General features: G+C 48.8%; 2 protein-coding genes and 1 long non-coding RNA gene across 3 annotated transcripts in view; all 3 read right to left on the bottom strand.

The window, feature by feature from the left end:
• Nucleotides 1-2,187, bottom strand: part of LOC116943817 (uncharacterized) — a 2,843-nt gene extending 656 nt beyond the window's left edge. Inside the window, exons 1-3 of the long non-coding RNA XR_012942259.1 lie at nt 1,124-2,187; nt 588-678; nt 1-150 (exon numbers count right to left, since the gene is read on the bottom strand). The exon at nt 1-150 is cut by the window's left edge and continues 656 nt beyond it. This is a non-coding gene — a long non-coding RNA (uncharacterized LOC116943817). The remainder of the gene's footprint in view (nt 151-587; nt 679-1,123) is intronic.
• A 28,369-nt stretch (nt 2,188-30,556) lies between these two features.
• Nucleotides 30,557-48,776, bottom strand: LOC116943779 (uncharacterized). Its single transcript, XM_076068175.1, has 2 exons — nt 47,970-48,776; nt 30,557-35,698 (listed from the first exon to the last, which is right to left on the bottom strand). Exon 2 carries the CDS (start codon nt 35,554-35,556, stop codon nt 32,761-32,763), a length of 2,796 nt encoding a protein of 931 aa, XP_075924290.1. The 5' UTR covers nt 35,557-35,698; nt 47,970-48,776; the 3' UTR covers nt 30,557-32,760.
• Nucleotides 48,777-55,675: 6,899 nt separating this feature from the next.
• COXFA4 (cytochrome c oxidase associated subunit FA4) lies at nt 55,676-70,270 on the bottom strand. The gene is made up of 4 exons (XM_032957045.2): nt 70,064-70,270; nt 62,489-62,577; nt 57,754-57,814; nt 55,676-56,424 (listed from the first exon to the last, which is right to left on the bottom strand). The coding sequence occupies exons 1-4, from the start codon at nt 70,103-70,105 to the stop codon at nt 56,368-56,370; spliced, it is 249 nt and encodes an 82-aa protein (XP_032812936.1). The 5' UTR covers nt 70,106-70,270; the 3' UTR covers nt 55,676-56,367.
• Between the last annotated feature and the right edge of the window lie 851 nt (nt 70,271-71,121).

Here is a 71,121-nt window from a genome sequence, read left to right as displayed (position 1 = left end):
TGATGATGATCGCTCATCATCATTAGCACACGTGAGACTTGATCGTAGCAGCCAAATAATCAAATCGCGTGTTGATTCTCAATGTGGAGGAGAAAGCCATAGAAGAATCCAACGGCCATCGTTCGTGTCCGGGATCGAACCCACGGGCTCCTGCAAAGCAGACGAGGAAGAGGAGGCAACACGTTTCTTAAATATCCCCTTCATCTGTCCAGCCAGCAGTACAAACGGTGTACAGCCGCAGTTAGTCGATCGCCGGGTCGCGTGTGGTGGGGTAAAGTGTGGGTGGCTCACACCTCCTGCAAGACGACAGGCTAGCGTGGAAGAGTAGGCCAAGGTACCCCCTCTCGAGTTTGCTCCTCTAAGAGCTGCCACGAGTGGAGGCCCTCTTATTGCCGGCAGTGGCACGAGCAAGTGAATGCAGCACTGCACCTTTACCCTTATGGGGGGTTTTTTGGTACTTTGGGCGAATCATAAATACCATGCCAAGCATGGACTCTAACTGCAATCAGTTGTTATAAATTTACCACACCTCGTATTAGCGCGATTGGCTACGTTCGGTGCGAAAGAAGTTCAAAATACGTACGTACAATTTACCCTTTGCTGCTTCCTCTAGCGGAGACGTCTTCCGCCAGCAGTGGAGTGAGCCCAGCAATTGCAGGGCTGCTCCTTTACCTGTCGCTGTGGCCAGAGAGATGCGGGGATAGCCCAGGATGAAGGAGTTTAATCTCGGGACGTGTCAAGAGCAATGGTTATCCACCCTGCGTGTCGCGCGCGGATGCACCCCCTACCCACCCCGGTACCATCACTCTCACCGCAGTTGCGTAAACACCGCCGCTCGCCTTTTTTCGACACACATGTGATGTGGGCCGATTGATTTATATCGCAATCATCGCCAGCCGTGATTTATCCACTGCTAGATGAAGGTAGCAACCCCCCTCCCCCTCCCCTCTCCCTCCCCACCCCCTCCCCACTCTCCTCCCCACTCCCCAAATACAAAGAGCCCCCGTGAATCCTTAACAGACTGTTGGGGTCAAGTGCTGTTAACGAGCACCTATGAAGGCCGGCATGGCACACGGAGGGGCGTGTGTGGCCAACACCCCCAGTGGCGATGTTTACTACGCACCGCACCAGGTACTCATTTGAGGCCGAGTCGACCTAGGGGAGGTCCAGGACCGGTTCCGATAATCGTCACCTGTGTTGGCATCGAACTCTGGTTCCCGGGATCGCAGCGTATCGCGCCAAGCACGACACTACCGCTCCCCCCGCATGAACACGTCACACACAGCGACTTTATCACCTTAAATACCGCCCGTTGATATTGATTAAAGCAACGTTTTTTTTATATTTTCTCCATCTCAATATATTCCCTAATCACTATTTGCCAGTAATCTGTCTTTGCGTGAAATATATATAAACATGTCAACCACTACGTAAATTATTACACTCCTCGCGAGCGTCTCTGAATGCAAATCTAATCTTTACCGGAGTCTCTGTTTGCGTGGCCACGTGCTAATTAAAGGCCGATTCATCTCATCACCATAATTGACACGTGCGGTCCATGATACTGCCGCTCAAGGGATTGACGTCTGCTGGAGCGACGGCTGTGCAATAATAGAACGATGGTGAATTTAAACCAATTACGTGGCGATGCTGCTGCTGCTGCTGCTTCTGCGTTGGAAATGCTGCAACAACCACAATCAACAACAACAGCAAGACAACAAAACACACCCAAAGCGTTCGTCACGAACGATAGGGCCTGACAAAAAGTAAATATCGTAGTAGACGTTTCGGGTAACGACCCTTATTCGCAGCACATCGACAGGCCAGAGAGGTATCGCGAACCTGGAGGCATGCTTCACTTTTTCTACTCATGCCTTTGATGATAATTCATCCAACGACTGTCCGCTACTCATGCTGCTGCTCCTGACGATGGTGCCCGCCCCCCAAATCACGGGGCCCGGGGCGGTCACCCAGATTCGCCGTACCCCAGGGACGGGTCTCGTTGCGGCTGCTAAGTCGCGTAACTCGCGTGGGGGCACCCCCAACCCCCTCCCCCCAAATCACGGGGCCCGGGGCGGTCACCCAGATTCGCCGTACCCCAGGGACGGGTCTCGTTGCCGCTGCTAAGTCGCGTAACTCGCGTGGGGGCAGAGCTACGAGTTTTTGGGCCCCCTTGGCAACCACCGCGAGAGAGGCGAATAACGGAGCGCCCCTGCAGCGTTAAATGTCCGAGACCGTGAGCGGAAACGATGGCGGTTTGGCGAGAGGAGCCTGCGACAGGTGCGTTAATAGCATCGGTGCCGAGACAAATCACATATTGAGGCCCCCATCTGACTGAATGTCACCCCCCCCCCGTACCACCGAGCTGATAATGTAGTGATGATTCCCACTGCTGCTGCATTACATGATGATGTATATTTGACGACGATGCCGATGTTTGGTCATGATAACGCTCTTTAGACTCATGGAAGGAAGGCAGGAAAAAACACAGACGCTAGGACTCAGCGAGGCCTTCGCTGGGGTCAAAAATAAATAAAATAAATCTGAATACAGAACGATGAGAATGATTGCGTGAGGCTGCTAATTGTCGGCAAAACACGAATGAACTGGAAAGGTTGAAACCTCGTGCAATGCGAGGGTCTGGGCCCCTCTGAAGGGCCATAAGTGGCAGGCCGATTAGTATTTAATTGGTCTGCTATAATTATCAATTTGCATTTAATGTCCTTGGTTGTAATTGGGCGCAATCTATGAGGCCGTAATTGTGTCACGCGGTTGTGATCGATGTTAATTTTTTGTTCAATGTTGGTCCAATCCGTTGACGTTGCAATTGTTGTGGTATTGTTACTCTTGTTGTGTTTGTGTTTGTGTCGTTGTTTATTTACTGTCGGCTGTTGCTGCTGTTGTTGTCGGTACCGTTGTGGTGAATCGTTGAAGTTGTGATGTTTGTTGTTATTTAGTTTGTGTTACTGTTGCTATTGTTGTTGTGGTGGTGGTGATTTTGTTTATTATTGCTTGGCTTGTGTTGTTAATTGGTTTGTTAATTGGTTTGTGTTGTTGATTGGCTTGTGTTGTGGTTGTCACAGACGCCATGAAGGGAAAGGCCAATCGGAATTGGAAGGGAGGGAATGACTGTGGTCTTCTCGGCCGCAGTCATTCCCTCCCTTCTCTTCGCTTGCGAAACGTGGACCCCCCCCCCTAATGGAGCATCTTCGCCGGTTCGAAACATTTAGGCTGGCCTGCCTACGATCCATCCTGGGTTTAACCAGGCTGGATTGTGTGAGGAGCTCACAAATCCTTCAAAGATCTGGGCAAGGTCCCATCGGTGAGCTCCTCCGGCGGGCAAGGCTGCGATGGCTGGGTCATGTAGCCCGCATGCCCAGCCACCGCATGCCGAAACAGCTTTTGTTCGGCCGGATTGAGGGGGCTAAACGGGCGCGGCACGGGCTAGAGAAGAGATGGAGTGATGTGGTACAGGAGGACGTGGAGCTGAGTGGACTTGCCGATGACTGGTACCAGCGGTGTCAAGATCGGCCTCTGTGGAGGAGGCTTGTGAAGGACGCTACTGGGCAGTTGGAGGTAGTCGCCCTCCAACAACAACGGAGGGCTGAGGAACGACGCTCACAACAACGAGCGGAGCGCCGGGTTGGCTAAAGCACAGCAGGTTGGCACAGTAGGGGGCACAGGTGGTGCATCAGCCAGTCATCTCAGTCAGTCGACCCGTGGCACCTGGGTCTGCCCCGTGACCTGCCAGCGGGCGTTCGACACTTCACGTGGCCTCAGGGTGCACATAGCCAGGCACAAGCGTCGTTGTGACGTCACCGCCACTTAGTGGTGAATGGCGGTTGTTGTTGTTGTATCGGTGTGGGTATTTGTGTGTATGTGTCTGTATCGGTGTGGGTATGTGTGTGTATGTGTCTGTATCGGTGTGGGTATTTGTGTGTCTGTGTCCGTATTGGTGTGGGTATTTGTGTGTCTGTGTCTGTTTTGGTGTGGGTATTTGTGTGTCTGTGTCTGTTTTGGTGTGGGTATTTGTGTCTGTGTCTGTATCGGTGTGGGTATTTGTGTCTGTGTCTGTATTGGTGTGGGTATTTGTGTGTCTGTGTCTGTTTTGGTGTGGGTATTTGTGTCTGTGTCTGTATCGGTGTGGGTATTTGTGTGTCTGTGTCTGTATCGGTGTGGGTATTTGTGTGTCTGTGTCCGTATCGGTATGGGTATTAGTGTGTCTGTGTCTGTTTTGGTGTGGGTATTTGTGTCTGTGTCTGTATCGGTGTGGGTATTTGTGTCTGTGTCTGTATTGGTGTGGGTATTTGTGTCTGTGTCTGTATCGGTGTGGGTATTTGTGTGTCTGTATCTGTATTGGTGTGGGTATGTGTGTGTCTGTGTCTATATCAGTGTGGGTATTTGTGTGTCTGTGTCTGTATCAGTGTGGGTATCTGTGTCTGTGTCTGTATCGGTGTGGGTATCTGTGTGTCTGTATCGGTGTGGGTATTCGTGTGTCTGTGTGTGTATCGGTGTGGGTATTTGTGTGTCTGTGTCTGTATCAGTGTGGGTATTTGTGTGTCTGTGTCTGTGTCGGTGTGGGTATTTGTGTCTGTGTCTGTATCGGTGCGGGTATTTGTGTGTCTGTATCAGTGTGGGTATTTGTGTCTGTGTCTGTATCAGTGTGGGTATTTGTGTCTGTATCGGTGTGGGTATCTGTGTGTCTGTGTCTGTATCGGTGTGGGTTTCTGTGTGTCTGTGTCTGTATCGGTGTGGGTATTTATGTGTCTGTATCGTCGTGGGTATCTGTGTGTCTGTATCAGTGTGGATATTTGTGTGTCTGTATCGGTGTGGTATCTGTGTGTCTGTGTCTGTATCGGTGTGGGTATTTGTGTCTGTATCGGTGTGGGTATCTGTGTGTCTGTATCGGTGTGGGTATTTGTGTGTCTGTGTCTGTATCGGTGTGGGTATCTGTGTGTCTGTGTCTGTATCGGTGTGGGTATTTGTGTGTCTGTGTATGGGGATCGCTAGTGCAGTGGTTATTTGTGTCTGTGTATGGGGATCGCTAGTGCAGTGGTTATTTGTGTGTCTGTGTATGGGGACCGCTGGTGTAGTGGGTATTTGTGTGTCTATGTATGGGCGTCTTTAGTGTAGTGGTTATTTGTGTGTCTGTGTATGGGGATCGCTAGTGCAGTGGGTATTTGTGTGTCTGTGTATGGGCGTCTTTAGTGTAGTGGTTATTTGTGTGTCTGTATATGGGGATCGCTAATGCAGTGGGTATTTGTGTGTCTGTGTATGGGGACCGCTAGTGCAGTGGTTATTTGTGTCTGTGTATGGGGATCGCTAGTGCAGTGGGTATTTGTGTGTCTGTGTATGGGGATCGCTAGTGCAATGGGTATTTGTGTGTCTGTGTATGGGGACCGCTAGTGTAGTGGATATTTGTGTGTCTGTGTATGGGGATCGCTAGTGCAGTGGATATTTGTGTGTCTGTGTATGGGGATCGCTAGTGTAGTGGGTATTTGTGTGTCTGTGTATGGGGATCGCTAGTGCAGTGGTTATTTGTGTGTCTGTGTATGGGGACCGCTGGTGTAGTGGGTATTTGTGTGTCTATGTATGGGCGTCTTTAGTGTAGTGGTTATTTGTGTGTCTGTGTATGGGGATCGCTAGTGCAATGGGTATTTGTGTGTCTGTGTATGGGGACCGCTAGTGCAGTGGTTATTTGTGTGTCTGTGTATGGGGATCGCTAGTGCAGTGGGTATTTGTGTGTCTGTGTATGGGGATCGCTAGTGCAATGGGTATTTGTGTGTCTGTGTATGGGGACCGCTAGTGTAGTGGATATTTGTGTGTCTGTGTATGGGGATCGCTAGTGCAGTGGATATTTGTGTGTCTGTGTATGGGGATCGCGAGTGCAGTGGATATTTGTGTGTCTGTGTATGGGGATCGCTAGTGCATTGGGTATTTGTGTGTCTGTGTATGGGGATCGCTAGTGCAGTGGATATTTGTGTGCCTGTGTATGGGGATCGCTAGTGCAGTGGATATTTGTGTGTCTGTGTATGGGGATCGCTAGTGGAGTGTAGCTGTTAGCGCGCTGCGCTACGAACCCGATCATCTGAGTTCATTTCCTGCTCACGACCAACATCGGTGACTATCTGAACCCGTTCTGGGCCTCCCCTAGGTCCACTCAACCATAAATGAGTAATTGGTGCGGTGGTGTGTAAACGTCAGAGGGGAGACAATGGGGAGGCGAAGGCAGCCGGGTCTGGTATTTGAGACCCACTCCTTCCGAGGCGCTCGCTTACACAGCACGCAGAGGCCACTCTGGCCTTTGACATCCAGACATAGACAATTATGTGTGTGTGTGTGTCTGGATCTGCGTACCTGTGTGTGTGTGTGTCTTTGTATCTGCGTCTTTGTGTCTGTGTGGCCAGAAAGACCACTCCGGGCTGTCTATGTTCTCTGCAGAATGGCCATTGCCCGAAACGTCGACTGTTATTTTTCTTTTCACAGACCGCAGTGTTATTGACGAATGTGTCAAATGGGTTTAAATCCATCACCTGGATTTAAACCCAGGTTTCTCAGCGATGTGTGGACCTCCACAATCCACCCGCGGCCACCATCCTTCCCTCCCTTAAACGTAACCCTACATTGACCCCGACTCGCGTCCCCTTGTGACCTACAACCTTCGAGCCAACACTGACACCAGACTCTCCAGCTGCGTGTTCTCACACTCACTTTCAGAGGGGGAGGGGAGCCACTTTCGCCGGCGAGACATCGTCAGCGCGAGGCCCGCCGCCACGCGTCTCAACCCATTTCTGGGTTTGATAGCAGTGCGATGATGATGGTGGGGGGTGGGGGTGGTGGTTCTTCACCATTTGTATATTATCGTGTGCCGCACGTCAGGGGTCGCACTAAAGGCCATGAGGGGCCGCTAGAGGCCCCGCGGAGCCTTGTAATATAACGCGGAGCGCATCCAGTTATAACGCCGTTCCTGAGCGGTCGACTTTTTTGGGCTGCACGACTGAGCGGCTGAGCGGCACATTGATGCGGTACGTGTACCGATACAGTAACGCGGCGGCGGTGGCGGCGTACCCTCATCTCAGTTCTTCGTCCCGTCACCTGTCTGCGTGCAGCGCTGTACGTCGGACCTTGCCAAACTTAATCGTGAACATGATTTTATTTTGGGGAAATACGGTGAGGAGGAAATTCAATGTGGACGTGGTCACGGTGACAGCTGCCAAGTCGCATATTTGTTGATACTAAAGCACGTTTTGTTGTTGCATTGCCTTGCCAGTTTGGTACGCAAGCGTAACTAACAAAACCCGAACACATTCATCAATAGTCCTGCCCCCAAAGGAAACACTGTAAACTTTAAAAGCGACGTTTCGGGCAATGACCCCTCTGTGTTTGCATTTGTGTGTGTGTGTCGTGTGTCTGTTGCGGTGGACCAAAATCCAAAAAACGCTAAGCGGCCAGCAACAAACAGCACTGTGAAAGTTCTAAAAGATTGAATAGCATGCATCTTTTGAATTGTGCACGGATATGAGAAATTGGGGGGGGGGGTGGGGGGGGAGAGGTTAGGTGGGAATTCTCTTTGGTGTGTTTGGGGTGTATGTGTAGCGGCATCGCGATGGCTGCTGGCGGAGAAGGGGATCTGCAGCTTACAGCAGCCCTGACCGACAGCAGGCCACGTGACACACCAGAGGGGGACCTCGGGGAAAGGTCACCGAAGGGACACACCAGGAACCCGCGGGTAGATTCTAGAAAGGGGGCGTGGCCGGGGGCGGAGCCAGGCCACGCTGACAGTATAAGAGGGGCCCCTGTAGGGGACCTCGGGGCTGTCGTTTGGAGTGGGGAGATCCCCGTCGTGCTGCTGCTGGAGTCTTCGCCGTTCTTACCTCGCCGTCTCCGTCTTCACCATCTCGGCGTCGCCAGTGAGGCAGTCTACCAGCTGTAGTCGAATATAGACATATATGTTCAAGTGTTAACCCGTTGGTGCATGTTAATTAACAGAGTGCCTCCAACTCTTAGTGCCTCCGAAGTAAGTGGCTACATATGTATCAACATGGTGTGTTGTGTGCATGTGTAGAGTGTGTGTATGGTGTGTATGCACGTGTTGCTTGCGTGGTATGGTTACGGTGTATGTGTGGTGTGTCGCATATCTGTGTATACATGTGTGTATGGAGCAATGGCACGGTGGCTCACGGTTTGCGCTACGATCCCAGCGACCCGAGTTCGACTCCTGGCCATGTCCGCAACATCAGCCGCGAGCGATATCTGAACGTGTCCTGGACTCTCACCTAGCTTAGCTCCACTTCAAATTAGCCATTGATCTCGTGCGAGACAATCGGCATTGAAGAGACAAAGGCGGCTCTGTGGTGGATGTTGCCACCATGAATAGGCGCTCGCTCAGAGCACTTGCCACCGCCAATAAATTGCCGCGTTGTGATTCAACTCATTGTTTCTAGATTTCGAGTCGAGGTTTGTGGGTTTTTTCAATTCAGGAATCCATGGCTCGTTAACATCGTGGTGAATGGGGAGCGTGCCATTTGTGTTGTTCTGCAGAGAGGCGATGTGAATCCATTGCATGCAACATTAAAATCGAAAGAAGAAAAAACATCCCATGGATATTGCTGTACTACCCTCTGCTGCCCACACCGGAGACCCCCCCCCCCCCCCCAACAGGGGCAGTAGTAGCAGCAGCCCATGGTGATAATTTTGTTCGTGTGTCTGTGTAACGCACCGGGACACACAGGAAAAGAAGAGCAGCACGTTTGGGCGGGTTCCGTCTCCTGTTTCCTTTAGACAAAAAGAGAACTCGTGCGCCGCGCCCGTGGGGAGCCAGAAAAAACGAAACTGAGACAAGGTGTAGTAACTTAGTGTGAAGAAACAACAAGTTGTAACACGCCTTGTCATCTCCCTTCTGGCGAGATGGTATCTTCATCGTCTAATAAACAGGAGTTTGTGGGTTCGATCCCGACCCTGATGCCTGTTGTATGTGTAAAGACAATAGAGTCAACCTACGGCATGAGTGGACTAGTGGCCACGGGAGGCAATGACATGGGAAGTCGGCCTACAGTACGAATGCACTAGTGGCCACGAGAGGTAATGACAGGTGTGTGAGTGGGAAGGGACTGGTAGCTACGGGAATGTTCAAGAAGGGGGGCGTGGTCAGGTGACGGAAGAGGACGGTCGAGTCTGCCGGTGGAACGAGCGTCCAGAGTCAGCGAGAATATAAAGGAACTGCACGGCAGACTCGGGGCTGTTGTAGTGTGGTTCCTGCCTGTTCAAGTGTGACCACGTGGCTCCTTCATCTCAAGACAAGTACATCCAAGTCGTCACTACATATATGTCTCTCTCTCTCTCCGTGGTAGCGTGGATTTTTCTTCGCGTCCTCCGGTTTTTCCCCTCCACATCTAGAAATCAGTGTCACACGTTTAGAGTAATTTGGCTTCTGAAAACGAGCTATATGGCTCAGTGGGCCTTACCTGGTAAAATAAAAAAAAATATTGTTTCCTGAAGCTTTGCTTCATCCTCCAATATGAGTCTTGTCCATGTGCGCATCTCTCTAATGCTTTCTGGCAGTGTTTACTGCAGACAATTGGGTAGATTGTTTTGTTCTCGTGTATACTTTTATCAATACATATTTTTTTTATTGAATTTAAAGATATGAAATTATCAGTCTATGTAAATATTCGCCATTCTTTGCGCGCGGAGGTTCCGCGGGTTCCTGAGAGTGATGATAATACAGTAATCCCTCGTTATTTGCGAGGGATACGTTCGTGAGATGCTCATGAAAAACTAATATTCACGGATAATGAAATTGGCTTACGAACACCTTGAATGAATTACCTCAAATAAATACGTAAATAATATGTTTCCTCTCATCACTTTATCTCATCACTTAATCTCTCATCACTTTGTTTCTCTCTCGATGCAGCCGTGCAGAGTTCTCGGAGCAGTTCGCGGATAGCCAAAATCGCAGACCAGCATTTTCGCGAATAACAAGGGAATACTGTACCGACAATTTCTATTAGCGCCGTAACGTGGTGAGTCATACAACACGTGTTATTATGCTTCATGGCCACCCACACACGCGCACTTAACTTCCAGGCAAAGTCAGAGTGAGATTTCCTGCTCAAGCGAGCGAGCATTGATTGAGAGGCGACACTTATGTCCCAATTACCGTACAGCCAGTGGTGGAAATTCCACGCTACAATGGAGAGAGCGAGTCTATCCGTAGGACAAATCCTCAGTTAATGTGGTACTGCTGAAATGCCTCGACCACGGAGGGATGGATGATGGGCTGAGTCGACTTCCCAGCCAAATCCAGAGCTGAACTCGTTACAATGGTCGTGCGTCTGAACGAAGTGCTGTATGATGGAGAGTAGGGCATGTTATAATGCAATCAAAGTACACGCAAAGTGCATGTGGATGTCCTTTTGTATGACGTTGCGCTTCATGTCTGAGTGTTCAGAGATTTCTAATGGAAAACTCGTGCTCATTGAGCTCATGAATCATCCAATTTATGCGGCAGCATTTTAATTCAATGTCTTTTATTATTGCTGTTGTTGTCACGATCGGGCAGTGCAGAGAGAGCCCATTGAGGTTAATTTCCCTGGTTGCTTAGATAATCTGCACTATCGGAACCAGGTGGTTGAGCTGGAGACGAACGAACGAGCGAGCCTCAATCGGAAGTTCAAATCTGGTTGACTCAGCGGCCAGGGGGTAGGGCAACCTGCCCGATCCGCGTGCGTTGGGGCTCTTGAAATATTGACAGGGTTTTTTGCATGCACCGAATTGGAAGATTATTTTAAAAAAAAAATGGCTCTTCTCGTTATTTTGGTTGCCAACCCTTGGCTCAGCCCATCATCCCTGACATGGTCAATTAAATAAGTACCACTTTGTGAGGAAGCACACAGTGGTTTTCTCATGTGATAGACCCCCCACGCACTTCGGCAATAGGAATGTGGAATAACCCGCCGCTGGCTCTGCAGGGCTGTAACTCGCAGATGATCACCAATGCCTCGGTTGTCATTTGGTCAGGGAATCCACGCTGGCTGGACTTTTGCTTTGGCTTCCTCGTTCTCTTTCCATTTGTCGTTACAATGACTGTCAATAAAATAAAATAATGTTTACAGCCCCTCTGTCAATCCACTGCTACATGAGGGCCTCCTCCGCATGCTGGGTGGGCCATGCGGTTAGTGAAGGGAGGCTCAGAGAGGGAATGTGAAGGGGGAAGGCGCTGTGCGATCTGTGCAACGCAACCAAGAGAGCATGCTGGGGAGTCATTGTGATGATTGGAGGTTGATGATTTATGCTTGAGTGATTATTATAATTAGGATTGATGGACGATTGATTTTAATTAGGATTGGCCACAATTAAAATTTCTGGATGATTGAGGATTCTAATTACGATTGTTGGATGAATGGTGATTGTCATTACGATTGAATACAATTACAATGTCTGGATAATTATTATCATTGCGATTGATAGATTATTACAATGATTACAATGGATTATGATTACATTCGAGGCTGAGTCAACCCTGAGTAAGATCCAAGACCGATTCTGACGATCGTCAGTGGTGTTCAGCGTGAGCGCCAATCGGGTTCATCGCGCAGTGCGCTAACTGCTGCACCACCGCTCCCCACAAAGACAAAGATCCCCCGGTATAGCCTGAACAGACTGTGTGGACAAGTGCTGTTAGCGAGCTCATGTAAAGGCCGGTATGGCACACGAGGGGGTGGGTGGCCAACACCACGTCCGGCCACCTTTGTCTCCCCAGTGGCGATGCTTACACACCACACCACACAAGGTACTTTGTTGAGGCTGAGATGACCTAGGGGAGGCCCATGACCGGTTCAAATAATCGTCACTCGTGTTGGCCATGATCTGGGGTCGCCGGGTTCGTATCGTAGTGCGCTAACCGCTACACTGCCCCCCCCCCCCCCCCACACACTGATTCATAGCCATCTACTTTTGTTTAGCATTGGCTAATTGACTTTGTCAAACAATTTATTGGCGCCTGAAATTCCCTTTCTTGACTGCGCGGAGGGAGGGAAAGGAAGGCACAACCTCCTGGCATCGTAAATAACCCCTCGTCCCTATTCCGCGCTGCTGTAGCTGCTGCTGTAGCTGCTGCTGCTGCTGCAGCTACTGCTGCAGCTGCTGCTTCTGCAGCTGCTGCTGCTGCAGCTGCTGCTGCTGCAGCTGCTGCAGCTGCTGCTGCTGTGCAAGCACAAATCACAAGAACAGGCGAGATTGAACTCAACACATTCGTCAATAACACTGTGTGTGGCCTTTAAAATGGAAATATATAATAGGCGACGTTTCGGGCAATGGCCCTTCTTCGTGGGTGGGTGGGACCTGCAGCTAAGGACGCGGCCCTGAGGAATCATCGGCAGTCTCGGACGGAGCCCCGGGTACAACATCCGTGCTACGACGGTGATTGATGAATGTGAACTGCAGTGCCGTCTAATTGAAGCGGTCATGGGCCATCCCCTAGGTCGACTCGGCCTTTAAAAAGTACTGCGGGTGAGACAAAGGCGGTGGGGGGGGCGTGGTGTTGGCCGCACATCGCCGCAGGCCTCGAAAGGTGCTAACTCGCTAACAGCACTTGCCCCAACAGTCTGTTAGGGCTACACGGGAGATCTTTGTCTTTGGTGGAGGGCAATGTGGAGGTGGGCAGAGTGGGGAAATGTTGCAGTCATAGTTCGTTACGGCGAAGGCGTGTGACAAATTGGAGAATTTGAAGCACGTTGCATAATCAATTAGCAAAAACCCCTCTTCCACCTGGACCCAATTAACTACGAGCGGTGCGCACAGGTCTGACGTGCATTTACAGCCCACCTGTCAATCCACTGGCTCTGACGGCCTGGGAAAACAGGAGAGCACCAATGCCAAAGCCCCCAAAAACATCAAATGAGGACCATTTCCTCAAACGTCGTCTCATATATATTTTAATTGTTTCCTTGAAAGGCCACACGGCATTATTGACGACTGCGTTGAGTTTCTTTGCCACGTTATGATTGGACGATTATTCATGCGTGCATATTTTATTAAATTTCATTTTGCAATTTCTGTATTCCATTAACGTATAATTAGCACGAAAAAGTTGGCCTTTCAATTACCGTATATATTTTTTAAATAAAAGACTGTCCCATTTTTTGTTATTTATTCATTTGCTCTTTCGTAAGGCAGGGTGATTAGCGTGGGCCAGTGGAGAACAGTGAGCCCACGTGACAGTCAGTCCACGAGTCAGTCAGCCCACGAGTCAGTCAGTCCACGAGTCAGTCAGTCAGTCCACGAGTCAGTCAGTCCACGAGTCAGTCAGTCCACGAGTCAGTCAGCCCACGTATCAGTCAGTCCACGAGTCAGTCAGCCCACGTGTCAGTCAGTCCACGAGTCAGTCAGTCCACGAGTCAGTCAGTCAGTCCACGAGTCAGTCAGTCCACGAGTCAGTCAGTCAGTCCACGAGTCAGTCAGTCCACGAGTCAGTCAGCCCACGTGTCAGTCAGTCCACGAGTCAGTCAGTCCACGATGAGTCAGTCAGTCCACGATCAGTCAGTCAGTCCACGAGTCAGTGAGTCAATCCACGAGTCAGTCAGTCCACGAGTCAGTCAGTCCACGAGTCAGTCAGCCCACGAGTCAGTCAGTCCACGAGTCAGCCAGTCCACGTGTCAATCAGTCCACGAGTCAGTCAGTCCACGAGTCAGTCAGTCCACGTGACAGTCAGTCAGTCCACGTGTCAGTCAGTCCACGAGTCAGTCAGTCCACGAGTCAGTCAGTCAGTCTACGTGTCAGTCAATCCACGAGTCAGTCAGTCCACGAGTCAGTCAGTCCACGTGTCAGTCAGTCAGTCCACGAGTCAGTCAGTCCACAAGTCAGTCCACGAGTCACTCAGTCCACGTGTCAGTCAGTCTACGTGTAAGTCAGTCCACGTGACAGTCAGTCCACGTGTCAGTCAGTCAGTCCACGAGTCAGTCAGTCCACGTGTCAGTCAGTCAGTCCACGAGTCAGTCCACGAGTCAGTCCACGTGACAGTCAGTCCACGTGACAGTCAGTCCACGTGTCAGTCAGTCAGTCCACGAGTCAATCCACGAGTCAGTCAGTTCACGTGTCAGTCAGTCCACGTGTCAGTCAGTCAGTCCACGAGTCAGTCAGTCCACGTGTCAGTCAGTCAGTCCACGAGTCAGTCAGTTCACGTGTCAGTCAGTCCACGTGACAGTCAACGTGACAGTCAGTCCACGTGACAGTCAGTCAGTCCACTGCGTGTGTGTGCTCAGGGTGGGGGCTAGGGGGGAGTCGTGGCGCCTGCGCAGTTGCTCCGTGGGCGTGGCACCACACAAGCAGGCGATTACTCTAAAACGCGTGTCGATTCTAAAATCTGAAAGAACAAAAAAAAACGGAGAACCCTGGATAAAAATCCACTCGATAACGGGAAGAGAGATAAAGAGAGAGACATGCAAACTCCAAATATACAGGCATCGTGGGGGGTCAGGATCGAATCCACGACCTCCTGTGTACTAGGGGAGGGCGTTAACATCTCACAACGGAGAGAGAGACACGCAAACTCCAAATATACAGCAGCAGCAGGCGTCAGGGTCAGGATCGAACCCACGACCTCCTGTGTACTAGGAGAGGGAGTTAACATCTCACAACGGAGAGAGAGAGAGAGACATGCAAACTCCAAATCTACAGCAGCAGCAGCAGGCGTCAGGGTCAAGATCGAACCCACGACCTCCTGTGTACTAGGGGAGGGAGTTAACATCTCATAGCCACCGTAGCGCCCCTTGTTGGCAATCAACTGCTGGATGAAGCCCCCCCCCCCCATACCCCCACGCTGTGCTGGTCGTGCGGGTTTATTAGACCATACTTCACCACGCTGGTCAGTCAGTGCGGTATGTTGCATGCGAAGACGCATAGACGGTGGCAACATGGGAGTACCGTACAACAATGTTTTTCTTGTTGGGGCAAGTGCCGTTAGCGCGCAGCATCCACGATGTGCTGCGTGTAGGGGGTGGCCAGCAGCCACGGCCGGGTCGCCCCGCTGGCGACGTTTAGACGCCGCACTCGTTTGCAGGAGTCGATCTCGGATGGGCAGGTTTGCGCAGCGCTGACCGCCACACTGAGCCGCTCCCCCTCGCTCGCTCGCTCGACAATTAGCCACGACGCCGGTATCGCCCGCTAAGTGAAAAATCCGCGTACAGCCTCTGACCCGTAGCTGGTCGCTCCGGTGGGGGAGGGGTGCAAGTGGCGTCTCAAAGCCTTTCCGACCAATCCCCCAAATCTCGCCGCCCACCCTCCCCAACCTAGGGGGACACCGGTGGTAAATTGCTCCGTTAACAACATAATCACAGAGCCACTGCAGGTGAGCGGACGTGCACGCGACATACAAATCGCGCGGCATCGGACAGTTAACAAAAAAAGGGCAAAGGCGCAGCCCTGCAATTACTTGCTCTTGCCACTGCTGGCGGAAGGGCTTCCGCTGCTAAGAGGTGGAGGGAGGGAGGGAGGGAGCAGGAAGACGAGGGTGGTTGGCCTACTTTTCCAGGCTGCCCAGATGAAGGGGCGCCGCGGTGGCTAGGAGATGTTGACTCTCTCGCCTGGTATACAGGAGGGCGTGGGTGCGATCCCGACCCTGACGCCTGCTGCTGCTGCTGTATATTTGCAGCGTGCATCTCTCTTTCTCTCCGTGGTCGCGCGGACTTCCCTCCGGGTCCCCCAGTGTTTCCCTCCACATTTAGACTCAACATCACGCGGTTTAGACGTCAGCGTATTTGGCTGCTGCAAATGCCCACGTGATGTTGAGCCACTTCGTTGAGCTATCATTTGCGATAGGTCGCTTCTGAAAAAAAGGGCTCTGTCGATCAGTGGGGCCTTGCTTGGTAACGTCAAAACAAATCGTGAAAACAAATGGTATTGGAAGTGCCCACGCTTCACGTCAAAGCGCGCGACCCGTAGCCGATTTGGCTGCCCGTGCGTCCCGCCGCTCGTGTGGATATTATGCGCTCACCGCTGTTCCGACTGCCGCGCCTGGAGATTGAAACCGGTGACCTGTAGATGCGCCTGTCCATTGTGCGAGAGTAATTACACCACCGCACACAACAATGAATGCAATATCACTGACGCATTGAGGAGCTGCTGTTTCGGCCGCGTATGGGTTTATTGCATCTATTTTGCATCATCATCATTATTATTATTTTGATGCAATTTTAACAAGACAATATCCGCATCGGGGCAGCATGCGCATCGGGTTATTATGCTCGGAATTTAATTAATTCTGCCGCAATGGGGGAAAAGCAATTTGCCTCGAGTGTGGCGAATGTGTTTACGTTTGTGGATCGAGAGAATGGATGTACTTATTTATTTTTCATTTTAAATGGGCAGCTCACCAGACACAAAGACATCACACGAAACCGAAGCAAACTGAACTGGAATGGTTAATGACCAGACAGCCACTTCAGCCGACTGAGAGTAGGCGTCTCCACATTCTGCCCGGGGTGGCTTACTGCTAAATGTGTCTTCTTTGGTTCTTTCGGTAAAGCCACGTCGAATGAGAATAAAATAATAAAAGAAAATAAAGTAAGACAATAAAATTCTCACGACGTTTCGGCCACAACACAAGCAGCCGTCATCAGGTGAAAGAACTGACTTTACCGAAAGAACCAAAGAAGATGAATCCTTGCAGTCACGAAAGCTTTAAATCGAAATGCTAAATGTGTGTTTAGTTTGCTCTCCATCGACACGCGCCTCCGATTAGCACGTACGGTGCCAAAGAAGTTCGGCGTTGTACAGTCGCAACAATGTGAAATAGGTACGGAGGTAATGCGTTTATTGACTCTGTTGTGGTGATGGCAAGGAATTCCAAAATTGGGCAGTGCGAGGGAAGACGCAGAACGAGAGGTGTTATGACCAGCCGTGTGGTGAGTGAGTGAGTGGGTGAGTCGGTGAGTGAGTGTTGTTGTGACCTGCCGTGTGGTGGGTGGGTGAGTGAGTGGGTGAGTGGGTGGGTGAGTCGGTGAGTGAGTGTTGTTGTGACCTGCCGTGTGGTGAGTGAGTGGGTGAGTGGGTGGGTGAGTCGGTGAGTGAGTGTTGTTGTGACCTGCAGTGTGGTGGGTGGGTGAGTGAGTGGGTGAGTGGGTGGGTGAGTCGGTGAGTGAGTGTTGTTGTGACCTGCCGTGTAGTGAGTGAGTGGGTGAGTGGGTGGGTGAGTCGGTGAGTGAGTGTTGTTGTGACCTGCCGTGTGGTGAGTGAGTGGGTGAGTGGGTGGGTGAGTTGGTGAGTGAGTGTTGTTGTGACCTGCAGTGTGGTGAGTGGGTGGGTGAGTGAGTGGGTGAGTGATTGTTGTTGTGACCTGCAGTTTGGTGGGTGGGTGAGTGAGTGGGTGGGTGAGTGGGTGAGTGAGTGGGTGGGTGAGTTGGTGAGTGAGTGTTGTTGTGACCTGCCGTGTGGTGAGTGAGTGGGTGAATGAGTGGGTGAGTGAGTGGGTGAGTGAGTGTTGGTGTGACCTGCAGTGTGGTGAGTGAGTGGGTGAATGAGTGGGTGAGTGAGTGGGTGAGTGAGTGTTGGTGTGACCTGCAGTGTGGTGAGTGGGTGAGTGAGTGGGTGGGTGAGTCGGTGAGTGGGTGTTGTTGTGACCTGCCGTGTGGTGAGTGGGTGAGTGAGTGGGTGGGTGAGTCGGTGAGTGAGTGTTGTTGTGACCTGCAGTGTGGTGAGTGTTGGTGTGACCTGCAGTGTGGTGAGTGAGTGGGTTGGTGAATGAGTGGGTGAGTGAGTGTTTTTGTGACCTGCAGTGTGGTGAGTGGGTGAGTGAGTGGGTGAGTGAGTGTTTTTGTGACCTGCAGTGTGGTGAGTGGGTGAGTGAGTGGGTGAGTGAGTGGGTGAGTGAGTGTTTTTGTGACCTGCAGTGTGGTGAGTGAGTGAGTAAGTGGGTGAGTGAGTGGGTGAGTGAGTGTTTTTGTGACCTGCAGTGTGGTGAGTGGGTGAGTGAGTGGGTGAGTCGGTGAGTCGGTGAGTGGGTCAGTGAGTGTTTTTGTGACCTGTAGTGTGGTGAGTGGGTGAATGAGTGGGTGAGTCGGTGAGTGGGTGAGTGAGTGTTGTTGTGACCTGCAGTGTGTTGAATGAGTGGGTGAGTGAGTGGGTGAGTGAGTGTTGTTGTGACCTGCAGTGTGGTGAGTGAGTGGGTGAGTGAGTGGGTGAGTGAGTGTTGTTGTGACCTGCAGTGTGTTGAATGAGTGGGTGAGTGAGTGGGTGAGTGAGTGTTGTTGTGACCTGCAGTGTGTTGAATGAGTGGGTGAGTGAGTGGGTGAGTGAGTGGGTGAGTGAGTGTTGTTGTGACCTGCAGTGTGTTGAATGAGTGGGTGAGTGAGTGGGTGAGTGAGTGTTGTTGTGACCTGCAGTGTGTTGAATGAGTGGGTGAGTGAGTGGGTGAGTGAGTGGGTGAGTGAGTGTTGTTGTGACCTGCAGTGTGTTGAATGAGTGGGTGAGTGAGTGGGTGAGTGAGTGTTTTTGTGATATGTAGTGTGGTGGTGGTTGAACACAATTCAATCTGGTCCAAGTCCTGAACGTGGCAAGAGAATCACTGAAGGTCGCCAATACAATGACCGCGATATTCGCGATAGAAGAGCTATAAGGATGCGACTGAGCCCAGCCTCTCGGTGGCGAGATGTTAACTACCTCGCCTGATATACCGGAGGTCTCCCCGTGGTTACGTGGATTTTTCCCCAGGTGCTCTGGTTTTCCCCCTACACGTTTAAGAATCAACATCACGGGTTTAGAGTAAGCCACTTCGCTGAGCTACCGTTTGTGGCCAGGTCGCTTCTGAAATAGAGCTATATAGCTCAGTGGGCTTTAACTGGTGAAATAAAAAAAATACCTTTTAAAATAGTTTTAAGTCGCCTTTGATGCGGTATTTAATCTAATGACCCTCACAGGAAAGCAGAACTGAAACACCTCCGTAAAAAAATATATATATACACATACTGTAAGAGGCGACGCTTTGGTCAATGTGCTTGGCACGAATGACCCATAATGCCTTGCTGATCTCCTCAAAACTCGGGTAATCGTTACAGCGGCTTTTGGCTGCTGGCCATCGAACAGAGATGGTCGATGCATCGCGTGGCGCTTTCAGATGCGCTTCTGCGGCCGTCTGGAACGCTCTTCCTTCCGATATTAGGAAGTCACTGAGAGCTGTGCAACTTTTAATTTCTTTAGAACTGCTTTTTGTGCTCAGTTCGTTGTCCTTCCCCACGCACCTCCGATTAGCGCGGTTGGCTACGTACGGTGCGAAAGAAGTTCAACGTGCGCACATTGAGAGAGAGAGCGAGAGAGCTGGTGAAGCTGGAGAAAGCTTCGACTTCTCTCGAGCTCTGCGGTTTATCCCACGAAGCCAGCCCGGGCGATTTTCTGGGGGGAAGTGCAGACGAGGCTATGACTGTAGCCGTAAGTCAGCGCGCACAATGACACTATCTCTCTGTGACACATCCTGCGTGCTGGATTAGAGAGAGAGAGAGAAGGGGGGACGCGGTAGATCACTTTGCCCCGCCGTGTAAATGGAGCCCGGAGGGGTCTCTGATAGAATTAATGCGGTAAATCAGACGCCGCACAGACATGTCTCGGTGTTCTCACGCCGCTCAGCGAAGTTTACATATGGGGGGGGGGGGGGGGGGGGAGTGTAAATGGGGGGAGGGAGGGGGGTGAACACAAGCGCTCTTGAGAGGTAAAGGCGCAGCCTTCTAAGTGTTACGCTCACGCCGTCGTTCCGAGGATGAATGTCGTCGAGTGAATGGCTGTGGCGCGCACGTGCGTTTAGAATCCATAATGTTTGGTTGGATACACAAATCGTATGAAGATTGCACGCATCACGTGCCGTGTGTACGCATGCATGTTGAACTTCTTTCGCACCGTACGTAGCCATCCGTGCAAAATATAGGCTAACGGGGCCGAACTCAATTGTTTTGAGATGTAAAACAGCAGCAACAAAACAATAGAAACGCGATGATAGACGGATATAACGTGATAATGATTATCTGAATTTCGATTTAAAGCTTTCGTGACTGCAATGCTTCTGTGGATATGTAAACTTAGATTTTAACACAGCTATTTCTGTCACAAGCTAATCCCTCGACTATTTCAATGCTAAATTCTCCTGCTCTGATATGTAAACTCCTTTGTCAAGGCTCTTCACGCCTCTCACCGAGCTTAAAGAGACGCTGCGAATCTTAGCAGCGTTAATTGAAGCTCTGTCGTCCCGACAGTTCTGTTCTTTCACCTGAAGAAGGCTGCTTGTGTTGTGGCCGAAACGTCGTGAGAATTTTATTGTGTTATTTTATTTTATCATTTTATTATTTTATTCTCATTATACGTGACTTTACCGAAAGAACCAAAGAAAATGATTATCTGCATATATATAAAGGCAAAGTTGTGATTGTGTGTCTGTACAAAATGTTTAGCGTACTTCCCGACATGCAACAAGCTTGAAATTTGCCATGTGGGTACTTTCCAGACTGTACACAATGCAAACATTATATGTTTTTTGGGGGGGGAGGGGGGGGAGCTCAATAATGCATTTATTTTTGCACGGCAAGTGAGCTGTGACGTCAAATCTGTCACGTGACCTGCGCATGTTGGAAGCGTAACGCATTGTAGTGTAGTGGTTAGCGCTACGCTGCGCTACGAACCCGGCGACCCGAGTTCGATTCCCGCTCACGGCCACCACCGGTGACGATTATTTGAACCGGTCCTGGGCCTCCCCTAGGTCGACTCAGCCTCAAACGAGTAACTGCTGTGGTGTGTGAACATTGCCACTGGGGAGACAAAGGCGGCCGGGCGTGGTGCATCCAAGTCCCGGGCGAAGCCGGGTAGTAAAGCTCGTTATTTAATAATTAATGTTTGTGTCCGTCTCGGTGGCTACCCCTCGACCCATTCCAAGACGCTTGGCCGGTGTGGAAGAGTAGGCCTATGTATCCTCTAGAGGGGCTGACTCGAGTGGAGGCCCCTTCCTGCTAGCAGTGGCGAGAGCAAGAAATTGCTGGCCTCCTTTGCTGAATAATTGCCTCTTAATACTCTTTGGTTCTTTCGCTAAAGTCACTTAGAAATTAAATTAAATAGTAATAGAATACGACGTGTCGATTGCAACACAAGCAACCATCATCAGGTACAAATGAATGAGAAAACAAACATTAAACTTGGAAATATATTGCAATACAACACAGAGAGTCGGCCAACACAACAGTCAACACCCCACCTGGTTGATTACGTTCTTCCAAAGATTGCTAAATTTGGGAGAGAGAGAGAGAGACAAAACATAGACACGGAGACACACAGACAGACACACAAGGCCTCGAATCTAGTTTGTCTCTTAATAGTTCCTAGATTTCGCACGCAATTTGAATCAAAAGTCGTTTAATGTGACTGCCCCGAAGCCTTTTTTTAACCACTTAATTTTCTCCTCTTGGCACCTCCATTGTGCCAACTCTGTCCTCATTTTAAACTGTTATTAAAATCACGAACGTTAAAGTGTGAATGTAATTTTACAACATAGTGGCTCTTCTTCTTCTTGTTATTATTACGTTTTCCCTTAAAAATCTGTAATCGTGCGATGCTTTGATGTTGACTGCCGACCCAGTCGCCCTTGAAAAAAAGATCCCCTTCGTCCCACGGGCTTTACTCGGTGGGTAATTCACTTTTGAACTGCTGAATTAATATAAAGAAGTGCTACGAACCCGCTCACGCCCAACATCACCGACGATGATCCGAAACCGGACCTGGGCCGACTCGGGCTCCTCAAATCAGTAACGTGGGGTTTTTGCGATGTGTAAACATCTCCACTCGGGGGGGCGGGGGAGGGGGCAGGACCGATTGAGATAAAATCGCCACGTGGCGTCGTTGTCCGACGTGCTGGGCGCGCCCCCATGGCACGGCACTCGCGGCGTGGCCCAGCCGACAGACGTTCAATGGGGACCCTTTCTACTTGGTTATTTGCCGGTTTCAAAGTGCAACGACTCTGTATATGTATTTCTGACCTCATATTTGTTCACTCTGTCTATGCTGGTATGTTCAGAAAGAGTTTTATTCGCCATGTAAGTTCACACCGACACGGAATTTACTTTGGCAGGATGGTGCATACATTCAACATATAGGAATCTAAAATCTTAAATAAGTTTTAAACAAGTCTTACTATAATAAGGGTTAAAAGTCTAACACTAAGGGGCTGAAGTATATAAAATTAAATAAATATCGAATATAAAATAGCTTTAAGATATAATTTAAAAATACAAATAGGGAAACATAGTTAATATCAGCAACGTGTCGTTATGTAGATCAAATGTTAAAAACAGTGTTAGCCCTTGGCCTTGTTTAACAGGCCAGCAGCAGATGGGAAGAAACTGTTTTTATGGCGTGAGGTTTTGGTCCTGATGGACCGAAGCCTTCTGCCGGAGGGGAGTAGCTGAAACAGAGAGTGTCCAGGGTGGGAGAAATCGGCCATAATCTTCCTCGCTCGCCTCATAGACCTTGTCGTGTGCAGGTCCTCGAGGGTCGGTAGATTGCAGGCAATTACCTTCTCAGCAGTGTGGATGATACGCTGCAGTCTGCTCTTGTCCTTGGCAGTGGCAGCAGCGTACCAGACGGTTATGGAGGAGGTGAGGATGGATTCAATGATCGCTGTATAGAATTGCACCATCATTGTCTTTGGCAGGTTGAATTTCTTCAGCTGCCGTAGAAAGTACATCCTCTGTTGAGCTTTCTTAGTGAGGGAGCTGATGTTCAATTCCCACTTGAGGTCCCGGGAGAGAATAGTGCCCAGGAAGCGGAAGGACTCTACAATTTTGACTGGGGAGTCTAACAGGGTGATGGGGGTGAGTGGTGCTGTATTCTTCCTGAAGTCCACAACCATCTCAACTGTCTTTAGAGCATTTAGCTCTAAGTTGTTCTGGCTACACCAGGTCACCAGATTGTCAGCTTCCCACCTATAGTCAGACTCATCCCCACCAGAGATCAGCCCAATGAGGGTGGTGTCATCCGCAAACTTCAATAGTTTGACGGACAGATGATTGGAGGTGCAGCTGTTGGTATACAGGGAGAAGAGCAGAGGGGAAAGGACGCAGCCCTGAGGAGTTCCGGTGCTGATGGACCTGGAGCCAGAGACTTGTGTTCCCAGCTTAACGCACTGCTTCCTGTCAGACAGGAAGTCTGTGATCCATTTACAGGTGGTGTATGGCACGTTCAGCTGGAAGAGCTTGTCCTGAAGCAGGGCAGGGATGATGGTGTTGAAGGCAGAGCTGAAGTCCACAAACAGGATCCTGGCGTAGGATGCTGGGGCGTCCAGATGCTGTAGGGTGAAGTGGAGGGCCATGTTAACTGCATCGTCCACAGACCTGTTGGCTCTGTAGGCAAACTGAAGGGGGTCCAGGAGAGGGTCTGTGATGGCTTTGAGGTGTGCCAGGACCAGGCGCTCAAAAGACTTCATTACCACAGATGTAAGGGCGACCGGTCTGTAATCATTTAGTCCTGTTGGCCTTAGCTTTTTGGGCACAGGGATGATGGTGGAGGACTTGAGACAGGCTGGTACATGGCATGTCTCCAGGGAGGTGTTAAAGATGTTGGTGAACACCGGAGACAGCTGGTCAGCGCAGTGCCTGAGGGTGGCTGGAGAGACAGAGTCCGGCCCGGCTGCTTTGCGTGGATTCTGCCTCTTGAAAAGTCTATTAACTTCTCCCTCCTGAAAGGAGATAGTCGTCTCTGTAGTATTGGTGGGGGATGGGGCCTCTTGGGTTGGAAGGGGTGGTTCAGGACAGTCCAATTGTCTTTCAAATCTACAGTAGAACTCGTTCAGGTCGTTGGCTAGGCGGGAGTCGTTAGTGGTGTGGGGGGCTCTGGGTTTGTAGTTGGTGATCTGCCTGAGCCCTCTCCAGAGGATAAACAGGATAAACACGAAATTTAGCACTCTTCTGAAATTCGTGGTCCGCCAGGCAAGTGTCTAACTGTGTTGTTGGCCGACTGGTTTTGCATCACGTAATTTTTTCTTAGGTTTGTTGAATTGTCATCTCTCATCTTCTTGTTGTATTTACCTCCGTGCAGTTTAACGCTCTCTATGTGTTGCGTTGATGTCGCCCTATGTGCTCCCTCGCTATTTGTTTTTTACACCTGATGAAGATCGCTTGTGTTGCGGTCGAAACGTCGTGATTGATTTATTTTAATATACTTTTATGGTATTTCTACATTCGTGACTTTACCGAAAAAAACAATGAGTACCAAATGGAAACCTTTCGCAAGGAATCATGTCTGCATTAACCACACGTAATTGTGGTGAACATACAGTCAATAACATATTATTGGTTCTTTCGGTAAAGTCACGTAGAAGGGAAATAATAAAATAATATAAAATGTACCGAAAGAACCAAGAATATGAATCCCTGCAGTCACGAAAGCTTTAAATCAAAAATCAAAAACATGCTCTGATAATATATGAATACTTGTCTTAGAAACTGATTGGTCCACTCCAGAGACAGCCTTCTTTAGGGCCTAGTCTCACCAGAGTACCTCTTTTATTGCCAGCAAGGGTAAAACCCATTCTTATTCTTTCATGGCTCGACAGATTTTATTTGTCGGCGCGTGTGATCAAAAACACTTGTGCGTGTGTGCGTCACATTTCGCCTTTTGACATATCGTCACGATCATGAGCCACGCTCTGTCCACTGCTGGATGTTCAGAAGGCAAATGCTAATATCGAGGCGTGGCTGGCCACGACGAGAGGGCTTCGGGAGAGAGTTCGGTCGTGGAGTGTCGCTGTTCCTTCTCAGTTGAAAGAGAAATGCGGATGCTATGAATTTCCCACGCGATATTCCACTTGGTTGAGCTATCATTCGTGCCCAGATCGCTTCTAAAAAAAAAAATAGATAAAATAACTCAGTGGACCTCATCTGGGTAAAATAAAAACCGTAGAATAGTTTATAGTTTAGTTTAAGGAGTGCAGACGACAGTGGGTTTCCAATGTGGGTCCACGGTTTTGGGCTGCATGGCCAAGCTCGTACTGCTGTGGGGCTCGCGTCTTCACATGTCTCCGCTCATGAAGGAGATGGGTGACCCTGCCCGTTGGGATACCGCGCTCCCGACAACATTAAATATCAAATTAAATGTAACGCTACAGGTCCGATTGTAACGCGTGTTGGTGGCGTATTTATGCTCGGCCTGAATTGTGACATTTGTTGGCGGGGGGGGGGGGGGAGAAGTCAGCTCGGTCCGACGAAATGTAATCCGGCCAGAAAATTCGGACCTTCAAGTTCTGTATTGCATGGAAGCACACAAGCAGTGCCGGATTATCCTAGTAAAAAAAGTAGCTACGTATACTACGGGCCCCGCACTTTCAAGGGCCACGCGCTAAATGCTTTCAAGCTGTCAATTCCGGTTCAGTGATTCGGCACTTGCTCTATTACTATAGTACTATACTGCCTTCAACTTTTATGAACGACTAGGTGTTTAAGGTTAGTAGCGATTTGTCGTATTATCGGGCTGTATAGCAAATGATAAAATACAATAGCTTTACTATGCAAGTAAAAAATGTGTGTTTTAATATTTACGTGTTTTATTTATTTATTTACGGCCCCTTTGTAACATATGCTACAGGCCCCACACCACCTTCATCCAGCAGTGCACGCAAGTATGAGTCCCTGGCCATGGCAAACATCGTTGGCGGTTGATGTCCGATCAGTCCTCTCCATGGGTCACCCGCACGCAGCTTCATCGATGAGAGGTTTTTTTTGGGGGGGGGGGGGTTAGATCGCGTAACTATATAAATGTTGTGTCGTTAAACCCACCACCACCCGACACAGCCAACTAGTAAGGGTTGTCGCGTAAACAGAACGTGTCAAATTTCGATTTAAAGCTTTCGTGACTGCAATGATTCATCTTCTTTGGTTCTTTCGGTAAAGTCACGTAGAATGAGAATAAAATAATAAATTGATAAAATAAAATAACACAATAATATTCTCACGACGTTTCGGCCACAACACAAGCGGCCTTCATCAGGTGAAGGGACGAGACTGTCTGCTAGGACAGCGCTGGAGTGAAAGAGCCACGTTCAGATCACGACCTTTAAGCTGTGTGTGAGGAAACAAAGCGCCTTGACAAAGGAATTAGCATATAATTTAGCAATTCGTCACTGGTAAGCACGCCTTGCAACGAACCCCCGTCACCGATACGGGGCGGGGGTGGGGGGGTGATGTCTCCATCCAGCGGTGACGTGACAACGGGAACATCAACACGTGAAAAAAAGTGTGTTTTTTTAAATTAAAACTTCAATAGACACACGTTACATCGCCGCTCTGTAAAACACGGGAGTCTTTGCCTGATTCATGAACTCGATTAAAGTATATTCTGGCTCGGTGAAAAATGAGTTTCAATTTATGGGAGAAACAAGGAGGGCGAATGGAAGGGTACACTGAGGACATCAGAGAGTCTAGCGAGTTATTACTCACATAGACCGCAACACCAGAGAGTCAAGATGTGTGTGTACGTTAAACTTCTTTCGCACCGTACGTAGCCAACCATGCTCATCGGAGGTGCAGGGAAAGCACAACAAACTGAGCACAAAAAATCAGCTCTAATGAAATTAGTTGTCGATCTAGATTTAAAAGTGCATAGTTCCAGTGGCTTCCTAATATCGGAAGGAAGAGCGTTCCAGACGGCCACAGAGGCGTTTCTGAAAGCGCACGATGCAAGTGACCGTCTTTGTTCTATGGATAGGAAAGATGATGAAAAGTAATAATTCATGTAAGTGCTCTCATATGTTTGCGTGTGCATTGTGTGTATGCATACGTCCATACATAGTATGGCTGTGTGATCATTTTCGTTAGTTATTTACATTCCGCTTTAAATTCCGAAAATCGATCACATTTCGTCAAATTCAAAAGCTACAAACATTTCTGGGAGGCTCAAACTGAACGCACGTGGGGGAGCTGGAAGCCACTCTCTACGTCAGCTCCACCGACTTGTACATAGCCACGCCCACTAAATCGCTAGCACCGCCCTCTTGCTCACTGTCACGCCCACTCAATCGCTAGCACCGCCCACTTGCACATGGCGGTTCCCACTAAATCGCTAGCGCCACCCACTTGCTCGTGGCCACGCCCACTTAATCGCTAACACCGCCCACTTGTACATGGCCACGCCCGCAAGTCCTGTCCTCTGCAAAAAAAAGCCCAACCATATTTGTTTGGTCAGGTGCAATTACTGGACATCCGTGCAGAAAACCATTATAGCTCATCGGATTCCTCCAGTATAAATGCATATTCTGATTCAGATTTTCTCATGCGACACGATTGTTTTTAACCCGTATATTTTGCTCTGCTTCGTTGCTGTACTTTCGTTCAGGTGGTTTGCCGTTGCCACTCTGGTGACCAAGGCTGCTGTTTTGCCAATGAGACTCGCCCCGCATGCCTCGATGTGTCACGTGGCTAAACAAAAAATGCAGCTTTAACTTGACTCCGCTTTCCCATCGTGAGTTGAGAACGAGACCAAATAATATAACAAAAAGCTGGAGGACAAAAAAAAAAGAATTCCCCCACGACGTTCACAAAAAAAAAAAACTTCGAGGGGTTGGCACCGAGGACAGCTTAAAACCCACCGAGTCCCTGTCCCGGGAGAGGAAAAACAAACCCGGGACGTGTGGTGGTGGTGGCGGTGGAGGCCTTACGCCAACCTGGAAGGTTTGAGTGATATTTTAAAAAAAACCTGCCCGTGAATTAAACACAACAAATGCACAGTGGCCTCTAGTGGGCAGTGCTGTGGATGGCGCATGCTAACCGTGCACTAACCCTTCTTCATAAACACATCCACTGCTCGAAACGAAGGGGCAATGCCCGAAACGTCGCCGATTATACGTTCCCATTTAAGGCCACCGTGTCACTCTGCCGATATGTGTCAAGTGTTGTTTGTATGTCAACTGAGCCATCAATAATTCTGCTCAATGGATTATTGTTAATCATTTCACTCGGTCAATGTAGGGCAAGGATTTGCATCGGGGATGGTTGACACGAATTTTACGTCAAAATGCCAAAAACATGATGAACGAATGAGTGAAAAGATAAACCGTGCGTCGATTCAGTCTGCTCGATACAATTACTTTACGCAAGTGTCAATGAATCCATCAATTAGATTCAACGAATCGCTGTCCTGTGGAGACCCACAACAGCTCTCTCCATTGCCTCAGGCAATATCAGCTCGAGTATGCGTGTGGGGAGTGGTGGGGTAATGGTTGGCGCGCTGCGCTACAAACTCGACAACTCTGAGTTCAATTCCCGCTCACGCCCAACAACACCGGTGACGATTATCTCAAGCGGTCCTGGGCCTCCCCTAGGTCGACTCAGCCTCAAATTAGTACATGGTGTAAACATCGCCACTGGGGAGACAAAGGCGGCTGGGCATGGTGCTGACCACCCACCTCCTCGTGTGCCGTGCCGGCCTTCATTATGGGCTCGCAAACAGCACTTGCCCCTACGGTCTGTTAAGGCTACACGGAGAGGGTCTTTGTCTTTGTCTTTGGGGAGCAGAAGTGCAGTGATTAGTGCACTGCTCTGCAAACCCGGTGACCCGAGTTCGATTCCTGCCACGGCCAATTTCCGTGGTGTGTTTTGTCCGCAACGCGTCTGTGATTCCCCTATGTTGACTCGGGCTTAAATTAGTACCGGGGACATTAGGTCTGGGAAGACAAAGGCGGCCGGGCCTGGTGTTAGCCGCACTACCTCCTCGTGCGCCACTCTAACAGCACTTTGATACAATAACAATATTTACGGCCCACTCCATTCCATGTCAGTTGTGGACGTTCTATGAGCGTACTTCACCATGCCGCTCAGTGCGGGTTGTGGAAGTGGGGGGAGAGCGGGGGGGCCAGGACTGCTTCATAAATCCACTCGCCCCTCGTGCTAGCCTTGGCTGGCTCACAGCGCTGTGTGCCGACCGCGGTGCCACTACTGTCCTCGATTTAAGTACTGTATTCAATCGTTGTAAGCATACACGTGGGCATATTTACTTATTCAGTTGTAAACAGATGCTCTTCAGAACCGCAATGATAATAATAATAATAAACAACTGCGCCAATTATTTGCCCAGGGAAGTGTCTCCGATTGATATGGTTGGCTACGTACGCCGCGAAAGACGGACAACATACATAGAAGATTACTCTTCGAGGCCGTAAAGGCCCATCGCGGAACCGCCGTGCCAGCGTCCCTGTGGCTCTCCAACTCGGGGACACTTCAACGTCACGACAAACGGCGGTCACCCACGACGCTGAGGCTTACCCATGTTCCACTGACGTCTACTCACGATGGCAAGCACGTGGCTGCAGAGGTTTAACAGTGAAACGATTCAGCCCACCCAGCCCCCCCCCCACAACTAGCGATGTGTAACGAACTCTCGGTGGGGGGGGGGGGGTCACAATTTCGATGAACAAAAAATGCAATTCTTTTTTTTTGTTACGTCCTGCCGAATGTAGCGGCCGCTGGTCTTCGCCTGTCCTATGGCACGTAAGCAGCAGTTTGCAATGATGTCACAGTCGAATGCCGAGGTCCTTCGAACAATATCCTCGGCGGCCGTACGGATTGCATCGATGCCGCCACCGTGTGCGCAGGGATGCGTTTGATGGTTCGGGCTTTGCCGCAGTTGCAGATTGGCGAATCTTTGATTTTCTTTGATTTTCTTTGATTTTCTTTGATTTCCCATTCATGGAACGCGCGCACGCATCTCCCGTGCTGCTTCCTACAGCCCGTCGCGGACGCGTCACGCAAAGTGTGCGGGTGGTCAATTGCCATGGCTTTGCATTTGCTTTGAAATGCAAAAAGAGTGCGCATTCATTATGCGTGGCAAGGGTGAGAAGCGTGGCAGCGATGCTTCGAGTGGTTGTGCAAGTAAGAAAAGTATAAACGTGGTAACGTTAGAGCAACAACTTGAAGTGCATATTTCTTATGGGGAAATTCTAGGGAAATTAGCGTTGAACGAACGCGATTTTCGCCTTCGGCGAAGATTTTCAATAACGCGTCTATCGTGTTAAATCGTGGGTAAGTCTGCTTGTACCGTGCGCGTTCATCTGCGACACAAATGCGCACGCGTTCACACGGTGTAAAATAAATCACAGAGGTGGGGGGCATGTGGCCGGACGGTTTGTTTCGTGACTAAACAAAAAATATATTCTCTTGTTCACAGACTTGGCCCAAATCCCACCCACCCACCCGCCCACTCACCACCACCACCGCCACCATCACCACCGCCACCGCCACCACCACCAGATGTGCACTTTGTACAATGTCGTCGTGGTCGGGAAGGGCTCTCAGGGTGGGAATTGTTCTCCGAGTTTGCGTCCCGCGCGAACCCTTGGGGCCGGGGCAACCTGCGGCTCTTCACGGACTGCGTCGTGACGTGTGTACAACGTGCGTGTGTGTGTGTGTCTGTGTCTGTGTGTGTGTCTGTGTGTGTGTGTCTGTGTGTACAACGTGTCTGTGTGTGTGTGTCTGTGTGTACAACGTGTGTGTGTGTACAACGTGTATGTGTGTACAACGTGTCTGTTTGTGTCTGTGTGTACAACGTGTATGTGTGTACAACGTGTATGTGTGTACAACGTGCATGTGTGTGTGTGTCTGTGTGTACAACGTGTCTGTGTGTACAACGTGCATGTGTGTGTGTGTCTGTGTGTACAACGTGTCTGTGTGTACAACGTGCATGTGTGTGTGTGTCTGTGTGTACAACGTGTATGTGTGTGTCTGTGTGTACAACGTGTCTGTGTGTACAACGTGTGTGTGTACAACGTGTCTGTTTGTGTCTGTGTGTACAACGTGTATGTGTGTACAACGTGTATGTGTGTGTCTGTGTGTACGACGTGTCTGTGTGTGTCTGTGTGTCTGTGTGTACAACGTGCATGTGTGTGTCTGTGTGTACAACGTGTGTGTGTGTGTGTCTGTGTGTACAACGTGTCTGTGTGTACAACGTGTATGTGTGTACAACGTGTCTGTGTGTACAACGTGTCTGTGTGTACGACGTGTCTGTGTGTACGACGTGTCTGTGTGTACAACGTGTATGTGTGTTTGTGCCTGTGTGTGTTTGTGCCTGTGTGTGTGTCTGTGTGTGTTTGTGCCTGTGTGTTTGTGTGTCTGTGTGTGTGTGCCTGTGTGTGTTTGTGTGCCTGTGTGTTTGTGTGTGTGTCTGTGTCTGTGTGTGCCTGTGTGTTTGTGCCTGTGTGTTTGTGCCTGTGTGTGTCTGTGTGTGTTTGTGCCTGTGTGTCTGTGCGTGTGTGCCTGTGTGTGTGCCTGTGTGTTTGTGTCTGTGTGTTTGTGCCTGTGTGCTTGTGCCTGTGTGCTTGTGCCTGTGTGTGTGTCTGTGTGTTTGTGCCTGTGTGTTTGTGCCTGTGTGTGTGCCTGTGTGTGTTAGTGCCTGTGTTTGTGCCTGTGTGTGTTAGTGCCTGTGTTTGTGTCTGTGTGTTTGTGCCTGTGTGTTTGTGCCTTTGTGTGTCTGTGCGTGTGTGTGCCTGTGCGTGTTTGTGCCTGTGTGTGTTTGTGCCTGTGTGTGTTTGTGCCTGTGTGTTTGTGCCTGTGTGTGTGTGCCTATGTGTCTGTGTGTCTGTGTGCCTGTGTGTCTGTGTGTGTCTGTGTGTGCCTGTGTGTGTCTGTGTGTCCTTGTGTGTCCTTGTGTGTCTGTGTGTGCCTGTGGGTGTGTCTGTGTAAGTGTGTGGGGGGGGGGGGGGGGCTGGGTCATGTAGCCCGCATGCCCAGCCACCGCATGCCGAAACAGCTTTTGTTCGGCCGGATCGAGGGGGCTGAACGGGCGCGGCACGGGCTGGAGAAGAGATGGAGTGATGTGGTACAGGAGGACGTGGAGCTGAGTGGACTTGCCGATGACTGGTACCAGCGGTGTCAAGATCGGCCTCTGTGGAGGAGGCTCGTGAAGGACACTACTGGGCAGTTGGAGGCAGTCGTCCTCCAACAACGGAGGGCGGAGGAGCGACGCTCACAACAACTAGCGGAGCGCCGGGTGGCTAAAGCACAGCAAGTTGGCACAGTAGGGGGCACAGGTGGTGTACTAGCCAGTCATCTCAGTCAGTCGACCCGTGGCACCTGGGTCTGCCCCGTGACCTCCTGCCAGCGCGCGTTCGACACTTCACGTGGACTCAAGGTGCACATGGCCTGGCACAAGCGTCGTGGTGACGTCACCGCCACTTAGTGGCGAATGGCGGTTGTTGTTGTTATTGTGGGTGGGGGAGCGGTAGTGTAGCGGTTAACGCGTTGCGCTACGAACCTGGCAGCCCGAGTTCGATTCCCGCTCACGGCCACCAACACCGGTGACGATTATCTGCACCGGTCCTGGGCCTCTCCTAGGTCGACTCAACCTCAAATGAGTGCCTGGTGCGGTTAAGGCTACACGGGGGATATTTGTCCTGGTCTTGTGTGTTCACGTGCATTGCGGCTCTTGAAATATTGAGTTTTGTACCGAATTCGAACAAAAAAACGAAAGCCTCTTCTCGTTATTTAGGTTGCCGACCCCTGGCCTAGACCCCATCGTCTCGTATTGTCATCTGCCCTGGCCAATCACACTTCTGTCTTAAGATTTGCCGTCTCCAACTTGCAATTTTTTACTCCACACGTTCCTCTTTGTCTCTCAGTGGAATCACAAACACGCGCACAACCCCCCCCCCCCCCCACCCAACACCACGCTCCTTGGGACGACTTCCAGCTTGCTCACCGTTGCCGGCAAGGCTACAAGCCTCGTGTGGTTTTTTTAACGCTCCGTCTGTCTCGATCACGAGCGACGTGACGGCGCCGCCGCCGCCGCCGCCGCCGCCACCTCGTCCACGTACGCCGACGGCACCAGCAGCGTCGGGCCGCCGGGCCGCGCCGCCCTCCACCACTCGGCGCTCTCCTTGCTCACCAGCTCCAACTCCTCGCCCTCGGCGATGCGCACGGGCTGCCCGCTGGCGCGCCCCGCGAACTCGAAGCTGAAGAGCACCCGCAGCGCCGCGGGCCGGGGATCGCCGGGGCCCCGGTGGGGCGGCCGCGACTCGGCCGGTTCCGCCGCTACGCCCGACGGCCGCGGCGGAACGCGGAGGCCTCCGCCGTCGGTTGCGGCCGCGTTCCCGAGGCCGCCGCCGCCGCCGCCGCCGCCGACGCCGCGCACCTCCCGCACGTAGCCCGTGGGCACGTAGAAGGGCTTGCGCTCGCCCAGGCGCCTCACCCTCCACCAGAAGGCGTCGGTCTTGCGCGACAGCACGAAGAGCTCGCCCCGCGCGATGCGCACGCGGCGACCCCGCTCGCTCGTGTAGTCGCACGGGTGCACGACGCGCACCAACGTCGGAGACGTCGGGGACTTCGGCGACGATGGCGACGTCGGAGACTTCGGCGACGATGGCGAGGATGGCGATGATGGCGACGATGGCGACGATGGCGACGATGGCGAGGGCGGCACAGGTCGCGCGACGGTGCCGGGGTGGTTCCCCCGCGGGGTGGAGCCACGCGGCGCGCTGCCCACCGCCACGGCCGCCTGTGCCCTCTCACTGCTGTTCGTGCCGCTGCTGTTGCTGTTGTGGGTGACGCTGGCAATGCTGTTGCTGCTGCTGCTGTTGTGGGTGACGCTGGCAATGCTGTTGCTGCTGCTGTTGTGGGTGACGCTGGCAATGCCCGTGCTGTTGCTGCTGCTGCTGTTGTTGTGGGTGACGCTGGCAATGCCCGTGCTGTTGCTGCTGTTGTGGGTGACGCTGGCAATGCTGCTGCTGTTGTTGTGGGTGACGCTGGCAATGCTGCTGCTGTTGTTGTGGGTGACACTGGCAATGCTGTTGCTGCTGCTGTTGTTGTGGGTGACGCTGGCAATGCTGTTGCTGTTGTTGTGGGTGACGCTGGCAATGCCCGTGCTGTTGCTGCTGCTGCTGTTGTTGTTGTTGTGGTTGAATCTCCTAGTGCCCTTGCTGTGGCTATTGTGATTAAATATGGCAATGCCCGTGCTGCTGTTGCTGCTGCTGTGGTTGTAGCTGCTAACGCCCGTGCTGTTGCTGCTGCTGTTGTTGTGGTTGACGCTGTTAATGCCCGTGCTGTTGCTGCTGCTGTTGTTGTGGTTGACGCTGTTAATGCCCGTGCTGGTGCTGCTGCTGTTGTTGTGGTTAATGCTGTTAATGCCCGTCCTGCTGTTGCTGCTGCTGCTGTGGTTGTAGCTGCTAACGCCCGTGCTGCTGCTGCTGCTGCTGTTGTTGTGGTTGACGCTGTTAATGGCCGTGCTGCTGTTGCTGATGGGGCTGCTATGGTTAATGCTGCCAATGTCCTTCCTGCTGTCGTTGCTGCTGTTCATGTTGCTGTTGTAATGCTTGAAGCTGCTAATGCCCGCGTTGTTGCTGATCCTGCTGTTGCTGTTGTAGCTGCCTATTCCCTTGCTGCTGTTGCTGTTCTGATCAATGCTGCTAATACCCATGCTGTTGCTGCTGCTGTTCATGCTGCTGCTGTTGTGGTTGAAGCCGCCAATGCCTGCGTGGTTGCTGCTGCTGCCGATGATGCAGCTGTCGTTGCGCTGGCTGTAGCAGTCGCTGCTGGTGTCGTTGTTGCCGCCGCTGCCGCCGCCGCTGCTCTGGCCGACGCCGGATCCGCGGTGTCCACCACTCGCCACCCTCGCCACCTCCGGCGCATCTCTGCGAGCGACGTAGGACGCCGGCGTGTAGAACGGCTCCTCCCGCTGCTCCGGCCGGCACACGACCCACCAGTCGCCCGTCGCCCTCTCCACCAGCAGTAGCCGCTCGCCGGCCACCGTGGAGAGGGCACGGCCGTGCACCGTGTACACGCTCGTGTAGAGCGCCGTCAGCGCCACGTCCTCGCGGGCGCCCGAGTCGATGTGATCTTGGGAGTCGTGGGGGTCCTGGTCGTGGGGGTCCTGGTCATGGTTGCGATGGCGGTGGTGGTTGTGGTGGTCGTGGTTGTGGGGCTGGTACTGGTTCTGGATGTGATGCTGGTATTGGTCGTGGTGCTGGTACTGGTTGTGGTGCTGGTCATGGTGCTGGTACTGGTCGTGGTGGTAGTGTTGGTCGTGTTGGTCACGATCATCGTGACGGTCACTCTGGTGGTCGTGGTGACGTTGGTCGTGGTCCTGCTGCTGCTGGTGGTGGTTGTGGTGGTGGTTGTGGTGGTGGTGGTTGTGGTGATCGTTGCGATTGACGTCCAGTCTCGACCGCCACTCCTCCTCCTCCTCATCCTCCACAGAGAACAATCCATCTCCACTCTCCTCCGAGTGGACACGCGGCTCCACGCGGTTCCTCCACGCCGTCCTGCACCGTGGAGGCGGCATGGGTGGCACGCGCTGACGCACGACCTCCACGCGCTTCGGGCCCGCCACCGCCACCGCCGCCGCCGCAGTCCTCTGCACGTACCTGGCCGGCAAGTAGAACATCGCCCCGCCACCACCGAGGGGCCCCACCAGCCACCACTCGGCGGTGCTGGTCTGCAGCAGCGAGTAGTGCTCGCCGGGCGTGACCCGGCCGCGGCCGCCGTCGCTGTCCTCGTAGGAGAACTCGTAGAGGACCCGCACAAACCCCAGCGGCGGCTCACCCTCGCCACCGGACATCGCCGCCGCCGCCAGGACTCGCGGCGCTACGGCGCGGAGGCGTTGAACGATTTCCCGCAGCGGCACCCGGCCGCCCGAGTGTCGTCGCGACCACGTGCGTGGCTTTAGTCTCCCAAAGTCGTCGGCTGCGAGTCGCCCACACCTGCCCGCACGGAACGGGGAACGGGGAAGGAAGGGGGTGATGTTGACGGTGAGCACGGGAGGGTTACCCGGGAGGCTTTGAGCAACGGCTGCTGACGTGTTAGTTGGCAGACAGGCGTCTGCGGGTGCTGACGGTGACGGAGAGATATTGTCTGTATGGCAGTGGTGGGCCTCGTGTGGTCACGGGCCTCGTGAAGTTAAATCGTGGGCCGCATTGGACCCGCGGGCCAGAGGGTTCCCTTTAACGTTGCTATGAGCAGTGGTTCCCAAACCGAGACTCGTAGACTCAGGGCTTCATTATTGTCGCAGCTGGTTAGGTCCCTGTTGAGCTTAGCAGCTCTCTTGCAAGGACGAGAAAATAATGTTCCTTTAAAGGGCTCCATGCTCCATAAACGTAGAGAAGGGAGGGCGTCACTGTGGACGAGAAGATTCGGAGCTTCACACACACACACGCAAAGACAAAGATCCCCCGATTAGCGTCAACATACTGTTGAGGCAAGTTCCGTTAGCAAGCACCTTTGAAAGCCGGCACGGGACACGAGATTGGTGGTGTGTCCAACACCAAGGCTGGCCACTTTTGCCTTCCCAGTGTTGATGTTTACACACCGCACCCGATATTTATTTAAAGGCTGAGTCGACCTAGGGGAGGCCCAAGACCGGTTAAAATAATCACCAGTTTTTGGCCCTGAGCGTGATTATAACTCAGTTCGCCTGGTTCGGAGTGCAGTGCGCAAAACCACTGCACTACCACTCCCCACAAAGCTACCTATACACACACAGACAACAAGAACAACGACACAAACACAAAGACACACAAACACAACCGCGGCATTGGTGCTCGGCTAAGTGCACTTTGAGGCCATGGGAGGTGCTGAAAGGCTTGCTGGCAGGAGATCACGGAACAGATCCCAGGTGTTACGGAATAATTGACCGAGATAACCGGCAGATGCACCACCTGCGCTCCCCACTCTTCTGTTGAGTGCTCTGCTCGCTGTTCTGAGCAGCTCTTCTCCTCCCTACATTGTTGCTAGATAGCGGCTGCTACTAACTGCCCAGTAGCGTCCTTAACGAGCCTCCTCCGTAAAGGCTAATTCTAAAACCACTGGTGACTATCGACAGCAACTCCAACCGGCTCTCAATCCTCCTGTACCACATCAACGCGCTCTCTTCTCTATCCCATGCTGTACCTGTTTAGCCCCCTCTATGGAACATACGGCAGACTGGCCTGCGGATCAGCATTCTCACCTGCCAGATAAACTAAACTATTCTAAACACATTGTTGTTTAGAATAGACCCACTATATAGCTCTTTGTCAGAAGTGACCTGCTCACAAATGATAGCTCAACGAAGTGGCCTATCACGTGGAAATCTATAGCAGCGAAATACTCTCAGTGCGTGTTTCTAAATGTGGATGGAAAACCCGGAGGACCCAGAGAAAAATCCATAGCACCACGGGAAGAGAGACACACAAACTCCCAATATACAGGCGTCAGGGTCAGGATCGAACCCACAATCTCCTGCATACCTGGCGAGGTAGTTAACATCTCGACACCGCAGTAATAGATCTTGAAACAGATCAGCGAGTAGGCAAGCCGGCTGGAACATTATGCCTCCACAGTGGTACCTGTAACAAGGGGTCCACGCTTCACGTCACAGAGAAGAGAGGTGACTGCATTGGCCACGAAGACTCGAAGCTTCGTGTGGAGCGACAGGCCAGCAGACTTAGGGGCAGTTATGTTGCCGATGAAAAGATAACGCTCAATTTGGAGCGAGACCTCCACTGGCAAAATGGAGCTGGAGCTGGACATGAGCACACGGTCCAGTTCGGGAAACTCATCCACGCTCTCCGCAACCACTCCTATTACTCACGGAGAGTTGGGGGGAGTGGAATTCAAGGTTACTCTGCGTTTAGTTTGTTGTCTATCCACCCGCACCTCCGATTAACAGGGTTTGCCACGTGTGGTGCGAAAGTTCAACGTACATAATACTTTGTTTAACCAGGTAAGACTTCAAAGATACCATGACGATTATCATTTGCAAGAGTAAGGGACGGTGATTGCTACGTATAATTCCCACGGATAAATTTGTGGGTACATTTTATATACTCTTTGGTTCTTTCGGTAAAGTCACGTAGGTATAAAATAAATCACGACGTTTCGGGATCAACACAAGCGTCCATCATCAGGTGGGAAAGCATGGTCCGCTGCTGAGGCAGACTGTTTTAAAAGGTTTGATATGGGTGTAGCCCAAGGGTCAAAAAGAAGTGGCCGGGGCTAGTGATGTTAATGTGAGTATGAGAGTACAATCCAAAAAAAATGTGAGCATGAGAGTGCAATCCAAAGGCATGAGAGTGCAATGGAACGGACATGTGAGCATGAGAGCTCTAAGAGAGAGGCATAGAGAGAGAGACACAGAGGGTCGAAATAACAGCTGACATAGGCAGGTTGGATGGAAACATCACAGTCATTTAAGACTTTACCTGGTTAATAACGTCCTTCCAAGGATTGCTCAGTTTGTACCCATCTTCTCGGTTGAAGTTGTGTCTGTGTTTATATATCTGGATGGCTTCATGAACAAATCTCTGAAGGTAGCCGGTAGGTTTGCACAGTACCTCCGTCTTGGAAAACAACTCACTGTGCTGGTCGGAGAAGCAAAGGGTCCTATGGTGTAGTGTTTTGATGAGGGAATTCTTCTGGGCTGGATGGTGGTGGGAGTCAGGCTTTAAATAGGAATCCGTGTGGGTGGTTTTCCTGGAGACTGAATGTCCCAACGAGCCATCATGTCTCTTCTCAATCAAAACATCCAGGAATGGTAGCTTGCCATCTTTTTCCACTTCCATGGTGAATTTGATAGACATGTGTATGGAATTGATGTGGTTGAGAAATTGGTTCAGTGCTGGCAGGCCATGTGGCCAGATGACGAACGTGTCATCTACGTATCTCTTCCACAAGGGATGACGTAGGGTGGATGTCTGGATGGCATCTGTCTCAAATTTTTCCATGAAAACATTTGCTAGCACTGGCGATAAGGGAGAACCCATTGGAGTACCCTCATTTTGTCTGTAGAATGTACCATTCCAGGTGAAGTATGTGTTGGTAAGACAGTGCCTGACCAAAGTTGGTACATCTGGATTCAGTCCTTGTTGGACCAAGGCTTCAATGATTGCAATGGTGTCAAGTACAGGTACATTGGTGAACAGAGAGACTATATCGAAACTGACAAGCAAATCATCCGGAGACAGTGAGATGTCCTTGATTAGAGAAACCAAGTGAGCTGAGTTAAGTACAGCTGAGGTGGACTTGCCAGTGAAAGGAAGCAGAGTCTCAGACAGAAATCGGACCAGTTTGTAGGTGGGTGAGTTAATGGTGGAGACGATAGAACGGAGCGGGGTACATACTTTGTGGATTTTTGGAAGGCCATAAAATCTGGGTGGTCTAGCAGCTGAAGGTTTTAGGGAGCTCTGCTTGGTCTGATCGATTAGAGAAGTCGATTTAGTGATGATATTGTTGGTTTTAGTAGCTAGGCAGTTGGTGGGATCTCTGTTGATTTTGGTATAGCTGCCATCATTAAGAAGGTCCTGAATTTTGTTGTTGTAAGTGGTTTTATCCATGATGACAGTGGTGTTGCCCTTGTCGGCTGAGAGGATGACAATGCCATCTGTTTTTTTTTTTATTTAGAGAGTTCAAAACGCTCGTCCTTGCTGATAATGGGTTTCTTAGCGTTTTTGAGGATAGCAGCGATTTCAGATCTAGCAACGTCACTTTTGTTCCCTCGTCTAGGAGGCCGCTTTCCTAGATTACTTTTACATGCTATTTTCTCACATTAACATCATGCTAATTCCTCACATTAACATAGCCACTTCCGTGCCCTCGTCCAGGAGGTCGCTCTCTCTATCTTACAGTTACATGCTAATGTCTCACATTGACATCACTAGCCCCGGCCACTTCTTTATGACCTGTGAGCTACACCCATTTCAAACCTTTTAAAACAGTCTGCCTCAGCAGCAGACCACGCTTTCCCACCTGATGATGGACGCTTGTGTTGCGCCCGAAACGTCTTGATTTCTTTTATTTTATACCTACGTGACTTTACCGAAAGAACCAACGAGTATGGATTCCTGCAGTCACGAAAGCTTCCAATACATTTTATATATTCGGTAATTGTGGACCACACACAATGACTTACTCTTGCAAATAACATCGGGGGTGGGGGCGATCTTTAACGTGTCCACTGTGAAGCAGATGGCACGTGTACCGCAGTATTAACCAGGGCGGCCGCTGGATTCAAACCACGAACCTCTCTCTGCAACAGGGGGCCATCGTTCTGCGAGGGCCACGTCGCTGTGCAGTGTAAGGTGTCACCGAGTACCCAGGTATCGCTGGTCTACAACTTTTTAGATGTCGTCTGCTTCAGAGATTAAATCTGCTGTGTATTATGTATTTTCAAGTGCTAAATTCAAATATGAAAATAACTGATTGACTACTGTTCACAAGATATTTAAGTTTTTACATTTTACGTCTATATTTATTGTGTAGATAGTAGAGTTTTACTCATACATTTTAAACCTAGGTTCTTTTCATGTATTTATGGTTGCTTTACATAATAACATGTCACCTGTCCTGTTCATGTAACACTTTAAAAATGAGCAAAAGGGTTATATGAATAAAATGTATTATGAAACAAAAGGCAAAAAACTATAATGTCTATATAAGTACATTGTTTCGTCCTTATTCAGTGTCTACTTGGCACTTCTTGGCTTGTCTCTTGTATTCATTAAAGGGAGCATCTCTTGTCACTGCCCATTGATGGGCTCCATTTGCCATGACAGCGTTTCTCCATTGTTGCAATGTCCTGGGTGAAATCGCTCGCCACGCTCGTCGCTCACTCCTCCGCAGTTCGGTGGGAAAAACATCTAGATGAAAGTGCAAAAAATCTATCTTTAGTGACATGTTGCAACCAAGGCTTTTGTATGCCTTGAGGAGGTTTTCCACCAACTCCCTGTAGTTGTCTGTCTTGTTGTTTCCTAGAAAATGTGTTGCCACTAACTGGAAGGCTTCCAAAGCCGTTTTTCCTTGCCACGCAGTGCACTGTCAAATGCATCATCTCGAAGAAGTTCACGAATCTGAGGACCAACGAAGACACCTTCCTTTATCTTAGCTTCACTTAACCTTGGGCATTTTCCACGGAGGTACTTGAAAGCTGCTTGTGTTTTGTTCATGGCTTTGACAAAGTTCTTCATCAGACCCAATTGACGTGTAAGGGTGGCAACAAAATCTTCCTTGATTCAACAAGTGGCGGATGCTGAACACTTTTCCTCCCAGGCTCCAATGACTGTCGGAGTGGCCAATCTATCTTGATGTAGTGGGAATCTCTCGCACGACTATCCCATCCGCAGAGAGAACAGCAGCAGTACTTTGTGTATCCTGTCTGCAGACCAAGCAAGAGAGCAACAACCTTCAAATCGCCACGAAGCTGCCACTGATGTTGGTCAGAGTTCATGCACCTCAAAAGTTGTTTCATGTTGTCATACGTTTCCTTCATATGAACTTCATGACCAACTGCAATTGATGGTAAAACATTGCCATGATGCAGCAAAACAGCTTGAAGACTAATCTAGAATTGAAGCTTTCGTGACTGCAGGAATTACTATACTCATTGGTTCTTTCGGTAAAGTCACGTGTGTAGAAGTAAAATAAAATGTGAAGAAATCACAAGTAAACTTACATTTAAATAAATCACGACGTTTCGAACGCAACACAAGCGCTCATCATCAGCTGGAAATGGGGCAAACACATAGCGAGGGAACACACAGAGGGACATCACACACAGAGAGACATCACACACAGAGCACACAGAGGGACATCACACACAGCACACAGAGAACGGAAAACTGCACGGAGGCAAATACAGCAAGAAGATGGAAGACGCGAACTCAACAAACCTTGGAAACTTAACGCAATGCAAACCAGTCGGCCAACAGCACAGTTAGACACTAACCTGGTTGACCACGTATTTCAAAAGACTGCTAAATGTTGTGTTCATCTTCTGGGCTGAACATACCAACGTAAACAGAGGACAAGGACTCGTGAACAGACACCAGGTACAAGGTAGCAGAGATACACAGTTTGCCGTTCTCTGCGTGCTCTGTGTGTGATGTCCATCTGTGTGTGATGTCCATCTGTGTGTGATGTCCATCTGTGTGTGATGTCCATCTGTGTGTGATGTCCATCTGTGTGTTCCCTCGCTATGTGGTTTGCCCCATTTTCACTAGATGATGAGAAACGTCGTGATTTATTTTTAATTGTATTTTATTTGTGATTTATTTGATTTTATTTCTACATACGTGACTTTACCGAAATAACTAGTGAGTATAGCTTTAAGACTCATCTTCGATGAATCAATGAACAGTCTCCACTCAGCTGGATCATGATATCATGTATGACGCAATACCAGGTTCAAATTGCATCATTCATTGTTTTGCTCAAAAGCAAGTACTGTCCAAACCCAGTAATAGATTTATTCATAGATCCAGTCAAATATGTATTTTAGTAATTTCTGGTTGAAATTGATATCTCTTCCCTTTATAACTCACTTATCCTCCGCCATTCCCAAGTCAAGGGTCATATATACTGACCCAGTAGCATATCTTGTAAACTAGAGCCAATAAACAATTCTAAGCGTCACTTTCATTCTCAGTGACTCAGAAATCGTAAAGTTGGACTACTTCGGAAGCATTTTGGCTGTAGACCCGTGTATTTAGTGTTGAGCCATTGTTTGTGGCCTGGTCGCTTCTGAAAATAAGCTAAAACGAAACTATTTTTGTATTTTACCAGGTAATGCCCACTGGGCTATATGGCTCTTTTGCAGAAGCGACTTGGCTATCACAAACAATAACCCAACGAAGTTGCTTATCCTGTGCAAATTAACAGCGGCCAAATACTCTGAGTTCGTGATGTTGATTATAAATGTGGAGGGGAAAACCCGAGGGCCCGGAGAAACATCCACGCCACCACGGGAAGAGAGAAAATGCAAGCCCGAAATATACAGCAGCAGGCGTCAGGGTCGGGATCAAACTCACGACCTCCTGTATACCTAGCGAGGTAGTTAACATCTGGCCACCGTAGCTCAGTAAGCTTTATCTGGTAGGATAAAAAATAGTTTAGTTTTCTTTGCATTTTTTTAAGTGATTTGCTTACCTTACCTATACTCTGCACTGCTGCAGTGTATTGTATTGTTTGTTGTTCTGTAACGATCTGACTTGCTCTTACTGTTTGTTATTCTGTAACGTTCTGATTTGCTCTTACTGTTTGTTGTTCTGTAACGTTCTGACTTGCTCTTACTGCTTGTTGTTCTGTAATCTTCTGACTTGCTCTTACTGTTTGTGTTCTGTAATGTTCTGACTTGCTCTTACTGTTTGTGTTCTGTAACGTTCTGACTTGCTCTTACTGCTTGTTGTTCTGTAATGTTCTGACTTGCTCTTACTGTTTGTGTTCTGTAACGTTCTGACTTGCTCTTACTGTTTGTGCTCTGTAACGTTCTGACTTGCTCTTACTGTTTGTTGTTCTGTAACGTTCTGACTTGCTCTTACTGTTGTTCTGTAATGTTCTGATTTGCTCTTACTGTTTGTGTTCTGTAACGTTCTGACTTGCTCTTACTGTTGTTCTGTAACGTTCTGACTTGCTCTTACTGTTTGTTGTTCTGTAATGTTCTGACTTGCTCTTACTGTTGTTCTGTAACGTTCTGACTTGCTCTTACTGTTTGTTGTTCTGTAACGTTCTTACTTGCACTTACTGTTTGTTGTTCTGTAACGTTCTGACTTGCTCTTACTCTTTGTTGTTCTGTAACGATCTGACTTGCTCTTACTGTTTGTTGTTCTGTAACGTTCTGACTTGCTCTTACTGCTTGTTGTTCTGTAACGTTCTGAGTTGCTCTTACTGTTTGTTGTTCTGTAACGTTCTGACTTGCTCTTACTGTTTGTTGTTCTGTAACGTTCTGACTTGCTCTTACTGTTGTTCTGTAACGTTCTGACTTGCTCTTACTGTTTGTTGTTCTGTAACGTTCTGACTTGCTCTTACTGTTGTTCTGTAACGTTCTGACTTGCTCTTAATCTTTGTTGTTCTGTAACGTTCTGACTTGCTCTTACTGTTTGTTGTTCTGTAACGTTCTGACTTGCTCTTACTGTTTGTGTTCTGTAACGTTCTGACTTGCTCTTACTGTTTGTTGTTCTGTAACGTTCTGACTTGCTCTTACTGTTTGTTGTTCTGTAACGTTCTGAGTTGCTCTTACTGTTTGTTGTTCTGTAACGTTCTGACTTGCTCTTACTGTTTGTTGTTCTGTAACGTTCTGACTTGCTCTTACTGTTTGTGTTCTGTAACGTTCTGACTTGCTCTTACTGTTGTTCTGTAACGTTCTGACTTGCTCTTACTGCTTGTTGTTCTGTAACGTTCTGACTTGCTCTTACTGTTTGTTGTTCTGTAACGTTCTGACTTGCTCTTACTTGTGTTCTGTAACGTTCTGACTTGCTCTTACTGTTGTTCTGTAATGTTCTGAGTTGCTCTTACTGTTTGTGTTCTGTAACGGTCTGACTTGCTCTTACTGTTTGTTGTTCTGTAATGTTCTGACTTGCTCTTACTGTTGTTCTGTAACGTTCTGACTTGCTCTTACTGTTTGTTGTTCTGTAACGTTCTGACTTGCTCTTACTGTTGTTCTGTAACGTTCTGACTTGCTCTTACTGTTGTTCTGTAACGTTCTGACTTGCTCTTACTGTTTGTTGTTCTGTAACGTTCTGACTTGCTCTTACTCTTTGTTGTTCTGTAACGATCTGACTTGCTCTTACTCTTTGTTGTTCTGTAACGTTCTGACTTGCTCTTACTGCTTGTTGTTCTGTAACGTTCTGACTTGCTCTTACTGTTTGTGTTCTGTAACGTTCTGACTTGCTCTTACTGGTTGTTGTTCTGTAACGTTCTGACTTGCTCTTACTGCTTGTTGTTCTGTAACGTTCTGACTTGCTCTTACTGTTTGTGTTCTGTAACGTTCTGACTTGCTCTTACTGGTTGTTGTTCTGTAACGTTCTGACTTGCTCTTACTGTTTGTTGTTCTGTAACGTTCTGACTTGCTCTTACTGTTTGTTGTTCTGTAACGTTCTGACTTGCTCTTACTGTTTGTTGTTCTGTAACGTTCTGACTTGCTCTTACTGCTTGTTGTTCTGTAACGTTCTGACTTGCTCTTACTGTTTGTTGTTCTGTAACGTTCTGACTTGCTCTTACTGCTTGTTGTTCTGTAACGTTCTGACTTGCTCTTACTGTTTGTGTTCTGTAACGTTCTGACTTGCTCTTACTGTTTGTGTTCTGTAACGTTCTGACTTGCTCTTACTGTTTGTTGTTCTGTAACGTTCTGACTTGCTCTTACTGCTTGTTGTTCTGTAACGTTCTGACTTGCTCTTACTGTTTGTGTTCTGTAACGTTCTGACTTGCTCTTACTGGTTGTTGTTCTGTAACGTTCTGACTTGCTCTTACTGTTTGTTGTTCTGTAACGTTCTGACTTGCTCTTACTGTTTGTGTTCTGTAACGTTCTGACTTGCTCTTACTGTTTGTTGTTCTGTAACGTTCTGAGTTGCTCTTACTGTTTGTTGTTCTGTAACGTTCTGACTTGCTCTTACTGTTTGTTGTTCTGTAACGTTCTGACTTGCTCTTACTGTTTGTGTTCTGTAACGTTCTGACTTGCTCTTACTGTTGTTCTGTAACGTTCTGACTTGCTCTTACTGCTTGTTGTTCTGTAACGTTCTGACTTGCTCTTACTGTTTGTTGTTCTGTAACGTTCTGACTTGCTCTTACTTGTGTTCTGTAACGTTCTGACTTGCTCTTACTGTTGTTCTGTAATGTTCTGACTTGCTCTTACTGTTTGTGTTCTGTAACGGTCTGACTTGCTCTTACTGTTTGTTGTTCTGTAATGTTCTGACTTGCTCTTACTGTTGTTCTGTAACGTTCTGACTTGCTCTTACTGTTTGTTGTTCTGTAACGTTCTGACTTGCTCTTACTGTTGTTCTGTAACGTTCTGACTTGCTCTTACTGTTGTTCTGTAACGTTCTGACTTGCTCTTACTGTTTGTTGTTCTGTAACGTTCTGACTTGCTCTTACTCTTTGTTGTTCTGTAACGATCTGACTTGCTCTTACTCTTTGTTGTTCTGTAACGTTCTGACTTGCTCTTACTGCTTGTTGTTCTGTAACGTTCTGACTTGCTCTTACTGTTTGTGTTCTGTAACGTTCTGACTTGCTCTTACTGCTTGTTGTTCTGTAACGTTCTGACTTGCTCTTACTGTTTGTGTTCTGTAACGTTCTGACTTGCTCTTACTGTTTGTGTTCTGTAACGTTCTGACTTGCTCTTGCTGTTGTTCTGTAACGTTCTGACTTGCTCTTACTGGTTGTTGTTCTGTAACGTTCTGACTTGCTCTTACTGTTTGTGTTCTGTAACGTTCTGACTTGCTCTTACTGTTTGTGTTCTGTAACGTTCTGACTTGCTCTTGCTGTTGTTCTGTAACGTTCTGACTTGCTCTTACTGGTTGTGTTCTGTAACTTTCTGACTTGCTCTTACTGGTTGTTGTTCTGTAACGTTCTGACTTGCTCTTACTGTTTGTGTTCTGTAACGTTCTGACTTGCTCTTACTGTTGTTCTGTAACGTTCTGACTTGCTCTTACTGTTTGTGTTCTGTAACGTTCTGACTTGCTCTTACTCTTTGTTGTTCTGTAACGTTCTGACTTGCTCTTACTGTTTGTGTTCTGTAACGTTCTGACTTGCTCTTACTGTTTGTGTTCTGTAACGTTCTGACTTGCTCTTACTGCTTGTTGTTCTGTAACCTTCTGACCTGCTCTTACTGGACACATGTGAAAAAGAGCTGTGTAGCTCATCGGATTCCTCCAGAATAAAAACATATTCTCATTTCTGAATGTCCAGATCGCTCCGTAACAAGCTCCAGGTTCAACAGCAGAGTATCCAACTCCTCAGAATTGGCAACAATAGCCAGGACATCGGCACGCATATACATGGATGTCCAGTAAGGCGCTATCTCTGGACTGCACCCAAACATTGATCAGCCACCCACTTTGCGTACTGTAACAGATGCAACTTCTACTGGTACAGACATAAAACGCGACTCGAAACGATGCCATTGTAACGTGTCAACAGGAAATGTCCTCGGACTGCCAGGGCGCGTAGCTTTACCTATCGTGGAGGTCCATAATGATCGTGAGCAGAGGGCCAGGTACCGCAAAAGCACAATGAACAACCCAAAGGCCGAATACCTCCGGATGCTACCATCGGTCTTAACCATTTAATGGGAGAGATGTTCGCTCCTGTTGACATTCCCTACACCTCTGCTGCAGCAGACAGACAGACGTACAGAGACTGGCATCCGTGCCCCGGTCTGATACCACATCGGGGCTCCGCAAGTTTCTCCTCGGCGTGCTGCCTGGCAAGGCGATGTTGAATCATCCTCCTTGCAAGGATCTTAAACGTTTCCAACGACTGGGTTCACTGCACTGATTGTAACAGCCGATTGATTGTAACAGAGATATATGCACACGCAGATATTACACATACATACACACAAACAGATCAGAATTAAAATATGAATTTATACTGGAGGAATCCGATGAGCTATAAAGCTCTTTTTCACAGATGTCCAGTAGAACCAGAGAATACACACTGCCACACGTATACAGAAATACACCCCTAAACACAATACGAAGACAAAGCTCCCCCGTATAGCCTTTAACAGACTGTTGGGGCAAGTGCTGTTAGCGAGCACCTATGAAGACCGGCACGGCACACAAGGGGGGTAGGTGGTCAGCAGCACGCCCGACCGCCTTTGTCTCCCTAGTGGTCGATGTTTACACACCGCGCCAGGTACTCATTTCAGGCTGAGTCGACCTAGGGGAGGAGGCCCAGGACCGGTTTTAGATCATCGTCACCGGTGTTGGTGGCCGTGAGCGGGAATCGAACTCGGGTCGCCGGGTTCGTAGCGCAGCGTGGCGCTAACCTCTACACCACCGCTCCCCACCTCTACACTCGACAGACAAGACGAGCTATTATTTAGAACAGTCTTGATTTGAAGTTTTCGTGACTACAGGGATCCATACTGTTTGGTTCTTTCGGTAAGTCATGAAATAAATGTATAAAATAAATGTCTTTTATTTTATACCTACGTGACTTTACCGAAATAACCAAAGAGAACAGGTTTTACAACAACAAAAAAGTCTCACGTGGAGAGTCGCTTACCGGCTTGGGTGTTTGAGGGCAAGCTTGGCTGAAGGAGGCTGCTACGTCCTGGCAGGACGTCGATTTTGATATCCACGAATGAATCGCGCAAACCGATCCATTACCTTCGCATTGTCTTAACACCAGCGATGAGCAGCAGCAGAAACCAAAACACCACAACGCCTCTTTTTTGTATTCTTCAACAATGCTGTCCGACTGGTATAGGAATCCTGCGCGATGACGATGCCAGCGATGGTTCCTGTGTGGGAGTGTTTGTGCGAGTGTGGGAGTGTAATATGGAGCGTGCAAATGTGTGTAGGAGAACACGGGTGTCTTACGCTTCGGCACAAACGCGGTGGTGGAGTTATCATCATAGTGGTGGATGTGTGGTGTGGGTGGGTGGGTGTGTGGGTGGTGTGTGGGTGTGTGGGTGTGTAGGTGGTGTGTGTGGGTGGGTGTGTGGTGTGTGTGTGTGTGGGTGTGTGGGTGATGTGTGTGGGTGGGTGGGTGTGTGGGTGGTGTGGGTGTGTGGGTGGTGTGTGTGGGTGGGTGTGTGGGTGGTGTGTGGGTGGGTGTGTAGGTGTGTATGTGGTGTGTGGGGTGTGTGGGTGTGTAGGTGGTGTGTGTGGGTGGATGTGTGGTGTGTGGGTGTGTGGGTGTGTAGGTGGTGTGTGTGGGTGGGTGTGTGGTGTGTGTATGTGTAGGTGGTGTGTGTGGGTGGGTGTGTGGTGTGTGTGTGTGGGTGTGTAGGTGGTGTGTGTGGGTGGATGTGTGTGTGTGGGTGTGTAGATGGTGTGTGTGTATAGGTGGTGTTTGTGGGTGTGTGGGTGGATGTGTGTGTGTGGATGTGTGCGTGTGTGGGTGTGTGGGTGGGTGTGTGTGGATGTGTGTGGGTGTGTGGGTGGTTGTGTGGATGTGTGGGTGGATGTGTGGTGTGTGTGTGTGTGTGCTTGGGGAGCGGTCGTGGTTCGCGCTACGCTGCGCTACGAACCCGGCCACCCGAGTTCGATTCCCGCTCAGGGCCTACACCGGTGACGGTGAACCGGTGCCTGCGCCTCCTCCCCTAGGTCGACTCGGCCTTAAATGACAACCCGGTGCGGTGTGCAGTAAACATCGCCACCGGGGAGACAAAGGCGGCCGGGCGTGGTGCTGGCCACCCACCCCCTCGTGCGCCCTGCCCACCTTCATAGGTGCTCGCTAACAGCACTTGCCCCGACAGTCTGTCGGGGCTATACGAGGGATCTTTGTCTTTGTTGTGTGTAGGCGGTGCAACTGCGCTGGTGATGGGGAGGATGGGGTGGGGGGGATGGGGGGCATGGGGGGGGATGGAGGGGGATGGGGGGGATGGAGGGGGATGGGGGGGATGGAGGGGGATGGGGGGGATGGAGGGGGATGGGGGGGATGGGGGGGGATGGGGGGGGGGGCAGCCACATCGTGGGGGGTGGGACTCTGAGTGACCTCCCCCCTCACTATCAGGGCCGTCTCTAAGTGGGGATTGGGCTATGAAACTCACACTCAACCGGCAGTATGACATCTCACACACCGTGACGTCCAAACGCGGGGCTCCCCCCAAAGCGCGGGTCCCGGGGCGGCCGCCCCGACTCGCCGTGCTCTAGACTCGACTCTGCACCGCCCCCACCCACCCACCCCATTCTCGTCTTCTACCCTCTGGTGAAGACAAGCAGGTCACCCCTTTACATTCTTACAGTCACGTCAAAACTATGTTGCTCGAATATTTCGTCGCAGAATGACATGGCAAACAAACAAAATCAGAAGAACGTACACGGTTTGTTGTTTTTTCGCATTTAACATTTGTTTTTGACGCTTTGCTTTGCATCTTCTCTGCGGTGTCCTTCCTCAATGTTTAGCATTAACATGTATTGTTTAAACAACAACAACAACAGCAGCAAGACGAATAGGATGTATGGCCCAGCCCTGCAATTGTTCGCTCAAGCCACTGCTGGCGGAATGGCCTCCGCTGCAGGGAGTACCGGATCGTATTTGGCCTACTCTTTCTATTCCACACTGGCTATACATGTGTTGGAATAAGTTTGTGGAGTACCCACACTGCAACCCACCACGCGACCTGCCAATCCAACTATCAGAATCAGAATATGTATTTATACTGGAGGAATCAGATGAGCTAAAAAGCTCTTTTCCACAGACGTTCAGTAGTTTCACAGATGTCCGGACTCGCTGTGGGTGTACCCAGTTACACTGCTGTTGGGTGGCCAGAGGCGCGAGGAATTTAGGAAATTAACTTCCCACCCAACCCTTGGGTGCAGGGAGATGGACTTGAACCTGTTGATAGCTCAGTGGACTTTACCTTGCAAGATAAAAACACATATTTTACTTATATATTTGTTCAAGCGGTTTGTTTTCCTCTCCGATACTCCTGCCGTATTTTGTAGTGTGTGTTGCTCTGCAAAAAGCTTTATAGCTCATCGGATTCCTCCACCATAAATGCATATTACGATTCTGTAACCTCGGAATTGCCGGTCCCGTGTGCTACCCAACACTGTAGGTGGTGAACTCTACCAAGGGTGCGTCCTGTCTCCACTCCTGTTTGTGATTTTCATGGACAGGATATCAAGACACAGCCGAGGTATGGAGAGTATCCAGTACGGGGGCATGGAGGTGGCGTCGCTACTTTTTGCAGATGACGTTGTCCTCTTTGCCTCGTCAGTCTGTGATCTCCAGCGTGCACTTGAACGGTTTGATGCCGAGTGTGAAGCGCCTGGGACGAGGATCAGCACCTCCAAATCTGAGGTCTTGGTTCACTCCCAGGATACGGTGGATTGTGCTCTCCAGGTGAGGGATGAACAGCTGCCCTTCGTGGAGAAGTTTAAGTACCTTGGGGTCTCTTTCGCGAGTGATGGTAAGTGGGAGCGGGAGATCGGCCGGCGGATCGGTGCGGCGTCCGCAGTGTTGCGGGCACTGTACCGTTCCGTGATAGTGACGCGGGAGCTGAGTTCTCGGACAAAGCTCATAGTTTACAGGTCGATCGACGTTCACACCCTCACCTATGGTCATGAGCTTTGAGTAACGACCGAAAGGATGAGATCGCAGGTTACAAGGGGCCGAAATGAGGTTTCTTCGCAGGGTTGCCGGGCTCACTCTCCGTGATCGGATGAGGAGCACGGTAATCTGGGAGAGCCTCCGAGTCGAGCCGCTGCTCCTTCAGATCGAGAGGAGCCAGTTGAGGTGGTTCGGGCACCTGGTAAGCATGCCCCCCGGTAGACTCCCCCTGGAACGCTACCGGGCATGTCCCGCTGGGCGTAGACCCCGGGGCCGGCCCAGGACACGCTGGCGGGACTGTCGCTCAGCTGACCTGGGAACGCCTGAGAATTCACCAAGAAGAACTATAATCTGTCGCCAGGGAAAGGGAGGTTTGGACCGCCCTACTCAACATGCTGTCGCCACGACCCTCACCAGCACAAACGGACTGAGAAACGAACGTACGAATAAACCTCACTTTCAAAATATTACGTTTTAGTGAATTAAATGGTGGTCACAAGACATCTGGACCATTCTGTACAGGAGGGTCCACTGTCATAATGATTAAAAATAAACTTTTTTTGAAGAGGGTTTTTTTAGTTTATACTTCGTGGGGGCAGGGCTCGGCTTGTTAGCCCCGAGCTTTTCGTGGAAATTCCACGCGTTACAACACCTCCGATGAGCACGGATGGCTCATACATACGGTGCGAAAGAAGTCCAACATACATGCATACATACGGGACTCGTAACGCTTCAGAAAAACCACCCGCTGGTGACTGCCCCACAATGTAATCATCCATGTACTCATTTTATCCACCACCACAAAAATGAAATGCCGAGTCAACCCTTCCAAACAGGATTTGAGACACTAGTGCAGTGGTTCCCCACCGTTACTGCAGCTTTGCACCCCTTTGGTGCCAAATCTTTAAAGAAGTTTGAATTGTTTGTTCTCAATTCACGTCTTCCCCCCTTCCGCCCCTCAATGTAATTTACAAGCGCACATCTTTCCACACATTCTTCGCGCACTTTTAAGTTTTTATTCCATTCTTTGGTGCTTTCGGTAAATGATTATTACATAATTATTACATAATTATTTTTTTTTATTTCTACGTGACTTTACCGAAAGAACCAAAGAATAATTCCTGCAGTCACGAAAGCACCAAATCGAGTTTTTATTCCATAATATAATTCGTTGTTGTTGATGCGCCTCTGTATCACTTTTCACGTCACGTGTTCACATGACCTCCGCCACCACTAGAGGGCGTTACATTCGGCACGTAACTCAAAACAATAACGATACATCATCCAAGAGCGACCCCAATCGTTGCAATCCGCTCGCCACGTGGGAGTGAATCATTGCAAACCTCAGGCCTAGTTTACTCCAGACCCTAAAGGTCAGGTCCAAAAGGTCATGACGGCCAATGCCATTGACGTTACCCACACCTCGCCTTCGTGTCATTTCTTCCGCGAGTTACCACCGCTGTTGCAAAGTCAAAATGCGACTTCAAAGCTCTGCCCTGTTACATTATGCAACAGAATGTCTCTATTCTTGTTATACAGTCAACACAGCCCTCGAGCACCGTTCTTACAATTCTCATCACTACCACTACCTGGCTTTCCCGCACCTCCGATTAGCACGGTTAGCTACGTATGGTGCGAAATAAATTCAACATTTCAGTCCTCCCCTTGGTTATCGTGCTGTCGGTACCACTCCAATGCCACCCTGGACCTGCCCTCCTCCATCCTGCACGTCCTACCCATCTATACATCGTATCTAGATCAGATCAAGCCTCCCGTAAATCACGTGACTTGTGTGGTCACCTCCACTCTGAATCCTTCCCCTCAAGGCCATAGCCATGGAGTCAACATTGGGGGGACCAAATCTTCCAGGGAGTTCCCCCCCCCCCCCCCCATTAAAAAAAATCTAAATTTGAAAACGAATTTCCTGCCATTTCCTGCCTAAAATATTTTCAAAAATTGCCTAACACATAGGATGGACTTATGTATTTTTAACAATGTCTAATAGTGTATTACATTGCTCTGTTTTTTTCTTTTTTTACCTTTTCTTGTTTCATTGTATGTAATGGCAGAGATTAGGGATTAATAAAGTACAACCATAACCACAATCATATAAACAGAAATCTATTTTATAGCAATATATTGGTGGGGGGGGGGGGCATTTTGAGCATATTTGAATATTCGGGGGGGGATGTGTCCCCCCCCCATATATATTATAATTATGGCCTTGCTTCCCCTCTCCCTGCGCCCCCCACCCCCCCCCCCCCCCCCGTGAAAATAGACGCCGCTCATTGCAGCTCACGTCTGCTCGCTCCTTCTCCCTCTCATCCCCATCAACTTGGCGCAGTCATCCCTTCTACACCTCCTCCCCTTCCCGCCCCCAGCGCTCCTTCTTACAGCTGCTCATCTCTCTGTCATGGGCACTGCCATTACGCGCTTCCCCCTTCTCTTTTGCGATGTATTGCATCGGTGAGTCTACTCCCCCTTCCCGTTGTGCTGCAGATCTGAAGCTTGATTACACAACCTTCATTTAAATTTCGATTTAAAGCTTTCGTGACTGCAAGGATTCATCTTCTTTGGTTCTTTCGGTAAAGTCACGTAGAATGCGAATAAAATAATAAATTGATAAAATAAAATAACACAATAGGTGAAGGCCGCTTGTGTTGTGGCCGAAACGTCGTGAGAATATTATTGTGTTATTTTATTTTATCAATTTATTATTTTATTCTCATTCTACGTGACTTTACCGAAAGAACCAAAGAAGATGAACCTTCATTTACTTTTATTCCCTCCACATTTTGTGTTGTGCCACATTCTATTCCAAGCAGTTTCCTTAAAAATGCAATTTAGGTTTGAAAAAGCGAACTTTGTAATGAACAAAACAGGGACCGTCCTTAAAAAAATGTTATTTTTTTTAAGCTCTTCTGGGTTAAAACGAGTGCTTAATTTTAGCTGAGTGTTCAGGTCAGATACCTGGAAAATATTTCTGCAACCACATAACACATCCAGTATAAACTTCGATTTAAAGCTTTCGTGACTACAGGGATTCATATTCTTGGTTCTTTCTACGTGACTACCGAAAGAACCAAGAACATCCAGTATAACTTACACCAAAGCTGTGGCCTATACGTCATGCGTCTACCAGAGGCTACTGGCAACTTAGATAAAAATCCGGCAAATTTTAAGCCCGTGGTTAAACCACCTAGAAACGAAGAGCTTAAGATGAGGCTTTTGGTATCAAAACACGAATTTTGCTCTCCACGCCCAAACAATGGCATTAGACATTGTGTACGTCTGGCAAGGTGCAACACAACAGCAAGGGGTCTAGTTGCTACCTCGAATGGCTTTTGCGGAGAAATATGCGATGCAGCAGTGGTCACAATTCGAGGTTCAATAACTTTCACCCCAAAGTCATTACAAACCCGCAGTGCCTACCAACAGGAGCTCAAAAGCAACGCATACACAGCAACGCCGAGGCATCTCTACACACCTGTGCGATGTTGACTGCTCTAAAAGACGCTGGCACGAGAGAGCCCGTAGCAGCAGGTTGGGGCACGCTTCGGATACTCGAGATCCATTACAAGAGGGGAGGGGGGCACCGGGCAGGCATGCGCGCAGTACAAATTGAGAACGAACCTGTTCAACAAAAAAGTTATTCTTTGCCCGTGTCCTTTTTGTGTGTATGTGCGCGAAGTTGCTTTTGAAAGAAGTCCAGACAGAGTATGAAACAAGCCTTCTATCGGTTCAGTGCACTGGCGATTTAATGAATCGTTGAGATTCGACTAGAGAATTGACTTCTTTGTTAGTTTAAACACTCAAAATTGTTCTCATTTAATGTATACAGCTTCAATCGCCAAAGGCATGTTGCTTCTGCTTTTTCATAGCGTATTTATACGTGCAATTTTATGCACTAAAACGTCAATTTGCATTTTAAATTGAGGCATTGACATGCTACGGATGCAGGAAGAGCACAGCTTTCACATTGGGTGCGTCAATTTGAATACGAATATAAAATGTTGCATTGTTGTTGTACGTTGAACTTCTTTCACATCGTGCGTAGCTAACCGTGCAGTTCTTAATTAGTTTTCAACACGCCAGTTAATAGGGAGCCCACATTCTCAAAGGGAGCAGTACCCCTCCCTCACCGCTTGCCTATGTCTCCTTGCACTTCTGGAAGATGCGTTTGGGTGGGGCGTCTACCTCACCAAAAGCAGGGTCACTGGTAAAGTGACGGCGCCTCATTTCCTGCCGAGTGGCGTCACGTGGCACCGGGTGACATCATCTTTTTGCAGGCGGCCACATTAAATAACTATGTCATGTAAATGGCTGTGAAAACTAAAATCTTGAATTACCCCTAAAAACCATCAAGACCCAAAAAATTGTTTAAATCTGATCCCCAGACATGTACACCACACAAAGTGCAGTCTATTCTTTATTTGACCAGGTAAGGCCCACTGCGACCTGGCCTCAAAGATAACTCAACAAAGTGGCTTACCGTGTGGAAATTTAGAGCAGCCAAATACGACAAAAGCACATTTCTAAACCGAAGGATCCGGAGAAAATACATGCAACCACGTGGGGAATATGCAAAATCTTGAAATATACGGGTGTCAGGGTTGGGATTGAGCGCACGACCTCCTGCATACCAGGCGAGGGTAGTTAACATCTTGCCACCGCGGCACTCCAAAAAATCAGGCTCTGCAAGAAATATGTTCCAGTTAAACAGGCGTTTATTAGGGCATCAAGGTTAGCATACAGCTGAAATGCTTTAGGAGCCCAAACATGGTTTCAAGAGACCACGGGGCAAACAGTACAGCTCACAAATCAAGCTGAGCATTGGGCCGTAGCAATAACTCAAGTGGACTTCACAGCCTTTAAAATCTACAGCGGGGAAAAAAAAACCAACAAAATCTGGTGCCCTTGGATGGCAACGTTCAAAGCAATACAACTGTGCGGGTCTGCTTCCTCCAAACGTTTCAGAAACATTTGTAAAACACTGGGCTTTTCAACATAAGGAAGGGATTTGTGCGGATTTGCTTCCTTCCAACAATTTGGAACAAGTTTAAAAATAAGGATACGGTGCTGAAATTGGGAATTAATTAGAGCAATATGGAGCAAGATTAAGCAAGAAGAAAGAGCGGTGGTTATGAATGGAATCAAGAGAAACGTGTACCAGGTGCAAGTTTAATTCTGTACCGAACTTTGAAAGATTAAATCGACTTACACCACCCACCCCCTTTAAATAATTTGAAATAAAATAAAATTCTCCCCCAAAAGATTTGGTGTTGCGGTCAGGTGGCAGTCAAAGAGTGTGAGAGAATGACAGCCGGATACTTAAATAAAGCACCAATCATCGAAATTCCAATTATATGCCCCAAGTGCTGAGCCTGTATCAGATATCGCTTTAGAAATCTGGGCGATCCTTCTTCAGCTTGCTGTAGTCAATATTGACAGCCACAAACTGGGGAAAGAAGATGGGGGGGGGGGGGGGGTGGAGAGAAAACTTCATTAAATACAATTATAATCGACAAGATAAAACACTTAGTTTTGTTTTAAACTATATTTACAGCGAGAGAAGGCTGCGTTAGTTTACTAATGTTGACTCGGGGAGATTTTCAATATCCTGTGCCACATTCAGTAGATAAGCAAATGTTGTGGTCAAATTAATGTTGACCAAATATCTATCAGCTGTAGGGGATAGGGAGGGAGGTCAGGCAGGTTAGGTAGGGGAGGAATCTGCAAGCTAATGGAGGAAGCAAACAGACTATTATAATAAATTGGAAAAAAACACATTCATCCTTAATAATACATTTTATTTGTCAGCGCTTTACTGAATACTCAAAGACACTTGACATAAAATCATAAAAGCAGCAAAAACATCAAATGGTAAAAACACATTAAACTTAGCTAAACATTAAAAGCAATTTTAAAAAGGTGAGTTTTAGTCAATGATTTGAACGCTGGAAGGTCGGTGCAGTCACGGATTTGTTTTGGGAAAGAGTTGCATAGTGACGGGGCAGCAATAGAGAAGGCTCTGTCGCCCCAGGTTCGACGCTTGGTCCTGAGAGGTGGAGTCAGGAGGTTGGCGTCAGATGAGCGAAGGCTACGGGATGGGTTGTGGCGGTGGAGCAGGTCAGTGAGGTAGGAAGGGGCCTGGTTATTAAGGGCTTTATGTGTGAGGAGGATTTTGAATTGAATTCGTTGTGGGACCGGGAGCCAATGGAGGTTCTGGAGGACAGGGGTAATGTGGTCACCGGTGCGGGTGTGAGTGAGCAGACGAGCAGCAGAGTTCTGGATGTACACGGACTTACATTCCATCTTTGCCACAAACACATAAAATACGTATGTACGGGCTTTCAGACCAATTATATCCAGCAGCATGTTTAAATTAAAACAAGAACAAATCTAGACTTGCTTCAACCTCTTGGACCTCAGCATCATGTTATGCAAATGCTGCTGTGTTGCCAGATGTTATTGGGATGAGCGTTTCCATCAAAATCACACGGACCCCTGGCCACACGATTCCTGCCTGTGCATCGATGGAATGGACGCATGAAGAATTATTTATTTTGTTGCTAATAAACCGCAAAGCCCACGCCCACAAATAACAATGTTGCATCAAGCGTGCGGGTCACCGAAATAGTCTACAGCGTTGCAAAACATGTCACACGATACCCCCACCTGCCACTCGCACCATCACAGGAGCCCCCACAAGGAGGCGAAACTGGGAACGCATGACGATGGCACTGGTCACGCTGGCAAGTGGGCCGGTATGTGTGCCGTGCCTCACCTTGTACTGGTCGGTGGGTCCCAGTTTATTCCAGGGCTCGGGGTTGTTCTTGCGGTCCCAGCTGCGGGGACAGAAGCGAGTGGATCAGCACAAGCGCAACATGCGCTGAGCGCGCATGCGCTTCATTTCGTCGGATTACAAACTCGAGCGGTTTCAGTTGTACACAGGGGTCCCAACTTGCCTCCGAGACAACAGTTGCAGGCAAGCAAAAAGGCCATACACCTTAAACAAATATATTCTGTAATGGAAAGAGCAGTAGATCCATTCAGCAGTAGATCCATTCATGTTTGAAAACGGCCTGCAGAAGTGGAAACTGCAGAGCTACCTCTGGAATCCATTCAAGTGACCTCTGGTTCACAAAGCAGGGGACACCTGCCCAACCACAGTAATGTTCGTTACAAGACAGTCAGCTGAATTTGTAATTATCATAGCTGGTGTTTATCCAAATTAATTGACCAACTTTGATGGATTTTTTTTGTTGTTGCAGTTATTGGCGATTGGTCTGACAATCACGTTGCTACACCTGAGAAAGCCGGTTTTAATCACGTGCGGCCGGCTGGATCTGAACTTAGGAACTCAGTGGTGCCTTCTCACAGCTCTGACTTTGGACACCCAGCCACCTAGCACAAGACACCCTCATGAATGGGTCAAGCTGCCAACCATGAAACCTACAAAACATTGCATATCAGCAACTGGCAAATGTCCCCGGATTATTTTACAATAAGCCGGAGAAAGGACACAAGGGTTGGGCTCTGTAAAATGTCAGTCGAGAACGCATATTGCGTTCCGGCTCAAGAGTTGAATAAAGTCTTCTTCTGCTGCTGCTGCTACTGTTTTTTTTTTCCCAGCATGATTTCATTTGCAATGAAATTTTAGATTGATTAGAGCATCAGTGCAAATGGAACTTTAGTTTAGAAGAAAAAAACTTTCGTGTAACAGCAACAGCATAACAGCTGTTCAGTTCATTTTTCAGAATTAGCCAATATACCAGTTGCATTTCGGGAGCAGCAATGACCTTTCCATGAGGTTAATTACGAGGTGCCAGTGACGGACTGCGCAATAACGCTGCCATTTACACCAAATGTGAAGCACGGGTGAATTAGCCGCATTAAGCACCCATTGCATTTTTCTTTACCATTTTTTTGCCCAGCAAATTCAAACAATGGTAAACAAGATTCAACCGAATTGGGGCTGTCCACTGGGAACCGGTTTGTCCTTTAGCAGGATTCCTAAGATGCAAATGGGCCACACTTGCAATGCCTCTCCAAAGAAACACATCACCTGCCGAATTCCTCCGGTCGTAATTCCCCCCCCCCCTCCCCCAACTCCCCATGACCAAAAATCACCCGCAACGCGCCGGATGCCGTCAGACCTCCAAAGCCGAAGCAGGTTTGACCCCTGGATAGTTGATCGGTGTTCTTCTTATTTCGTGTGGCATTGTGAAAAGCAAGTTTACTTTTTTCTTAATAATCGTCAAATTAATGCAAAGGTTCCTCATCCAGTCCAATGAGGTGTGGTTGACGCAGTGTGGATTTCAGCGATACCGCCAGGATGTGCATGGACGGAGCATTCATCAGTGATGTGCTTGACGGTTTGGACTTCTCCACAGTCGCAGTTGGGCGATTCTTTGATCTTCCATTGATGCAACGTGTACGCGCATCCGCCGTGTTGTGTTTGAGCGCGGTGCAGCGTGGCCCATAGTTGTCGTGGAAGAGAGAATCCCGGTACTTCCACCGTCGGATCGTGAATTATGTTTTTGTTTGCCACGTCCATAGCCGTCCATGATTCAGATCACCGAGTGGCGGTGTCATTATTTTCGGCTGCTAGAGCAGATGCGTATATACAGTACGGTTTCCTGATTTGTAGCCTTGGGCATGGGGGTTCCTTTAGATCTTGATGGTGTGACCAACATGCATAAACATGTGGTTGTCGCATGATGAAACTAGTTGTAATTACTGGTGAAACGTCGTACTCTGATTGCAAATGCTGTGGGTTTGCTCTCCAACACACCGGTGTGCTGTACTCGTGACGAATTGGCACGCTCTGTTTACGTGACAAACCTTACTAGTCGGCTGCGTCGGGTGGTGGCGGGTTTAACGACACAACATTTATATATTTACGCGATCTAACCCAAGAAAATATAACCTGTATTATGGATATTGGTCACGGAAGCCGACGTGTTAAAATGGACAAACAGGTTGGCGAAACTTCCAATAGAACAATGGGCCCGCACTTAAAACGGATCCCAAACATGCAGCAGCATGTGGCTATTTCCTTCCACGCGGAAAATTTAAAGAGTCGTCCTCCCTCTTTGCGAATGTGGTGAATTGCCCATCTGTTCCATAAAATAGCTGACCCCACTGCCCATTATACGCTTACACAGGAGGCAGGGATGTTATACAGCAAGCAACTTGTGATCCCATCAAATGGATGACCAAACTCGCACGTACGATTATAACGCGTTGCAAGTGGTTTTCAAATGGCGTATGAAAAAATTGAGATTGTTTTGGGGCTTGTGAGGCTATATTGTAGTCAGCATTGGGCAGTGTAGCAAAATCCACGCTTATACTGTACTATGTTGCCCCATACACACACTCCCCACCTCCCAACAGCCAGCACTGACCAATGTGGTGAAATGTTGTCAAAGAGTGGCATCACCGGCTTTGTCCACGATGGCATCTTGACGTTTGTAAAAATAACCCCGAAAAAACCCGCCTGATGTGGGGAGGTACATGTTGTTCTACCCAAGGGGCACACGATGTCAAGTGCTCAGATATATTCAATAGTCTGCCTACGATAACACAGACCAGTTTCAAAGCAAACTTATCTTGCACACCGCTATCATCTTACAGCTGGGGTCTCCCCGTACCGGCATCAATCAGAGCAACCCTACGGCAAAATAGGTCCCTGCATCGCGCGAGCACCATCACTTCTTCCAACGGCATTTGAAAAGAAACGGACCGAGTCTATAACTGCATGGGGTTATGCGGTGGACAGGAGATGGCAATGCGGCAAAATCCATTGAGGGTGTTGTCCTGATATAGCAATGAACTTCATATCATGAAATTCGATGCCTTATCGAACTGTGAAAATTTACAACGGCGATCTCATTGCGAAACTTAATTTAGCATAACCTTGTTACGTAGTTTTTTTTCCAAGCCACTCGTAAACCAAGCGTGGTCTTCAGGGTTAAGGCGCATGTATGGTTTTAAATATGGGAGGAAACCGCAGAACCTGAATGAAACCCATGTAGAACAGGGGGAGACCACACTAACTCAACACGGAGGCACCCAAGTCAGGAATCGAACACAGGTCCTTCTTAATAAAGCATTTCTACTGACCGTGTACCTCGTATTTTTCATTCTATCTATGCTGGTATGTGCAATCCAAAGGTTGAACACGAAATTTAACACTTCTGAAATTCGTGGTCTGCCAGGAAGTGTCTGTGTTGTTGGCCTGACTGGATGTGCTTCACATAATGTTTTTTCAGGTTTGTTAACTTCTCGTCTCTCAACTTTTTGTTGTATTTACCTCCATGATTTGTTCTTGACACCTGATGAAGATCACTTGCGTTGTGATCAAAACGTCGTGATTGTTTTTTGTTTTAATATAATTTTATTGTATTTCTACATACGTGACTTTACCAAAAAAACCAATGAGTAATTTTATGCAGTCATGAAAACTTTAATACTTTATTATCACACTTCTACGGGGAAGTTACCGTTGTTATTATGTGTAAGATGTGCCCTTTTTTGAGCTGCCGTTTTGTATTTACAAGAAGTGGTCATTTTTTGAGCTGCCGTTTTGTATTTACAAGAGGTGGTCCTTGTTTGAGCTGCCGTTTTGTATGTGTAAGATGTGCGTGTTTGAGCTGCCGCTCTCGCTCTGGTCCCTCCCCCCCTCCAACCGTATTTCCTATTTAAGCTTCTGTTCATCCCTCCGGCCCCCCCTCTCTCTCTGCCTCCCTGTCCGTCTTTCCTCCCTCCTTACCTCTTGGTGGACTTGTATATGTATTTCTACTGACCGTGTACCTCGTATTTTTCATTCTATCTATGCTGGTATGTGCAATCCAAAGGTTGAACACGAAATTTAACACTTCTGAAATTCGTGGTCCGCCAGGAAGTGTCTAACTGTGTTGTTGGCCTGACTGAATGTGCTTCACATGTTTTTTCAGGTTTGTTGAATTCTCGTCTCTCATCTTTTTGTTGTATTTACCTCCGTGATTTGTTCTTGACACCTGATGAAGATCACTTGCGTTGTGATCGAAACGTCGTGATTGTTTTTTGTTTTAATATTATTTTATTGTATTTCTACATACGTGACTTTACCGAAAAAACCAATGAGTAACAGGTCCTTCTTGCTGTGAGGCACAAGTCATAGCCATTATGAAACCCTGCCGCTCAACACATACCACAACCCTAAAGACCAAACTTAAACCTAGCATGCAGCTGTTTCAACCTGGTGGTAGCTAGCGTGTGATGCATGCACAGCTGTTTCAGGTTGGTGGTGGCTGGCACGTGGCGTTTGCGTAACTGTTGCAAGCTGATGGTGGCTGATGCGTGATGTATACGTTGGTATAACAAGCGGTGTGTGATGGATGCATAGGTATAACAAGCTGGTGGTAGCTGGCGCGTGGTGGTGTATGCGTAGCTGTTGCAAGCTGGTGGTGGCTGGCGCGTGGTGGTGTATGGGTAGCTGTTGCAAGCTGGCGGTGGCTGGTGGGTTGAGCACAAACCTGACGTCGGGGTTGAACAGGGCCAGCCGCATGGTGTACGTGCCAGCCATCATCATGCCCAGGCCAAGGAAGCCGAACAGCGGGATCAGCTGCAGAGATAACACATGCATGGGCAGGGGGACAAGAAGTTCCCCTCCGCTCAGTCTCGTGTGACAGTGGTCAGCACACTTGCGGTATGGACGCCAGCGACCCAAGTTCGAAGTCTAATTCCCGGCCACGGCTAACATCAGTGACAAGTGATATCCGTCCGACTCGATCCAACACCCCCCCCACCTTCCTCACACCACCACCACCACCTTCACCAGTAACATGCACTGACAAATATAGTGAAGTGCAGTGAAACAACCACCATGACCAAACACGGCAAATAATACATTCTTTGGTTGGAAACATCTCCCCCTCATGCCCCCCTCTGAATCGTGACGATTAATAACAGAAATCACAAAGTGGGAGTTCGGCAAACCATTGCATGAGAATTGTTTCGTGTTTTATGAAAAGTACAACTGGCAACAACTTTAAAAGCACATCACTAAAGTCTGTAAACCAGGAGAGGCTTACATCCACTAGTAACACTGCCACAAAATGAAAAATGTATATTGACCAATTTGTCAGTATGCTTATGCAACGCTGCCAACGCATTGTCATGCTAAAATGCGTTTCATTTTGTAAACAAACAGGTGTTATATTGTCCCTTTGTTGCCATAACTGTGTTCCGAGACAAAAACCATGACAGGGCAGTTCCTCTCTTCTCGCCAGAATTACCCTTAATGTAACTGGCACTTGCAGCTGTCAAACTGTGGCAATACGTCTCTCATTATTGGATATTATTGCCTGCTGCCCTGTAAAGCAATCTGGTTATCCAGCATAACCTTGTTACAAATCGCCTCTTAACGGCCCACCGTTTAATTTATTGCAAACAGAAAATCATTACACACCCAGGGAAAGCACAAATGTAAACATGTACCTACAATAACAGTGCAAAGCTGACTACACTTTTACAGGCTCGGTTTATTGAGCCATTGGGTGTTATAAACGCATGGTACGGTCGTAGAAATGTGCAGCCAGTGGATTTGACAGTCCAGGATTCACACGCCCTGGAGAGTCAACCAATTGTCGTGATTCAAGGTCACATCACAATTTGGGAATAGATGTTATTTATAAATTTGTTAAGGTTTGTTCGTTAATGGCAATGCCTCTAGTGACTGCAATAATCACGTGGAAATAATCATTTGTCTGCTGAACTTGCTGTAATGGACTTTTGGTTTGCTCATTTTATCTTGTGCCCCACTTTGCGATGTAGTCATTGTCATTGGTAGTTACAATACGTTAATTAAATTACTAATGAAGAATCAATTCAAAGCGCCCTGTCAATCCACTGCTGAATGAACGCCTCACCATACAGTATCAGTCATGGGGGCTAGTGTAGATATCACTCGCCACTGATGTTTGCTATGGCCGGGAATCAAACTCGGGTCAAACAGGGTTCTCATAGCGCAGTCAGTCCAATTCAAGTTCATCATGGCAGCCTTTGCCGACTGACTGTGGTATACCCATTTATACTGCTGGGTAGACAAGAGGTGGTGGGGGGGATACTCCTACCATAAGTCTTCAGCTGCAGCCCTAAGACCACAATGTCAAGATAACAGAGGTAAAGCCAACAGAAGCGTGAAAAGACAAAACAAATGGCGAATGTTATCAGCGATAAATCCTTTAGAGTTCACATTTCATCTACACGCAAGCAGCTTGCATTGTAATGTGGGCAAATGCCAAAGTTACTATTGCAGTACATACTTTTATATTAAGCTTGTCTCCCTTGCTCGAGATAATATTTTCTGAATGGTTTCTTACTCGGTTACGAAGTTAATAAAGGACAAAAGTAAGATTGTTTATTAATTGTAAAAAAAAAGGTAAAAATGTTTTCAAATGCCAGCCATTACCAATGTCAACTGTGCCATCATTACAATGACAAGTCCCAAAGTACTTTTTTTATTACCTTGAAACTTAACTAAAATTCATCATCAGCCATGGGTCCAACTGCTAAGCTCTGAAGATACAAATCTCAGGTGGAATTTTGCCCATCTGTATGAGCAACCACGGTTTTGCAACAATCGTGACGATTGAGAACATTAACCAGATTCAAACCCAGGTTCTCGGAGGTGCCAGCTCAGTGCTCTTGCTTTTGAGCTACACGGTCGCATAATACGGATTGATTTTGAATCCTCGTAGCTTCATTATTCAAATTCTGAAAGTATTCTTCCGCTACGTTGTCAACCACATTTAGCTCCAATTGAACACATCACTGAATCGCTGTGCAACTGTTCCACGGAAAGGTTGGCGATGATTTCTAAAGCCTCGCCAAGCACGGTACTGCACTCATTTTCACAAATAAGGGCAGATTTCCGAACAGCAGGCAAAAAAAACCAGAGGCAATGTAACCTTGGAACTTGACAATGCACTGCAAGCTGTTTACGTTTCCTTGGGTGTTGACGCACGTTCTGGCCATTTGACACCATATAAAGGGGCTTTGGGGCGAAGCAAGGCTGGACATTCCTTCAAGCCTTCAGCGTTAACAAAGACCACCATGCAACAGTTTGGATTTACAAAAAATTTGAAAACATGCATGTGGGAAACTTCACTCGAGAGACACAGTTAAGAGGAACACATGGATCGGAGAAAGAAACGAGAGTTTGAATCATATTATTGACTTAAGAAATTTAAGTGGGCTTGGGTAGGATACATCGATAAAAAGTGGGTTCTGGCTGGTACTTTTTGGTTTTTTTCGGTAAAGTCACGTTGGTAAAATAAAACAATTAAATCACAACGTTTCGGAGGCAACACAAGCTTCCGTCTTCAGGTGGAACAGTCACAGCAGAATATCTGTCAAGAGCTCTTGAGCTCTTGAAGACGGAAGCTTGTGTTGCCTCCGAAACGTCGTGATTTAATTGTTCCATTTTATTTTACCTACGTGACTTTACCGAAAAAAACAAAAAGTATGAATCCTTGCAGTCACGAAAGTTTCAAATCTAGAATTCTGGCTGGTAGTTGAGATGAAAGACAGAGTGGCAGCCAAAGGAAAGCTCACGGCTGACAGAACTTGCACCGCAGAAATGGAGCGATGGGATCAGCTGATGAGACACGAGGGTTTGGTGACGACTTGGGGAGGCATTCATCAGGCAGCGGACTGAGCATGACGAACCTTTTTAAACTACGTCACTGTTTAAAACCTTACCATTATTTTTTTCATCTGGAGATATTCAATCGCTCAATATTATGTAGTTTTTGGAAGAATGTGACAGGCAACAGACGGCAAACTAAACTTTCAATATCACTTCTGAGTACACACACAGCACATCTGCAAAGTACACTTTATTGTTCATAACGATGGTGTAAAAACATGTCGACAATGTGGTTTCACTTTAGCCAGGGCAACGTTCAGTTTCAGTTGGGAAATCCAGCGGGCTGCCCCCTGATTAATAGTGCGGGTGCCCCGATAAACCATACAAGTGTGTGCGCCACGTGCATCACCACAGTGGATAGTTAAGCTCATCCGAAGTCATTCTCCAGCGTAGGGCCACTCGCTGTGTGGCCAAGTCACGGGTCCACATTTGCCGAATTTAAAATTTTACCGGCAAATGACTCTCTTGGAATACAGAATGATCACCCCCCTCCTGTAAAAAAATAAAAACTCGCTCATGAAAACGGCCATGAGACTCACAGCAAAGGCGTCCCCGTGTAAACAAGCACACTAGACAAATCACGGGCCAGACAAATCGGATGGTGCAAGTGCATCCGCCCATAAATAAAACCCCCACAAACAGGCAAAAAACCCGTTCACGATTCCCGGGCAACATTTGACTTTTGACTCCCGAATTGCAACAGCGGACACGCCCGCGAACATTCGCTGGCGAGTGCCCTTCACAAGCAGAGACATCTCTGCTGTGCCAAGGAAAGAGACATCTGTCCTTGGCACAGCAGAGACATCTCTGTCCTTGGCACAACAGAGACATCTCTGTCCTTGGCACAGCAGAGACATCTCTGTCCTTGGCACAACAGAGACATCTCTGTCTTTGGCACAGCAGAGACATCTGTCATTGGCACAGCAGACATCTCTGTCCTTGGCACAACAGAGACATGTCTCTGTCCTTGGCACAACAGAGACATCTGTCCTTGGCACAGCAGAGACATCTCTGTCCTTGGTACAACAGAGACATCTCTGTCCTTGGCACAGCAGAGACATCTCTGTCCTTGGCACAGCAGAGACATCTCTGTCCTTGGCACAGCAGAGACATCTCTGCCCTTGGCACAGCAGAGACATCTCTGTCCTTGGCACAGCAGAGACATCTCTGTCACTGGCACAGCAGAGACATCTCTGTTATTGGCACAGCAGAGACATGTCTCTGTCCTTGGCACAGCAGACACATCTCTGTCCTTGGCACAGCAGAGACATCTCTGTCACTGGCACAGCAGAGACATCTCTGTCACTGGCACAGCAGAGACATCTCTGTTATTGGCACAGCAGAGACATGTCTCTGTCCTTGGTACAGCAGAGACTTCTCTGTCCTTGGCACAACAGAGACATCTCTGTCACTGGCACAGCGGAGACATCTCTGTCCTTGGTACAGCAGAGACTTCTCTGCCCTTGGCACAGCAGAGACATCTCTGTCACTGGCACAGCAGAGACATCTCTGTCACTGGCACAGCAGAGACTTCTCTGTCACTGGCACAACAGAGACATCTGTCACTGGCACAACAGAGACATCTCTGTCCTTGGTACAGCAGAGACTTCTCTGCCCTTGGCACAGCAGAGACATCTCTGTCCTTGGCACAGCAGAGACATCTCTGTCCTTGGCACAGCAGAGACATCTCTGTCCTTGGCACAGCAGAGACATCTCTGTCCTTGGTACAGCAGAGACATCTCTGTCCTTGGCACAGCAGAGACATCTCTGTCACTGGCACAGCAGAGACATCTCTGTCACTGGCACAGCAGAGACATCTCTGTCCTTGGTACAGCAGAGACATCTCTGTCACTGGCACAGCAGAGACATCTCTGTCACTGGCACAGCAGAGACATCTCTGTCCTTGGTACAACAGAGACATCTCTGTCCTTGGCACAGCAGAGACGTCTCTGTTATTGGCACAGCAGAGACATCTGTCACTGGCACAGCAGAGACATCTCTGTCCTTGGCACAGCAGAGACATCTCTGTCCTTGGCACAGCAGAGACATCTCTGCCCTCGGCACAGCAGAGACATCTCTGCCCTCGGCACAGCAGAGACATCTCTGTCCTTGGCACAGCAGAGACATCTCTGTCACTGGCACAGCAGAGACATCTCTGTCCTTGGCACAGCAGAGACATCTCTGCTGTGCCAAGGGCATCCGCGAGAGGGCGTCGTCACTGGCACAAAGTGCCCCCACCCCCCGTGAATGCCACAACGCTCAGCAGCAGCAGCGGCGGCGGCGCACTGCGGGGAGTGATGCCAGAGACAAAATGGGGGCCCACCTCCTCCTCCACCTCCTCACCCTCAACACCACCCTCCCTGATACAGCCTCTGTAATGAAACCCAATTATTCTGCGATACTCCTGTATCGCACAAACCACAGTCTCAACACATTCCGTCAACAGCGCCGCCTTTTTAACGGCCTCCTGAAGCGGACCGAGGCCGGTGCCAGGCTAGGTGCCAGGCTAGGTGCCACCGACTTAACACGCTTACGAAAACGCCGCTCCCTCAAGAGGCTTTTTTGTTTGTTTCAAATATAGATCAAGTCAACCAGGAATCATTAAGACGTTAACAGTTATCGATTATGTTGACGAGTAATTAAAGACAACGCGCGCGTACACGAGGAATCGATGGTTACCGATGATTCAGCGATGTATCTATTAAAGAAGCACCACATTTGATCGAACATTAAAACCAGCGGCAAGTCGATCGCTAAAGAGACGCAATGCTTGCGATCGACCTCGTGGAGTTGAATGACCTCTGTGTAGGCCCCAGGCTCGGCCCTTACAATGGCGAATAATCCCCGAGAACAAGACCGAGGTTTTAAGTCTATTATTGTTTTATTTTTATTATTACCCCGTCTGAATTTGTCTGTATTTGTGTCGCTGTCTTTGTTTCTGTGTCTGTACACGTGTGTGTGTCTGTACACGTGTGTGTGTCTGTACACGTGTGTGTGTCTGTACACGTGTGTGTGTCTGTACACGTGTGTGTGTGTGAAGTGTGTGAAGTGTGTCTGTACACGTGTGTGTGTGTCTGTACACGAGTGTGTGTGTTTCTGTACACGTGTGTGTGTCTGTACGCGTGTGTGTGTGTCTGTACACGTGTGTGTGTCTGTACACGTGTGTGTAGTGTGTCTGTACACGTGTGTGTAGTGTGTCTGTACACGTGTGTGTAGTGTGTCTGTACACGTGTGTGAAGTGTGTCTGTACACGTGTGTGAAGTGTGTCTGTACACGTGTGTGAAGTGTGTCTGTACACGTGTGTGAAGTGTGTCTGTACACGAGTGTGTGTGTCTGTACACGAGTGTGTGTCTGTACACGTGTGTGTGTCTGTACACGTGTGTGTCTGTACACGTGCGAGTCGATATCAAGAGCTACGTGCGGACATGAGCCCGAACCGGCGTTAGACAGAATTTGTCTTTGTATGGTTTGCCGTGTCTTTGTGTGTCCTTGTGTGTGTGTGTCTTTGTGTTTGTATGGTTTGCCGTGTCTTTGTGTGTGTCTTTGTGTGTGCCTTTGTGTTTGTGTCTTTGTGTGTGTCTTGGTGTGTGTCTTGGTGTGTGTCTTTGCGTGTGTCTTTGCGTGTGTCTTTGTGTTTGTATGGTTTGCCGTGTCTTTGTGTGCCTGTGTCTGTGTCCGTGTGTCTGTGTGTGTCTTTGTGTGTGTCTTTGTGTTTGTGTGTCTGTGTCTTGGTGTGTGTCTTGGTGTGTGTGTCTTTGTGTCTTTGTGTTTGTGTCTGTCTGTGTGTCTTGGTGTGTGTGTGTCAGGGTGTGTTTCTTTGGTGTGTGTGTGTCTTGGTGTGTGTCTTTGGTTTTCATTGCATTGTGTCCACGCGTGAGTGTCTCGCGATGTTACAATACAACATGTTCTACTTGGTAAATGCCTCTAACCCCCTCTGTACATGTCAATGTAACATCCATTGCTCTGCCTGCAGACCCTTGTCTTCGTTTGCCCTTGTACTGTATGTCCAATGCGTCTTCGTCGTATGTGACCGTATCGGCACGCCTGTATGTCCTGGTCTCTGTATGCATGCATGGCTTTGTCCTCTGCAGAGCATTGTCTATGTGTGTATGTCTATGTACCATGTCTGTATTGGTATGCCTGTATGCCCATCTGTCCCTGCCCGTGTATCTCTGCGTACATACGAATGTCTATTGGAATGTCGGTGAACTCAATCCGCCTGCAACGCACTGTGCCCGTGTCTATCGGCCCTGGTATCTGCTGCGTCGGCGTTGTACGCCCCGCCGTGCCCTCCTCGCCCGCAGCAGACGGCGACAACAACGACAACCATTGAGCGTCGTCTCTCGGCCCAAGTGGCCCCAAGTGTCCCCGTGTCAAGCGGCGCGCGTTCATTACTCACGGCCGGGTGCTTCTTGGCCTGTGTGAGCATTAGGCGAAGCATGACGGCGGCCGATGCGGACAAGTCTTCCTCTCTTCCAAGACACTACACGACCGCTGATGAGGACGATGATGCTGCTACTGCTGCTCTCTGCTGCTGATGATGGTGGTGGTGATGGTGGTTCTGGGTAGGGGGGGGGTGATGCCACGCCACCCACTCTCATTCCAACGCACAGCAGCGTCACGTGACGGGGAGGAGCAGGAGGCGGGGCATCACACGTCATCGCCCACCAGTTTAACACGTGACCGGAGGCTTGAGCCACCAATATTATAATGTTAAAATTATTCATAATAATAGAGGATTTTTGGAGTTGTTTCTCGTTAGATCGCGTAAATATATAAATATATATGGTAGCTACTACTACACGTGTAGTAGTAGTAGCTACACGTGTAGTAGTAGCTACTACGCGTGTAGTTAATACTACCACACGTGTAGTAGCAACTACATATGTAGCTACTACTGCATGTGTGTAGTAGCTACTACTGCATGTGTAGTAGCTACTACTGCATGTGTAGTAGTTACTACTACATGTGTAGTAGCTACTACTGCATGTGTGTAGTAGCTACTACTGCATGTGTGTAGTAGCTACTACTGCATGTGTAGTAGCTACTACTGCATGTGTAGTAGTTACTACTACATGTGTAGTAGCTACTACTGCATGTGTAGTAGCTACTACTGCATGTGTGTAGTAGCTACTACTGCATGTGTGTAGTAGCTACTACTGCATGTGTGTAGTAGCTACTACTGCATGTGTGTAGTAGCTACTACTGCATGTGTGTAGTAGCTACTACTGCATGAGTGTAGTAGCTACTACTGCATGTGTGTAGTAGCTACTACTGCATGTGTGTAGTAGCTACTACTGCATGTGTGTAGTAGCTACTACTGCATGTGTGTAGTAGCTACTACTACATGTGTAGTAGTAGCTACTACTGCATGTGTGTAGTAGCTACTACTGCATGTGTGTAGTAGCTACTACTGCATGTGTGTAGTAGCTACTACTGCATGTGTGTAGTAGCTAC

This window comes from Petromyzon marinus, chromosome 19 (genome assembly GCF_048934315.1).
Source record: "Petromyzon marinus isolate PM22_M1 ecotype Great Lakes invasive population chromosome 19, UKy_Petmar_22M1.pri1.0, whole genome shotgun sequence".
Classification (NCBI taxonomy): domain Eukaryota; kingdom Metazoa; phylum Chordata; class Hyperoartia; order Petromyzontiformes; family Petromyzontidae; genus Petromyzon; species Petromyzon marinus.
Note: the sequence above shows the minus strand (reverse complement) of the source record. Positions and strands in the feature narration are given on the sequence as shown.

Coding starts and splice junctions, on each gene's coding strand:
- LOC116943779 (XM_076068175.1), bottom strand. CDS start 35,556: ATGTCCGGTGGCGAGGGTGAGCCGCCGCTGGGGTTTGTGCGGGTCCTC.
- COXFA4 (XM_032957045.2), bottom strand. CDS start 70,105: ATGCTTCGCCTAATGCTCACACAGGCCAAGAAGCACCCGGCC. Junction 62,578..70,063: donor AGGCCAAGAAGCACCCGGCC/GTGAGTAATGAA, acceptor TTATCTCTGCAG/CTGATCCCGCTGTTCGGCTT. Junction 56,425..57,753: donor GACCCACCGACCAGTACAAG/GTGAGGCACGGC, acceptor TTCTTTCCCCAG/TTTGTGGCTGTCAATATTGA.